The sequence below is a fragment of the Halictus rubicundus genome, chromosome 1 (assembly GCF_050948215.1).
Source record: "Halictus rubicundus isolate RS-2024b chromosome 1, iyHalRubi1_principal, whole genome shotgun sequence".
NCBI classification, from domain to species: domain Eukaryota; kingdom Metazoa; phylum Arthropoda; class Insecta; order Hymenoptera; family Halictidae; genus Halictus; species Halictus rubicundus.
Window position 1 is genome coordinate 22,650,865 of NC_135149.1, and position 72,089 is coordinate 22,722,953.

The 72,089-nt window shown below is 38.5% G+C and overlaps 3 protein-coding genes across 7 annotated transcripts in view; 1 reads left to right on the forward strand and 2 right to left on the reverse strand.

Annotated features, from left to right (window-relative positions):
* Window positions 1-3,309: 3,309 nt before the first annotated feature.
* On the reverse strand, window positions 3,310-43,557 carry LOC143355418 (uncharacterized). The gene is made up of 5 exons (XM_076790245.1): window positions 42,954-43,557; window positions 30,775-31,217; window positions 20,707-20,999; window positions 15,884-16,278; window positions 3,310-3,693 (listed from the first exon to the last, which is right to left on the reverse strand). Exons 1-5 carry the CDS (start codon window positions 43,131-43,133, stop codon window positions 3,310-3,312), a joined length of 1,695 nt encoding a protein of 564 aa, XP_076646360.1. The 5' UTR covers window positions 43,134-43,557.
* A 4,808-nt stretch (window positions 43,558-48,365) lies between these two features.
* Window positions 48,366-52,912, reverse strand: LOC143359638 (uncharacterized). Of its 3 annotated transcripts, XR_013083143.1 has the most exons (10): window positions 52,591-52,910; window positions 52,098-52,217; window positions 51,921-52,038; window positions 51,113-51,359; window positions 50,416-50,514; window positions 50,197-50,287; window positions 49,938-50,083; window positions 48,982-49,114; window positions 48,530-48,908; window positions 48,366-48,450 (listed from the first exon to the last, which is right to left on the reverse strand). XR_013083143.1 is itself a non-coding variant. In XM_076797803.1 (9 exons), the coding sequence occupies exons 1-9, from the start codon at window positions 52,729-52,731 to the stop codon at window positions 48,858-48,860; spliced, it is 1,146 nt and encodes a 381-aa protein (XP_076653918.1). In that variant the 5' UTR covers window positions 52,732-52,910; the 3' UTR covers window positions 48,373-48,857. The 3 variants fall into 3 exon arrangements, 2 of the variants coding, with proteins under 2 accessions (XP_076653918.1, XP_076653999.1); XM_076797803.1 differs by having other exon boundaries at window positions 48,373-48,908; XM_076797884.1 differs by lacking the exons at window positions 48,366-48,450; window positions 48,530-48,908; window positions 48,982-49,114 and adding an exon at window positions 49,665-49,831 and having other exon boundaries at window positions 52,591-52,912.
* Window positions 52,913-53,398: 486 nt separating this feature from the next.
* The window catches only part of LOC143357764 (potassium voltage-gated channel protein Shaw), a 19,086-nt gene continuing 395 nt past the window's right edge, over window positions 53,399-72,089 (forward strand). The window contains exons 1-9 of one of the 3 annotated variants that reach the window (XM_076794376.1): window positions 53,399-53,630; window positions 63,425-63,528; window positions 63,563-63,608; window positions 63,753-63,856; window positions 65,789-66,241; window positions 66,985-67,272; window positions 68,111-68,320; window positions 70,182-70,355; window positions 70,637-72,089. The exon at window positions 70,637-72,089 is cut by the window's right edge and continues 394 nt beyond it. In XM_076794376.1, coding sequence (XP_076650491.1) covers window positions 63,812-63,856; window positions 65,789-66,241; window positions 66,985-67,272; window positions 68,111-68,320; window positions 70,182-70,355; window positions 70,637-70,885 — 1,419 coding nt within the window. In that variant the 5' untranslated portion in view covers window positions 53,399-53,630; window positions 63,425-63,528; window positions 63,563-63,608; window positions 63,753-63,811 and the 3' untranslated portion in view covers window positions 70,886-72,089. Of the gene's footprint in view, window positions 53,631-57,363; window positions 58,428-60,782; window positions 61,348-63,424; window positions 63,529-63,562; window positions 63,609-63,752; window positions 63,857-65,788; window positions 66,242-66,984; window positions 67,273-68,110; window positions 68,321-70,181; window positions 70,356-70,636 lie in introns of those variants that run through there. The other 2 variants (XM_076794359.1, XM_076794367.1) reach the window with 2 other exon arrangements.

The window sequence follows — 72,089 nt, forward strand, 5'->3', positions numbered from 1 at the left end:
ACTATATCTATAACAGACTCCACAAAAAATATTAAATAAATGAATTCAGTGAGATTATACACATTAAATTATAAGTTGTAGAATTAATAGTGAGCTATATGTTAACACTTTTGTTCAAGACTGCGCAATATTTTGTTCTCAATTTCCTGTAAAAAATAAATCACCGCAATTCATCGGAAAGCCCCAGGATAACCTGTATAATTAGTTGCAGAAGAGAAACGCTCTGTTTCTCTCTGCAATCCTTCGTTGATGTTCCATTATGTAGTACTCGCAGAACTCTTCCGACATTTTCCTTGTATTTCCTCGAGTGTAACATCTCTAAAATTAAAGAACAGCTTGGCGGAATTTCTCTCCGTGTTTACCTAAGACTTCTCTCTTCCATGTTCCCCCACCAAAAAGAAAATTTAAGCGCGAGCACAGAAAATTAATTTTTGGATAGGTACGCACGTATTGCAAGCAAACACTTCGGAGGAAGAAAAACGACGTTTCGTTGTCTCTGCATACGTAACGTTCCTCAACTTCGTTTACTAGAAAGTTACGATGTACTTTTGCAAATGTACACCAAAGCTTCCTTTTTAACTTCACTTAACTTCATCCGAAGTAGTATCCCCCAATAGTTTTCCGATACAAGTTCTATCGAGAACACAATGCAACTTTTATCTTTGCTCCACTTATGCGACAGAATTTCCATTATGCACAGGCTATTTGTGTGGTTAGATAGAAAAAAAGAGTGGCTTGAGTGTTACGAGCGTTGTTGTAACGTTATGGAACCTCCCGTGCGTGTTTTACATTTAAAAATGCAACGTTTGTTACTCCTTTTCTGCTAAAATGTAAATATACAAATTTCCATGTTTTATCGTTTCTTTTTTCAATTTTGTTCTACAGTTTACCGCGGAACGTAACTTTCTACGGATTTATTCAATATTCTCTAACGCGTTCAGTTTTATCGGTGACGAACTACATTAACGGTTTCTAATAGCTCATGAAATATTGATCAGAAAGTGCAGTTTAACGACAAGATATAAATCATTCGTAGAGGTTCATCATTATTTAATATACCCATCATAATATTCCTGTTAAATTTCGTCGAGTCTGTGCGTGCAATACTTTATAGCATAAGATAGTATCGGAAACACGAGTAGTCGAGTACCTAGGATATATGGTTGAAATTAACTACACCGGCGTTTATAGATTACTTGCGTGGATGCAGTATTGTTGCGCAACGTGTGATACCTTGTTACGTCATAAGAAATATTGTATAACCAAAATATAATTTAGTGACTGTCATCGATTACGTATAACCGCAATTTATGGATTAACTCGAGAAGTAGCAGAATTAAATGCAATCCTCGAGTGCTACACGATAAAATATTTCTATCCGAAATTGGCCATAGAATTTAATTTTAATGTTTTGCGTTAAATAAATTACAAATACCGCATCGTTTTAAGATTTTGAAAAGGAAGTTCAACAGTCTAAAATAAAGCAAAGTTTAAAATAAAATTATTAATACCATCAGCCGATACGTTAATGTTTTAATTAATAAATGGTCAATGTATTTTAGAAAGACGTGGAACTTTTACAAGTAATATTTTTATATGAATGTAAAAAAGTATAGAAAATATTCGGTCATTGCAGATGAAGGCACGGAATATTAAATATATTTCGGAATGTATGAGAACAATACTTCTCTATTTTGCGACATGTCGTACAGCCAGCCACCAAATTGCGACTCCCACACCACTACGTATTTTTGTCAGCATGCATGCATGCCTGTGCGCCGCGTTATGCAAGGATTGCTACAAATTCGTGAACCGTGTTATATCGAAACCACGTTATATAAATACCGCAATACACGAGAGTTACGCCTTCCACGAGAATTTATTGATATTTTATAACACGAATAAATTAATAAAATTTCGCAAGAATTTCAATCGGAATGAAAACATTAACACTTTTCCGCAAAAAAAAAGGAACAAATACTTTTGTTCCTTGAAATTCCATAGTTTTCCTCATTCTTTTCTGTAATGAAATGCATTCTTTTGCTACACGAAGTAACGCTTTCGATTAAAAATCTCTGTTAAAGTAATAGGATAATTAACAGAGATAAATGGCGGATGAATAACGGAGGATCATATAATTAAATGCTGTATGCATAATCGATTAGCTGGTGTTCGAATGAATTTCGTACGAAGAAATGCGAACGAATTTATGACAACGGATTGAAATCGATCATCGCACAAAAAAAAAACGGGAATTTTTATCAAAATTGACTGACGCTTTTATTATTACTTAATCGCCTGCGGTATGTGTATAAAAAAATCGCGGTCTAAGTGAGCAATAGGTTGCATCTTTCAGCCTTTTTGCGTTTCGGTTCTCACAGTAATCGATTGCCTGTTGCCGACATACGTCGATGGCACGCAGTGTGAAAAACGATCGTGTGGTCAGTTCTATTGAGAAACATTAACCCTTTAGCTCCGGCTGAACTGAACGGGTAGTTGCATTGCGACACGAATAACTCGCCTGTAAAATATTCAAAACGGCGCTATCGGCAACGCGAACGCCGTCTATTGGTTTATAGTATACGATCACTTTCAGTTACTGTATGATTTGTATGCCGAAATATCAATTCGCGTTTTCTATTTAAAAAAAAAAAAGGCGCGTATACACGTTTGAAGTTTATATGTGTATATACACGTAGTCGATACACGTGTTCGACCAGAAACTATGTATTAGAACCTCACATGTGAGATTGCTATCCTGTACAGGGGATATTGAACGAAGGGGTCCACAGTTGATTCCCATTAATATCTGGACAGAGCGAAATATCTAGAAATTGAATCAAACGTACGAGTTTTTTTTTTTAAATAAAGGTTACTTCACTTTAGATCGGAATTGAAACACAAAAGTAGCAAGTGTATACATAAAATTGCAATTGCAATACTTTTCCATAAAAGCGATATATTATGTTATTTATACGAATCGATTCCTTGAACCGTTTTGCCTATAAATAATGTAACGATAATGTAAAGGTCATGGGAAACCAATAGTTTACAAAACGGTCGATCGTTCGCGTGAGCGAATTCCAACAATAATTTTCAGCAGCTCAATTGTTAAAGTGAAAACTTGCTGATCAGACGCGCGTATTAAATATTAATGTATCAAATTATATAACAATTATCAATTTCTAAAATGATTTGTTTTCTTCTTTTAATTTTTTCCCCAGTTTCCGTACGTATCGAATAATGCTCGTGGAAATTGGCACATTTGCTGGTTCGGCAGTCAACGCGATGAACGTTATTCCAAGGCCATTAGAGGTTGGACGCGGTAAAGTAATGAGATGCTCTACTTGCCTCTTCGGGATGATCGTCGTGGAGCGGAGTGACCCTGAGCAAGGACAGGTCCTCTGGCGTCGAGGAGAATTGGACGGGTGCTCTGACGGTCCTGCCCCAGGGGTCCGGGTGATTCCTTCTGCACGTGTGAGGATAACAAGGTTCGCCGACTTCGGCGACGAGCTCGCGCCTCTCGATCCGGATTTTACCGTCGGAGAAGCTCTTCTGCAACGGCGGTAGCCTCCTCGGCGAATCCGACAATCGGTTCAGGAGAATTCGCGCGTCCGGCGACACCGGGGCAGGCTTAAAGTCTATGAGGATTTCTTTGTCCTCCACGTCGATGGACCTCCGTTGACCTTCGGACTGGAGACAAAGAAACCAAACGAATACTAAGCACCGTAGAATCTGTCGTGTCAAGCAAATTTCGGCATCACCGAAACACAGTCGAGCCCTCGTAATTCCGAATCGAACCGTAACGAAATGTTATGGAACGTCATACAATACCTTCAGCGACATCGTCAGACGGACGTTTATAATTCATCCGGCACAACAACGTGTATCGGCGAGCGTAATTGAAACCGTGTGTAATTATTAATCGTAATTAAAATGTAACAGACTGTTTATGGAACATTACTGCGCGCAAGCAAACCGTGTGCATTTCGTCATTTCACAAACGGGATGGGTAAGAGTCGCAACTGGAGTGGGAAGCATCGATCAATATTTTAATATCCGCAACGACGCGTGTGTCCTTTAATTACGCTACACTAACATGATTCTGCTTTACGCCAGCTCTATTTTGTTACTAGACTATAATTCGATCACACCACCATTACAATCTCCTGTAAATTGCTCCGAAATTTGATTCTTGCCCGACCTTCCTGTTGATAGAGCGAAATCAACTGCTCGCGGTTCCATCGATTTATGTACAACAAGTCTGGGAACTAATCAATTTTGCGTAATTCGACGCGATACAATGTCGCAAACGCCAAGAATAACATTCTTGTTCGATGAATTAAAATTTCACAACTTGACATTTTCGTGTACAAAAGTCGAGGCGTGTTCCAAATCAACGGCATGGAAATTAATGAATTTGTCACGTACTGTGCGTCCATCGGGAGATGGCAGTGATTTCGACAGTGGCGAGCAAAAGTGTAAACACACTTCGCCAGTTTTACATAAAACGTGATAATACAACCTATTTTTTAATTTCTATGATAAAGATTAGGTACTGATAATTACAAAGTGCATTGGATAAACAAAACACAGCAGTTTATTTTGGTTAATATTAATAATATACGGAATATTTCTCGAAAATAGGGATTGATAACAATTTTTACAGTTTTGCACTTTAATTGTGCTCGTCGAAATAAAGCTTTAAATTAATATTTTGTCCATTTTCATTTACATTTTTGTACTGCTTCTAGCCTGCGTGGCATATTATCTATTAAATTTTTAATAATTTCCGGCTCAATGTTGTACCATTCTTGTTCTGTCCTTTTCCACAATTCATGAACGCCTGAAGGTTGATTGTCATATTTTGCTAGCGTTCTTTTCACAATTAACCACAAATTTTCGATTGGGTTCATATCTGGACTTTGTGCTGACCACTTCATCACAGAAAACTTTTGATTTCCTAGCCAGGTTTTTACTATCTTTGCAGTATGCTTAGGGTCCCCGTCCTGTTGAAATACTACTTCATCTTCAGCAAATTCAATAGAATTAACAACAGAAGGTAAATTATTTTGCAAAATATTTAAATAATGCTCTTTGCACATGATATCTTCTATCCGAACTAAGGGACCAACACCCTTCTGAATAAAACAACCTTAACACATAATTGAGACACCCCCGAACTTCATAGTTTGTTTTATGCTACTTGCTTGATTACTATTTTCGGATGAAGTCCAGTACCAAGACCTTCCGTCAGATTCAAATCTATTAATTTTTGTTTCGTCAGGCCATGTAACTCTTTTCCAGTCTTCTGTTGACTACTCTTTGCATGTATGAGCAAATTTTTTTCGTAGTTTAATATTTTTGTCTGAAAGAGTTGGTTTGCGTTTTTTTTTCTTTTGCTTTTAACCCGATTCTATTTAAGGAGCGGCGAATGGTCCACTCATTTGCATTTACTCCAACGTCTTGAGCCGCGATTTTTAGAGTTTTATGACTTTCAGACCGAAGACGATGTGCAATTTCACGTGCAGCTTTGTCAGAAACAAGTTGCGGCCTACCGTTTCTTGAAGAAGTTCACACACGTCCATAGGTTTTCTTTATTCTTGCAACCATCGTACGACTTACACCACATTTTACTGCAATTTGTCGCAGTGAAAAACCTTTATCGCACAATGAAATGATACTGTCTCTTTTATGTGCACTAAGTGGTTTCATCTTGACTTGCGCTTGTCAACTAACTGTCAAATAGGAGAAAAACTGTGTAAACACCAGTCTAAACGTGTCTTACTACAGTTGCCTATCAGTGTTTGTTGACAATCTCATTTCCCTAACATTTGTGTACTATCTTAACCGTTTCTGATGAAACGTGCAAAACTGTAAACATTGCTTCAAATCCTTATTTTTGTAAAATATTATATATACTGTTAATGTTATCTAACATAAACTGTTATGTTTTGTTTCTCACATTCACCATATAATTATTATTACCTAAGCTTTATCATTCAATTGAAAAATAGGTTGTATTATCACGTTTTATGTAAAACTAGCGAAGCGTTGTTACACTTTTGCTCGTCACTGTAGGTGCTCAGCGTCACCACATCGCTCTGTTCCAGTCACACTCGATACGTGCTTTGCTGTCTTTGTCAAGCGGTTAGGCCAATAGCAACGGTAGGGATATACGGTAGGGATTCGAGTGTGGCGAAGTAGGGATATCATGTGGTACCTACAAGTTTCTCACTGCTATCTTCTGATGGACGCATAGTACGTCAGGCTTGCCCAAATCGCGGTCCTTCGGGCCATGATTGGCCCGTTCTCCCACTTCTTCATTCCGTTAATTTGGGAAGAGTTTTCTATGAAACTTTTACCAACATTCTACATATATAGCGACATGATTTCCTGCTAGCTAAAAGTGGCTACTGTCCCGATTGTTCTCGACTCGTTAGTTTATAAGGAGAGAGTAGCTCCGCCTCCAGGCAGAGAGTCAAAGATTGTTGGAGATCGGTACCTGACAACAAGATCCGTATGTTTTGTTTATATTTACTCGTGGCAATAGTTACCGACGCAGACGATGTGTGCAACCATGGATGAGACAATGAGTATCGACTCTCACGATGTGTACAAGAGAACCCGCGTATTTACACGCAATGCAGGCACGTGCCCCGGTCACGGATTCCTTGCGCTCCGCTTATCGTTCGCGCCGACTCCACGCTTGGGCCGAGGAGTCCCCGTTTGATCCGTATACGATTACGCGAATACGTCGAAATTTCTTGTGTCACCGTGGGCTTGATGGTCTTTGCTGTAGCCGAGAGACCGACACGTCGCTATATATGTTGTGCAAACGAGTGAGGAACTCGCGTCATCCATGCAATCGGCCGTATAATCGGAGGAGTTGCATAAACCAACGAGTCGTGAATATTCGTCCTAGTAACCAGGACCTTTTAGAAATCATATCGAAACGTATTGATGTCTTTCCAAGAACCGGTTACGTTTCACAATTGACGGGGACCATGGGACGGCGAGGTTTCAACGAACAAGGACGTTGGAGAGTATTAGTATGAGTAACGAAAAAAAACCCAGGACTCGTAAACGGTGGGTACTAGGAAGTTGAGCAATCCGACGGATGCGACAGTCTTCTCGAGTGTCGACAACACCACGTAGCGGGGAAACCCCAGGTGCGATAGGATCTGGACGTCACGTGTTGTTAATCGCCAAGTCGGTTATGAATGTTGCGTATCACGCGATGGTTCATAGGAGCCCACTAAAGAAAAAAAAAAAGAGGCGGGCGTCTGTGTTCATACGAAGAAGCCTCTACAGGGTCATCCGTTTTTAAACGGCCAAACGTCAACCAGCTATAAGAGGACCCCAAATGGAACAACTTTCACCCCTAACACTTTTTTTGATTCCAAGTTATTTCATTCAGTCTCCACGACGCACAGTGGGCAATTTGGACGAAATCGGATTCAAAATCAAAGAACTTTCGATAGAAATGAGGTAGAACGATGAAATTTTTTTTAAATGAAAGCTGAACCTTTGTAAAATATGGGAAAATTAGAGAGATTATTACCATCCAATCATTTCAACGAAAAAATGACTTCATCAGTTTTTGTCACAAAAATCTATTTTTTGCAAAATCCTGAGGTCGTAGACAAATTTTGAGACCAGATTTGAAATCAGCGTGAAAAAATCTATGGGAAATGATGTATAGTATGTTTAAAAAAAATTTTTTCCGCGCGTGGTATTGGAAAATTAAAATTTTCTTGAATTTGTTCGCGTTTAACGAATTTTCTCGAGGTTAAAAAGCGTTCGTACCATAATCTCTCTATTTTTCCCATATTCTACAAAGTTGCAGCTTTCATTTAAAAAAAATTTCATCGCTCTACCTCATTCTTATCGAAAGTTCCTTGATTTTGAATCCGATTTTGTCCAAATTGCCCACTGTGCGGCGTGCCCCGTGTCAAAAAACCCAAGATCCAAAGGTCATACAAAAAAGTTGACCGAATAAAAAAGATGCCCCTATTTATTTTAAACCAAACAAAGGAAAAATCATCAAGATACACAATTGCAGTCCTAATATATTTAATCTTAAGTGAACGCAAAAAATGACGGGTTTTTGCAATTATCTAAAAATCAAGACCGAATCGAAAAAAGTGTTAGGGGTGAAAGTTGTTTCATTTGGGGTCCTCTACAGCTGGTTGACGTTTGGCCGTTTAAAAACGGATGACCCTGTATATAATAGACCGAGAGATCTTCCATTCGACGTGCGCGAGCCCTATGACCAGCTGGAAAGAGACCAGGATATAAACAACGAATCCATGGTGCGCATTACCGAGGTCGCATCACTTTCTCGGAAACCCTCGTAAATAGACCAGTATATAAGGACGCGATAACCGATCCGCGAGCACAGTCGCTATTCAATTACCGGAATGGCAATGAGAAACACAAGTGACGTTGGCACGCAAGCATACGCGGCCTGGACTATGGTGACCCGGGCAACGCAGACGGGGTTGGATCTGCCGTTCCACGACCCGCCGTCGCAACCTCTGACGACAAAGGTGGCGGGCTCATGGAGTCCCGGATACTGGCGGCGCCGACGATACGCGCGTGGGGTGGCGACGCAGGCAACACTAAGGCGGATCCGCGCCCGCACCCAGACACCACAGAACGGGCCATCAACGGAGTCAAAGGGCGCCGGCAGGAGCATCAGGGGATGCCGAATCCACCCTGAGGAAATCTTAGGGTTCATCGCCGAAGACCAGGGAGAGCTCGACATTTCCTGCGAGGTGATTCTCGAAGCAGACGAAGCGGAATGCGCGGGGCCCATCCCGGCGAAGCGGCAGGGCCAGTTAGAAGCGTCCTGGGAAGTCCAGGAAACCGAGATTCCCCCTGCGGAGATCCCGCATGGCCGCATCGACGATCCCGTCGATCCTTTGGCCAAACGCTCACGGAGAGCCTAATCGAAAAGACCGAAGAAGAAGAATCACACCGAAGACTGTGAAAGAATGAAGTTTTAGTTTGCGTTCTTTAAAAAAAGAAAGAAGACTGTTTCAGTTGAGTTCGTTGGAGACTGGTTAAGACGAAAAGACTGCTTTAGTTCCGAAATCTTTCGCGCCGGCACAGACTGTATTATTTTGTTCAGCTGTGAGCCAGTGTTGAGTTTAGTTCCTGTTTTTCTTGAGCGCAAACCAAAAGTGCCATGCTCCGTTTTATAGTACGCGTCGGTGCAAACTTCGTTTCGTTATGAATTCCCGTATATCGTTGCATACCGTTCTACGTCGCTGTATTTGAAGCGCGACGATTAACACTAAACCTACCACGGTCAAATGACCGGTTTTCCATTTCGCAATTATTGAAATCATAAAAAGCTTTTTTTATGGGAAATTACTGAATTGACTTGTTTATTTAAGCATATATTATAATGGAAATCGTGCAAAGTTTAAATTTTAGTCTTCTCCCTTCTATAAGACGTTTCATTTTTATATTTTTTGTACTTGGTAGGTTTAGTGTTAACTATCCGTAGATTCCTAGGGTTCATACTGATTGGGTGCCTGAACCTGTAATCTTGAAAAGAAAGGGGTATATCGAGCAGCGATATCGATTCCCACCACCGCAATCCGCCATGTTACTCGCGATCCTTGTCATAGTAACAGCCCGCAGGATATTGCCCCACTAGTCATGACGCGTGCGCATCGATCCCCACTCGATACGGATCGAAGGAGATCGATGCGAGCTGCAGGAAGCTCCCACTGTATGTCTGGGAGCGATCCAAGAAGCACGCGTTCGCGAGATATCAATAGGCCTGTTTTTGGGCACTTCTCGTAATTTGGTTATTAATGTATGTATACATAGGAAATTTTTTTACAGAAAATTAAATTTATCGGTATAATTGATAAATTCAACAAAAAATTAACCGTTTTTCTATAAAAAAAATTTATTTTTAAAAACTAACAAATTTAAAACGAAATTAATAATAAATGAACCAAGAAACTTAAACAAATTATAAAAGCAGTAAACAAAATTAACAAACTTAACAAACCGCTATTCGCTATCAGACTCATTTTTAGTACTTGGAATGTAATCCCTATTCACGTTCTTCCAAACAATCTCGAACTATCTTTACATTCTTATTACTTTTCCAATAGGTATAAAACATGTATTAAAAACAAATTAAGAACACATAAAAATGATTGATATATAATTATTGCAAAATTGTATTATGCATAAAAATGATTATTATATGATTATTAACCCTTAGCACTCGAATGGCGACTGTAAGGCGTCACTAAAAGTTGCTGCATCATTATTCAAAATATTTTCAAAATTGACAACACAACTAATAAATTTACAAAGAGATTAACAAATTTTCCACGGTAGATCCTAAAGGAAAGGTATGGACACTTCTTAAAAAGTTTATAAAATTAAAAGTAGAAGTTAGTTGCAAAGAAAACAATAAAATTCTTAAACTATAATAAGTAATATATCCGAATATATATGAATCTCAGGATATATTTTGCCGTTTTTGTTATATGTTAATTTCAAGTTTTATATGCAATTATTAAATGTAATTTAATTAATTTAATAAAGTTATATGCAATTGTTAAATGTAAAAAGAATGCATATACCTTGGTAAGCACTTTCCATTACACAGAATTATTATTGCAACACTCATTCATAGTTAACGTAATATTTTCCGATTTTTGACGCTCTAGAGAGTGCGGCCGTGGCAAAATTTTTTTTAAAAACTCTAAATTTGGTTACTAATGCATATGTAATGGTAATTATTCACAAAAAAAAATGAAATTTAACAATAAAATTAATAGATTTCAAAAAAATTCACAATATTTATGTATAAAAATAATTGTTAAAAGATTTTTAAATGATTAATAATATCAATTTCCTCCTAATATACAGTTTTGCCAAAGGAATTTTTCGTACATCGTGATATAAACGTGTAGTGAGATGTGCCCCACTTGTCCGCACTGTGCGTCGGTGCGTACGCGTCTCAAACTGCGAAGTAGTCAAAAGCGATTAAACGAATTTATTGCGAAATTTAAAAACGTAGAAACTTATATAGCACTTGTAACTTGCTCTGTGCAAGCATAGGAATTCAAATATTTAGCGTCGAGTTCGAAGCGAAGCTCGTCGAACGGACAGTAGGGGTGTGCGAGGACCCGAAAATATCGGGAATCCGTTGTTCGGGACGAGTCGGGAAGAGGTCGATCGGGTCAAGTCGAGTTCTCGGAAATTTCAAGATTCCCGAAAATGTTGTGAACCCGACTACCGTTTCTCGAATATAAAGAAAATATGTAAATACACAGTCAAACACATGTTTATATGTTACTCCGAAACCATGAACGTATCAAGGAAAACGAATATAAATGATTAGTCGGTTCTTGGAATTTGCGGAAATTTCGACTCTTCCACGAATCCCGATTATTTCGAGAAGAATCCGAACTCTTACAGGAAGAGATCCCGAGAAAGTTTTGTCTTCCCGACTCGACTCGAGATTTCGGATTAGCGCGCATCCTTAACGGACAGCTCGTTATCGTTTATCCTATTAATTCGAAGTCACTGCAGCTTCGCAATAAGTATCCGCGTCGTAAATGAACAGTGTAAGATCGAGTGAATTATTCCGTTTCTCACATTCCCGCGGCACAAACTCCCAGGCTTTTTCAGATAGTCGAAATGTCGCTCAGCTCGCATTTATGTGCCCTGCCGCCATTTCTGGTATCTGTTTCTTGTACCTGCTTGCCCCTGTGAGAAGTGAACTCGGTTGCGAGTTGACGTGCAATTTCTGCCGCTTCGCTCGCGCATAATACCTCATATTCCCGTCTGGACAATCGAAGTGTCGCTCAGCCAACGCACGCGTGCCGTGCCGTCATCTTCTGATTGTTTTCCTCATATCTTTGCGAGTTGCTAATGAGTAGGCACACCAATCGCTTCCCTCCGGAGCATCCCGGCCGGGCCGGTTGGCTGTTTCTATTTTCGTTAGTCGGGTCGCGACAAAGCGATCGGATCTCGCACGATCGGGCCCACTCTCCGCAACACCGGAGTTTGTTCCAAACCCACGAATCCTGCCGAGGCATAAACTCTTAGGTATGGCGGAGAGACCGAGGTTTAGCGTTTGTCTCCATCCGTGCAACTCCTCCGATTATTCGGCCGATTGTATGGATGATGCGACTTCCTCAGTCAGTTTGAAGCGACGTGTCGGTCTCTCGACAACGACAACGACCATCTGCCTACGCGAATACATGCAATTCTGACGTATTCGCGTAATAGCGTCCGAATCAAACGAGGATAAATACGAGGGTTTTCTTATACACGCATTGTTCCACGCATCGTTTGCGAAATACATACGTGTGTAAATATGAAGTTCAACAGAATATACGGATCTTGCCAAGATACGAATATGGCAAAAGGGTGAAAGTGATCCCGATCGATTAGGGAATCATGAAAATATGTTTTATCCCAGCCAATCTAAGCATGCACACCTGTTCCGACCCTTTGGTTTGAACCTTGGAAAAATACAGGGCGTGATAATTAATTTCCGAGCGAGGAACAGGTGATCAAGATGATAAAGTTGGACGCTTCAATCTGTCGAACATCCGCTTGTCATACTTCCTGCACGTCTGCCGATTCTCGAAAGTTACACTGACATGTTTCAAACGTTTAATCTATTAACCGGATCGCGGTCATTGATAAAATCAATTGAATTCATAGCGAAATTAACTGCGCAACTAACTGATGATAAAATTTGCAACGATAACGCTAATTGCTGCGGGCCTTTAACAATGTAATTGGCGTGTTTAAATTGACAATACCTTTGATAAATACATTTGTGGGAATGTCCGTATAGTATAATTCATTGTGGTGTTAATTAAACTTCAATAAATTACTTGACCGTAAGATAATAAATATGTTAATGTTTTATCGGTTAAATTGTATATTTTTAGGCATAATTATACATACAGCGAAAATGAAATATGTTCCGGTTATTTTTATTTATTTCACTATTGTTCGTGACTTTATGTGAACACATTTTTATGTAACTAGAAATCATGTATTCATTCATAGTAAAAATGTTTAGTTTCTTTTTAAATAACTAAAGTAGATGTGTGAATGCATTGGCTTTTACGTTTGATCGAATTACGTATGATTAAACATTGTACATATTTATACATTAATCTCCACGAACTAAAATCGAATAATTTGTTACTTGTTTCAAGAGTTTTATTAAAAATAAAATAAAATGAAAATCTTTGTATTTCGTGATTGCCGGGTTGTCATTTATTTGGGTGTAGATATAAACAACCAAATCTGTGACCATTAAACTAACAAATCAATCAGATTCCGTAAAATGTCCGCGAAATCTTTGTTTCGTTTTAAATATGAGAATTTCAGCAAGTGTATGTAGACTTTTGTTGCCGACTATATTTACGGTAAAGTTTTCAAAAATATATGTTTTATGAATTTTGCAAATGAATGAAATGTATCTACATAAATAAATTAATGTAAATATGTTTGATTTAGCAAACGTTCCTTTATTCTACGGGATTCTCAGAACCCACTTTTTCTCCTTCACACTGAAATTTATTTCGAATTTGTATACGATGAAATCCCCTCCGGAACTCGGTGACGATTTAATTGATTATGTAGACAGCATAGTAACCTCCGGCTAGCTCTATAAACCAACATACCAAAAATACCCGTTCGCAGAAAGAGATATTATGAAAAAACCGTCGACTCTTATTATATTTCTTTATTTATTATATTAGCTATAACATATTTATTAAAACCTGTGTTTGTTAAATGATGTTGCAACGACCTAAACAACTGTAATTAGACGGAGCCATGCCAGGCGAACAAACATCATGAGAGAGAACTTTCTAGCCGAAGGGGAAGATGACATCCTTTGTCGGTTTTGCTGCATGCGCACTCGCGTTATACTGAAGCAAATTCAGTTGACATTTACCTCGCCAGTAAATGGACTTCTCTGTTGTGCTTCATCGTTCAAGTTCATAAGATTACGTCGCTCGGTACGGCAAGTGTAGTCGAAAATCGGAAAAGCTATTGTTTCATATCCAATAGCGACCACAAAAATTCAGAATTATGGTGTGAATTACTTTTTCAATTTTTTTATATTTCACAGGTCACAAGCAAATTCAGCACACTCTGTCACCGCAGAAATGAATTCTTAAGCCCTTAAGCCAAATGTGAAGCCCTGTTTATCAGAACACCTATAAACAAAGTACTTACATCTTCCCTTCAGAACCTTAACAAAGGATCTCCTCCCTCATTCTACCGGAGAATTACATAATTCAAACCTTTCAATTAATTCAATTACTAATTATTTTAATCAGATGTGTAGCTGAAATACTATTTAATTAAAATACAGCTTTCAAAATTATGTATAGCCCAGAACTTTGAAAAATTTCCTCGTCCTTGTTCGTAATATATCAAAGTGGTTATATTGTTGGTTAGTGGTAAGCTAAAAACGTTCCTTTTTTCAGTTTTTTGTCATTAGCTAATGTATTTCATTTTACTCACATATAATATTAATGTTTGTTTAATGAGCCTCATTAGATGATGATGTCGTTATTTTTTCCTTTAATATATATCGTAACCTGGGTAAAGTAGAGACATGTTTCCTTTCTCTGCTTTTTATATTTATGTTTGAAATTTAAAAAAATTTGTAACGCAGAAGTTATTTCTGTTCAGATATTACAAATTTATAAACAATAAATTCCTTCCGTTTGAAACCTTCACATGGATTTTTCAACCTCTTATTACCTGTTACTTTATTATTCTTTAATTTTAAATTTTAATTTAATTACATCGTAATTCGTAATTGATGTAGTTTAATTGCAAAGTACTTTGTAATTGTACTCCACTGCAATTACGAATTACATTGTCATTTAATTGAATGAAGACTTGAATTTAAATTACAATATAATTTAATTGCAGTGTATTACTTGGTAATTATAATTCCTGAAGTAATTCAGTTGTAAATCTGCACAAGTCTGATCGTAATTCGTAATTGATGTAATTTAATTACAAAGTATTTTGTAATTGTACTCCACTGCAATTACGAATTACATTGTCATTTAATTGAATGAAGATCTGAATTATAAATTACAATATAATTGAATTACAGTGTATTACTTGGTAATTATAATTCCTGAAGTAATTCAGTTGTAAATCTGCACAAGTCTGATCGTAATTCGTAATTGATGTAGTTTAATTGCAAAGTATTTTGTAATTGTACTCCACTGCAATTACGAATTACGTTGTAATTTAATTGAATGAAGATCTGAATTGTAAATTACAATATAATTGGATTACAGTGTATTACTTGGTAATTATAATTCCTGGAGTAATTCAGTTGTAAATCTGCACAAGTCTGATCGTAATTCGTAATTGATGTAATTTAATTACAAAGTATTTTGTAATTGTACTCTACTGCAATTACGAATTACATTGTAATTTAATTGAATGAAGATCTGAATTGTAAATTACAATATAATTGGATTACAGTGTATTACTTGGTAATTATAATTCCTGGTGTAATTCAATTGTAAATCTGCAGAACTCTGCTCCGTGGTGACGGCGCTCATCTCTGTCGTGCATGTGTCAGAATGTCACGTGACTAATTCGGTACTGACAGAGAGGGGGTAACTGTATTCCCCTCAATTCGAGTCAATTCCCCTGATCTGGCGACACTGCTCGGCAGACCGGACAGTTATCGAAATACTACTGTATTATTGTCAGCGACTGCATGGCTTATAGTTTTTTTTTCGCGGGATGTGGGACCGCGAAGGGCTAAATGTATAGTTAGCCTCTTCATTGACAATATTATGTGAAAGTATGATAATAATGTGAAACTTACTGGGTGCTTTATGTGCTCCGGAAGTCCGTTAGTTAGAATCTCTTCCGCTGAGTCGCTGGCACTGGGTTCGTGAGGGGGTGGACTGTCGACGAGGAAGGGAGACCTCGGCGGTTCTTCGCTCTGCGTTCTGTGGAGAGGTTCGTGTTCTATTTCCTCTTTCCCTGTTGTTCCGGCTTGACCGCCGCCCAACGGCGTGCCCAGCTGGCCGGCCTCCGAATAACTTTTCGTTAATTTTCTTCCGTTGAACAGGCCGTTTGTCTGGGCGCCCTGCGAGACCATTTTCACCCGGTGTATCGTCCTGGGGCTGAGCCGGACAGGAACCCGTCCCCGGAACACGGCCGGCATTTCCGTTTGGGTCGCCTGAGTTTTCATCGCGCCGCGTTTCGGTGGCTTCTCTGAAACGAAATTCACGCTAAATTGGCTAAAATCGTTGAGCAACCACGCGCATCGGAGAAAAAAAGCTATTAAAACTTTGAGCAATTCCGAGGAAATTTTGCGAATTATAGGATCACCGAACACGTAGCCACGGAACCGACTATATTCAGAAGAAAGTTGCTAAATGTGGAACAGCAATCGAATGTGCGGTGGCGCTATTTTAAAAAAATTTAGTTCGCCATTCTTCTCATTTCGGTGGAACCTCGATTATGCGAACTAAGCAGGGAAACACGACTGTTCGAATATTAGAACAGCTACTCGGTTATAATGCCAGATTCAATTTTTATTCATTTGTACAGTAAATAGTGTTGCATGTGGAATGAGGGGGAGGAGATGTTATGACATATAGGGCATCAAGGTGAAAATAGGAGTATTAACAATTATTAATATAGGAATATTAATATACGAATAATTAATAACAAATAGATAAAAACAAATACATCATGGAAATGTTCCTATAAGAATGTTAATAATTTTGCTTTAGCAATATGAAAATTACTCATATCTCGTTCTAACTATATAAAAAGGAAATTTCAGAAATATTAAATTTTTAAAGTGTTCGTATAATTTACTCTCGCACAAAAATTTTAAATTTACAAGATATAATGGCAAACGCGGTATATATTTACATAATATACTCTTTCAGCAAAATTTTAAATTTACAAGAAATAAAGGCAAATGAGATAAATATTAATTAACGATAATTTCAACGTATCAGCATATTTTCAAAAGCTTGGCTTATTATTAATGTCGTTACCAAGCTCATAAAAGTTGCTTTATTGTGAATAATTACTTGCAAGAATTGTAATTATGTATTCATCGTACGTGTATGTTCGTCGTGACAATTTAATATTCATAAACACAAAGTAATACTTTATGAAGAGTATTCATGTTGATTACATTCATCTAAAGACTTCGTTGCGTGTTTTATTTCATATTATGCGGCACCGGTTTAATTACTTTGCAGAATGAAGCTGTAATGTCCCAAAAGTCACAAAGCATTCCATTAGCCATTTTATTGCTATACAAGTCGGAAATATTTATTAAAATTAGCATACTCGTTCAAAAATGAAAATATCTTGATACTTTTTCATTTTGTAGTCGAATGTATGTAGTTTTATATGCATGTAAAGATCACTTTCCATAAAGGAATAAAGCGCCATTAAATTTGTTTAAATTGTATCCAAAATCGATAGCTGAAATATTGACTCAAGAATTTTGTCTGCTAAAAAAAAAACTAAAAGGATTAAAAAGAACAGTACCGTATTTATTTTGTAATTTAACCGTACATGTATAATAACTTACTTTAATTTACAAAAGGCATGTTTTCAATTATCGTTACAGGCACAGATGAAATGATTAAAAATTTACTTTTTTTCGCAATTCCGACAATTAAAAGAAAAACTGTTTACAAATTACCTAGACAATTAATCCTTTTAACATTTTAAAAAACAGAACTCGAGCCGTTTGGTCGAATTTGAAAAAAGTTATCGTTTTCGAAGGGTGTCCGAATACTTTTTCCAACCTTTGTAAGTACCAGAATGGAAATACTGCAATTGAATCGTAAAGTACTGTTATTAAATAACTGTGCCTATTGTGAGGAACAGCCGCAGAGCAGCATATGGTAAATAGTCGAGAGAAGGGTAAAGGGAATATTAAGATAATGGGAGGATTGGCTTTGTAGATGCCTATTGAGTTGCTCCCTACATTAGCACTGCGTAGTATGTCACATACCCAGGACGGCGAAGAGGCCGCCACCGATAGGGAATTAACCACTAGGTATTATTGTATTAAGATGCGCACTTGCACCGATCGCAAAGATTAATTATCCTACCTCTAATCGAATTAAATTCGATTGTCTGCTGGATGCCACTTCCGCACCTCTAAATACATTGTTTCCCTCTGTTCAAGCTACGAGAAAAATAATGTGTTTCACAAGTTTCCAACGTCATACGGAAGATTGAGCAGTTCCATATAAGCTTCGAAACTTCCGAAACTTGCGTCATTTATTTTATCTTCCCTGTTCCGCCCGTTCCTGTTGCGTAACACGACAAGGGAAACGATTAACAGTAATAAACTAAGACGAAACTGATTAATGGAGACTTCCTCGGGTGAAGGATCTTTGCTGTATCTATCATCGGGGCAAAGTTCGTGCGGATTTTGATATTCTTTGGCAAACAATGCGGCCCATTTGCCCAACTTCGTACGAAATTAATTTCGGAAGCAAATCCAACGCTTTTAGGGATTCGGCCTCGCGCATCTTCCGACTTAAGTCTACTATCCGAGCAATGAAACTACTGGCAGGAACGATATCGTGTTCTACACGAATTCAATATCTAGGCCCGCCTATATTGCCAATTTGGTTGCTGATATTGCGCTAACAGCCGACTATCGGGCAAGAAGATGATGCTTGAACGGGACCGATAATCTGCAGACTGTATGCAGTGCAATCGAAGAAAAGGCGGTCGTTTCTTTTGACGTGGTGCAGCGGAACCTCGATTATTCGAACTAATTGGGGGCACAGTTCTCTGGCAACCAATTCTGTTGAATGACCAGGCAAATTGAACTTCCGTGGAAAGAAAAGTCATTAATTATATATTATCAGGGAAAGTATTTCATTCCTTAATGGCCACTTTAACTACGATTTTTACCTAATTTTAGACAAACATTTTATATAGTTCCAGATCTTATGCAACATACAAATTGTTTGGGCCGATCGCAAGAAGCAGAAGACGGATTTGTAGACGGACGCATAGAGAACATATGAAGGTCATTTATGATCTTTCACAGTCGACACATTCAGCGTTCTTCCTAAATAAAATTGCTACGCATTAACGGGAGGATCATAATTTTCTGGTAATATTAAAATTAAAATATTGCTTAAAATTAATTGAAGAACAAACAGAAAAATTCCGGTGAACCACCCTGTATATTATAATGAAATAAACGATTCGCGTGTGTGCTAGATAGCATAAGGACTTTATAAAATACAAGCGACGTGTGTTGAAAACACGGTTCTATAAACTTTCGAGGCGTGAATCTCGTGAATGCTTTAACTTGATACCATAATGCGTGACTTTAAGAGAAGAGTCGTCTGCCTACCGCTCTATAGCAACACCTTTTTAAAGGGCATTCTTAGTTCAGTGAGGATCTATTTAGTAAGAGAGGAAATGTGTACGTGCTTTTGAAGAACGACTGAGGCTACGTGTCTCGTTGAAAAGTCAGCCTAGAGTCAGCTCTGAAAGAGCGTGAATACGTGAAAATTGACCTGTGGATTACGATTGTGAGATCAGTAAAAGATTTCTCGCACGCTTTTCCTGAAGTAGCAAACTTCTGTTAGAAGTGGACAGCCGAACTTAAGGCAGAATAAAAATGTTTTACCCGAATTGCAACAAACTGCAGTGAAAACTAGAAATTTATTTTCTTTCTTAATATATTTAATAGGTTGAAAAAATAATGCAACACTATTTTAAAATGTTTTTAACGTTTTAACTATTTCAACTAACACCTACTCGTGCTTGTCTACCTACTCATGATACAGTCAGTGTAAAAAGTATTCGTACACCGTTCAAAAACGAATAACTTTTAAAAATTGGTCCAAACGACTTATGCCAGAAGGCTATTAAAGCTATAGTTCGCAATTGCGATGAAAAATTGACAGCACGCTTCAAAGTCATCGAAATCGGTGAGGAATCGCTAAAATAAATAATGCTCAAAAAGATTATTTACACATTGCATCCTTCTAAAATCTGAAAAAAGAATTCGAGCCAATTTTAAATAAGTTATTCGTTTCTAAAAAGTGTGCGAATACTTTTTACGCCCACAGTACATGCAGGCAGTAGAATAGGTTGGCCATGATCAGACGCGTCGGACGATCGCTATCGAATAGCACGTGTCTCCGGTGCATTTTCAAACTCGATTATCTCCGAAACGAGGCGTCAGGAAGAAAAAAAATGTTATTCCTTCTTGTGACTTGTTTCTGCATGCAGAATCACCACGTGTCCGCTTGTACCATAATTTTCGGAAACACCCTGTATAATGTAGTACATCTGCGTACATTTGATCCTTCTAGTTGCGAACGTTTGTGTATTATTCCGACGTTCCTAAACATCCACCATTAATATTAACTGCGAAATTCGTCTCTAGGTAACCTCCCATAATTCCAGTTTATGGATATTTGATCATGCCAGAACGCGCTCGGTGTACCGATGGTTATTACCGTCTCTCGTCTACATGCATAAGGTGACGGCAACGGGCGCAGAAATCGATTCGGATTCGTGGGTACGCGTTGAATTTGATCCCCGGTCTCTAATGATTGTACGCGCGGTGAATTGACCGTGGAAATTTGTTTGATGCCGGCGGACGATGCGATTGGAGAAGACACTCACCGAGGACAACAACGCGTGGCTCGCTGGGAGCGTATTGGTGCATCAAAGGTAAAGACGAAGCGAGCATCGCGTTCTGCATCGTTGGTTGGGAATCTATCAGCCGTTCTTGGTTCTGCGGTCTCGGGGGACTTCTACTCCTTGGGACGTCAAAGGATGTGAGAGTATGCGACCTGGCGAAGCTCACGTGCTTCGTTTTCGGAGCTTGAGCAGTGGGCGGCGGCGGCGCTGGTGGCAGTACAGGTCGAGGACCTTCCATTTTCGTTGATTCCTCATCCTCTGGAAGCCAGGTGTACCTTTAATAGAAGAAACTTTCAAAAACTCTCCCCGCCTTTAATCGGGTGAACAAACTTTAACCCTTTGCACTCGAAGCCATTTTAACTCCAAAACGAAACATTTCTTCCGACCTAGAATATTTCCCTTCTATATACAGGGTGGCCCACATAACTCTGAACAGCTCAATATCTCGAAAACTATGCCATCGATTGTAAAGTTCTTAGTCTTAAATTGCATGGAACTGGAGGGCCTTTCTGACTACATAAACGTGAAGTGGCCTCCCTTCCCCTTTAACGGCGGAGGGGAGGTACCTTTGTAATTTTAAATGGAACCCCCTATAAAATGTTACATATTTAGATTCTACCGGAAAAAAACAAGTCAATTTTGTCTCAAACATTTTTTTGTCAGATACTTCCACGATGAGATGTAACAGTTTGAAGTTTCGAGTTGTAGGTACTTGAAGCGCTCTTAAATAGCGTTATGGAATTATACGCGCTTCATAATTAAGAAACATTTCATAATTTAGAAAAGCGGCTTAGTAAAGCTGTCACTAATGAAAATAATAGTGCCAGTATTCTTGCTGCAATTACATTAAATCCTCATATTAGCCAACGTACACTTGCACAAACATCACATATTAGTCGTTCATCAATTCAACGAATTTTGAAACGGCAAAAGTATCATCCATATCACATGGTTTTATCACAAGAGCTTTCGATAGCAGATTACGATCACCGCGTAAGATTTTGTGAGTGGCTGCAGGGTGTTGTGGAAAACGACTTTTTGTGCAAAATACTTTTTTCCGATGAGGCCACTTTTATGAATTCAGGGCATGTAAATAGACATAATCTGCATTATTGGGCCGTGGAAAACCCAAATTGGATGCGATGTGTTCCCTTTCAACATCGATGGTCTTTAAATGTTTGGTGTGGCCTAATAGGAGATTTTGTGATTGGACCTTATTTTTTTCAAGAAACTGTAACGTCTGCAAGTTATTGTGATTTCTTAAAAAATCATTTGCCTGCGCTTTTGGAAGATGTGCCACTGCACGTTAGAAGAGAAATGTGGTTCCAACAAGACGGCGCTCCTCCACATTTTGCAATCATCACCAGGCAATTTTTGAACGAAAAATTTGGGAACAAATGGATAGGTCGCGGGGACCTCGTCAATGGCCTCCTCGATCCCCCGATCTAACACCATTAGATTTTTTCTTATGGGGATATGTAAAGGACAAAGTTATGTTTGAACCACCGACGACAAAAGAGGATATGAAACAAAGAATACGTGACGCTTGCGCTTCAGTGACTCCCGAAATGTTAAAAAATGTTAGAACAACTTTGATGTTTCGAGTAAATAAATGTTTACAAGCCCGTGGTGGACATTTTGAACATTTAATTTAAAGTACATTTTATTTCTTCACGAATAAGCAAAGGACTCAAGCGCGTATAATTCCATAACGCTATTTCCGAGCGCTTCAAGTACCTACAACTCGAAACTTCAAACTGTTATATCTCATCATGGAAGTATCTGACAAAAAAATGTTTCAGACAAAATTGACTTGTTTTTTCCGGTAGAATCTAAATATGTAACATTTTATAGGGGGTTCCATTTAAAATTACAAAGGTTCCTCCCCTCCCCCGTTAAAGGGGAAGGGAGGCCACTTCACGTTTATGTAGTCAGAAAGGCCCTTCAGTTCCGTGCAATTTAAGGCTAAGAACTTTACAATCGATGGCATAGTTTTCGAGATATTGAGCTGTTCAGAGTTATGTGGGCCACCCTGTATATTTTTTACTGAATTTAGTACTGAAATGTTTAGTAATTTATTAGATACAAATAAATTTAATAATGTAAAAAATATTTTGAATAATGATACAGGAATTTTCAGTGGCCCCTTACAGTCGCCATTCAAGTGCTAAGGGCCTCGTAAACTCCGCGACAATAAGACGCTGCACAAAACCATAGAAATCTGTATTATGAAAAATAATTTGTCTTCAAGTAACTCGTGAGTTATCTGTAATCTGTTTTTTGTCATTTTGCTTTTTTATACAGGGTGTCCCGGGGTTTTCCGGCAAAACTACGCGAGCATGTTCTACAATTAGAAATTAGAAAAAAATGTTATTTGAAGTACGGTTAGGAACGCTTCGTTACAAAGTTATAAACAAATGAAATGGAATTTGGTAACGGCGGATTGCTAGATGAATATCAGCGTATTTCTCATTTGAAAACACTCTCGGCATTTTTGCCACGACTTCTTGATCTAACAGGTGTTGTGGTAAAAGTGAAACTGACGTTGAATCATTCCAAGATAGTAAACATGGTAAACACATTCGACTTTTCATACTCTGCGAAGTAAAATCCGCCGTTAACAAAATCAACTTCATTTGTTTGTATCTTTGTGATAAAGCGTTTCTAACCGAACTTCAAATAACATTTGTTTCTTATTTCTACTTGCAGAATATGCTCTCGTAGTTTTGCCGGAAAACCTGGGACACCCTGTATAGATACGAGGGTCATCTTCAGTTTTTTAAATGGAGTGCCCAAAATTTTGAACGTGTACTTCAAGACTATCTGTTTCCCAAAAAATCCCAGTTCCAATGTATCCAATAATTGTTCTAAAACAAATTCTTAAAAATTGCTTTGCAATTCGATTTGCAGAGGGACGAATGAAACCTACAAAAGCCGGTATCTCTCCGAACGCGTAGTTTAATCTTCATTTTAACTTTCGGTATCAAAATCCACTCAAGAGTGGAGCCGAAATGCGGTTAACCTAGCAAACACTCGTAAGCACGTCAGTATTCATAAAAGAGCATGTGAAATCCATATGCATAATTCTGCATAGCGGGTCCGACGGGGTTGAACCGTTGTAGAATAGCTCTTTATTCATCAAAGCTCTGTGATGCGCCAGACGAGTGCTAGATCTCGGATGACCCAGCTTTCGAAATACGAGCGTTGAAACATTTACACAGCCGAACGTGGTACATCCGTAATTGAAGTAAACACGAATTTCATAATGTAATAATCGTTTCCTGCTAATAACTTCTTTACGATGCCGGCGATATTCCGGCGAATGAAATTAGTAAGTGCAGAAACCGTATAACATGAAGCAAGGACGCCAAGTTTGAATGTGCTTCACGAACGTATACTAATATGACATTAAAGGCCAATTTACACTATACGGCACAGACCGTCACGTACCGAAAACGAAACGAACCGGCACCCGCACGATAGTTTATGCTTTATGTCTACACTGCTCCGGCGACAAACCGCCAGTTGACGTAAAACAGTCAAAATGAGCGGATCGGACAGCAACGAGGAACTACAGTGACTCACAATAATATTCGGACGCTTTTAAAAATCGTATAACTTTATTACTATTGGCCCATACGACTAGTATTTTTTTAAGAAGTTAGCGCAATTAGTTTGCTACGTAAAGTGAACAAATTATTTACGAAAATTGCAATTGGTCGAAATTGCAGAGAAAATACTGAAAGTTGCGTTTTGCAACTTTTTTATGTGGACTTACATTGAAAATTGAGAAAGTACGATTTGTAGATCTGTGTGAATTATACATATTCTGAGAATTTCGTCAAAATCGATCAACGTTGCAATGAGCTGCAGATGTTTCAAAATGATCAGATGATGGCGAAATTCACTGACAAGGCCAAAATTCTGCGACTTTCGCCCTTCAGTTTTCATCGTTAAACGTTTGTGGCTCAGTGCAACGTTGACCGATTTAGATGAAATATTCAGAATATGTATAATTCATACATGTGTACAAAACGCACCTTTTAAATTTTTAATATAAGCCCGCATAAAAAAGTTGCAAAATACAACTTTTAGTATTTTGTCTGCAATTTCGACCAATTGCAATTTTAATGAAACATTTTTCTCACGTTATGTAGTGATCCAATTGTTCTAAATTCTCAAAAAAATTCAAGTAGTATAGTCCAATATTGACAAAGTTATGCGATTTTTAAGAGCGTCCGAATATTAGTTGGAGTCCAGCAAAACATTCTTCGGAATAATGTTGGTCGGTACGTGCCGGTCCGTGCAGGTCCGTGCAGGTCCGTGTAGGTCTGTGCAGGTCCGTGCAGGTTCGTGCAGGTCCGTGCAGAACTAGTGTGAACGGTTCCATTTACAACGCATGTTTCAATATTTTGTCGTGCCGGAGACGGTTCGTTCTGTTGTCGGTACGTGCCGGTCCATGCCATGTAGTGTAAATTGACCTTTATACATTAATTGTATATCTAAATTTCTTGAAAGTATACGACTTCAAATGTTTCAATCGAACATACAGCGGCCGAAATTAATATTCCGAATATTAATTCCGGCCACTGTTAGATGTTTTCTTGCCAAATATTTCAAGTATTTAGAATCGATCGAATACTATCGCGCGCCTCTGTTGTTGCGTTGGTTGTCTGGAATGTATCCAGATTTGCGACCTGCTTCGTTTGCGCGCCCTAACTCGCCTCCTGTCTTCGCTTGCGTTTTAACATGTAAACATATCGTGATGGGAGGGCGATTAAGCTGACAAATTGCGAATCAATTTACCTATCGTGAGGACTCGCTGTACAAATCAGTCGCAACGCGCTAATTATAAGCGGATCCATTGATTGCTATGTCACACATTGGGGTTTATGGCACGTCAACCGGTATCGAGTTTCTACATCACGAAACGATGAAGGCGCACGCTATTTACCAAAAATACATTATAATAATAAATTAACATTAACCCTCTTACGTTACATTAACATTCCATTAGGATCCCAATTATTAGACCAAAACAAAAGTAACAAAACCGTGTATGTGTGATATGAAACAGTAAAAGAATTAGAAGAATTCAACGATATTGGTATATTACATTAATTAATTATATTATATTGAATCCAGTTTGAAATTTTTTATCTTGTTTCGAATTTGTTCGGGAGATAAAAGAAAATTGCAAACCTCCTCTAAATGTTAAAGAGATGTACAAGTTTATACAATTAAACAAATTGGTCACTGTGGCCAATGAATTTTTATTCATAACATTTAAAGTTGTTTGCGCAAAAACATGATTTTCTATTTATGTTATTATCGTTTTGCAATATATTAAGCTCCATTCACAGTACAGCGTACGTTTACGAAAACCTGTTCCGCAACGAAAGGATTAAAGAAACAAAAAACGGGATTGCATTCCCCCCCAGCAATGTTCAGATAAAACTATGCCAGCGGGCAGGGTTTTTGCGCTTAGATACGCGTGACTTAATTAGCCGGTTAGTCGATAGACATTTATTTTTGTCCGTAGACGCTCGCTTTTTATTAGTATGCCGCGCCGCCGGGAACACCACGCGGAAAGAATGAGACAGACATCGTTGTAAATGATGGCTACATTCTCATTCCCATTGTGTCGAGCGAAAACCGATCGCACTTGTGACAGGTATTATCTTAGGAAAAGTGGGTGACGCCGCATTGCTTCTACGACACGCTGCAACAACGACCTGAATGAATTGCATTTAGACTGCAGCCCCGCTCCCGAGAATATGTTATTATACTATCTTTGCCACTGGCGTCCGTACACCTATTTTAAACAAATAAATTCTGTTGATTCCCTCGTATGTTCCCGCGAATATAAAATATCTAAGTTGTTTCACACAACACTCACAAATAATTTCGCGACAGTTATGGCTGTATCCATTCGTGAAAGCTCAAGCTGGGAAACCAGTTACTATATCACTCGCTTCGCTACGACATTCCCTGTTGCACCTGTTCACTCCTTCGCCGTTTCTTATTTTCCTTATTTTCACAACGAAATTGACGAAAGCACGAAACGCCTCTCGCGAGTCCAATAAACAAGCTAATTGTCGTACATGAAAATGCGCAAGTTATCGCTACTTTCCCTCTGTTTATATTCCTCCGGACGCCCATAAACATGGCGTTCTGTTCGAGTGGCGTATTTATATCTATAGTCTACGCATCGACGCCCCAATAACCCCGTAAAGTATGTGCGATGATTTATTCGAGGAACACAACTTTTTTTTTATCGATCGTTCACACGGAACCTTGAAACAACGCGTTGCAACGTTGTCATTAAAGCTGCCGTACGACACTCTCGCCAAACATAAATAAAGCAAACCGATGAACGCGTTATCGGACGCGTAATCGTTTCACTTGTTTCCCCCGGTACACTCCCGGGCAAAAAGATAGCACACATTATAATCAACATGATTTTAATCCATTTCCGTATTGCAACTGAAACTGGTACCCATTAGGTCGACGCATATGAAACGTGCATTTATAAGAGAATTATTCTGATTTACAGTGTGGGTCATCAATTGAAACTGTATACAGTCGTGGACAAAAGTATTCGCACACCATTTGAAGAGGGACAACTTTTTAAAAATTAGACCAAACGAGTTGGGTCTTTTCTTTTAGACCTTGGAAGAATTACTAGATAATGTTTAAAATTTTGAAGGTCGCGATTTTTAAGCATTTTACTTTTTTGTTCACTTTTTGTCCCGGAGTGTAGCTCTGCCGTTTGTAACTCTGCGGAAACTCTTAAGCAGCTCGTCGGTGACAAATACATTAGGAACTTTCCACGTTCCGCTTTAAGATTCTATCGAAGTTGTGCGTTTTGAGTCTCTAGGCCCTGTTAAGTGGTTAATTTTCCCCTCTGCTGCTACGGAATATTGATGCCGTGGAATCACAACACCGTAAAGAACGAGTTGTTCCACCGTGATGATAAATCCCCTTATTTTCCGCGAATATCGTCGTCGTTATCCGAAAATGCCAGTAAACGTCCGTTACGACTCGTGATTAACGGAAACGCGATTTTACAAGTCCGTTCGGTGGGATCGACCGACGGCCTCCCCGGCATCATCGATAAAAAAAAAGATAAAAGTGTGTCACAGCGTGTTTGCAACAATTGCTATCGTACAAGGTTCTACTGAAATTACATGCAGTGACTTCCACAGGTATTCGTACAGAGAATACCTTTCTTTAAAGTGCACCGAACGACTTGCACTCTTTCGGAAAATTTAAAACAATTAGTTTACCATGTGACGCGAGAAAGAAATTTTGAATGAATTTTAATTTTAACCGGAATTGCGGAGAAAATGCAAAAGGTTTTTTGTTTTTATAACTTTTTCATCTCGGTCTCTTCATCTGGTAATTATGTAATTATTGTTGAACGAAATTTGTTGTATTCCATAATCGAGACCTGAGTTTTAAAAGTTGATAAATTCGTCAAAAGCATCTTTTTATAAACTCTTGGTCAGGAAAAGTTTTGTTCCAAAGAAAGAGTTCAAAGAAAAGTGAAAGTCTGTAGATTAAAAAAAGAAGTATGGAACGCGATACTTTTCAGTTTTACGTTTCAAATAGTTGAGCTTCTGCACCACTGATTGCGATGCATGAGCTCGTAACTGTGCCTCTATTATACGAACTACGCATCAGGGTACCTTGATAAATACAATACGGTGGAACCATGATTATCTGAATCTCTGATGTTTGAAGTCTGTATATAATTTGTATATTTGTATAATATTTTGTAACATATTTAAATAATTTAGTTACTAAAAAATAGATAAAGGCTCGATATTTGCACCAATTTTGTCACTTGAAGCATGTTAATGTTAAAATATTATGTTAAAGATGAAAAAGGTATATAAAATAATGAAAATGATCTTGACACGTACAAAAAACTATCATTGCAATATTTTTCGCCCATCGTATCAGACCCACTTTTACAAAAAAAAGTTTTCCCATATGTTTCAACATGGCCGAGGTGTTCCGGGTAGACAAAGTTGTTAACCCATTTTGTAGCTTGAAGGTAGACTATGTCATACATGCTCTTGTGCATGACGGAAATATGGCGTTGAAAATTACAGAACAACATTACATGTTAACTTTCACACACGTATGTAAATAGTCTTGCTATTTGTTTGACACTAAATTCTGGCAAGCTTGAATCCTACTTTATTACTATTTTTACATTAAAAATGCAATCCCAGAATATTACTTTCGTTTGTCATATTCCTAAAAATTGTAATTTTTTAAATCAGCTGTGTTGTTTACTTTAAAGACGCAGTTGTATTGTTCATTAATTATTCTCATTTCGCTACTACAGTGCGATTGTTACTACTGTACATTATTATTGTACCAGTTTAATTGTTTCTTCCCAGTGCTTCTACTTACATTTCATAAAACAGAGGATAAAACAAACGATTTTGTTTTACGAGCCCATATATCGTCGAGAAAATGGGAAACAATTATAAAATGATTCGATGTAGTGTCGCAGTTTGCAAAAAGGAGATTTAGTATGTCGGATAAATTCACTGCACTCGTATGCCTTAAGGAGCAGGAGCATTTCAATCTGTTTTCCCTGTACTAATAGCTGTGGGCTTTTGTAACTTTGCAGATTTATTTAGAGAGCCGAGATGTAAAAACCTAAGGTTATGTTTTGTTCCACTTAAACTCCCCTACCAACCCTTGAAATATTTCAACGTATATCTGGGACATTCTGTACATTTATCTCAAGATGTATGCAAATGTTTGTACCACTGAGCAAAGCATTTTGTACACGACTTATTTCACGTGATATCACTGTTGCTGCGTTATGAGTTTTCCAGGACTGACGAAACTTTCTTTTCATTTCTTTTCAGATGAACGTTGAATTTAATAAAAGCGCAGCTGCCTAATCAGGCTTAATATTACATTACTGGCGTTAATACTGTGCCTAGTATGAAATTATAACCTATGTGCAGGTTGAAAAATCTTATACACTCTCAATAAGTGGTATACGTATAATAGACCCTGTAATGGTATTCTCTCTCGACTTCAATGGAATGTTTGGTACACTGCTTTTCACAACTGCGTCGTAAAATAATTGCAAATATGAAACGTCAACGCCTGGGTCTCTTTTGACACAGCACTGTTTATACAAATAATTATTACACGGATCTCTAACACAACTTGTTTGCTTTTACATGACTTAGGGTAAGGGACCTAGTTACTTTGGGGGTATCAATCACTGTACCTATATTAGTTACACTTATTTTTAAAGCATAATAAACATAATAAGTACAAATAAGTACAATTAATATAGGCACAGTAATTTGTACCCCCGCTGTAATTGGGTCCCTTACTCTGTATATGATGATGCTTTTATATGATTGCTTTTACATGGTGCTCACATAAAACAGATTTGGTTTTGTAGAGCGTCTTACACTTAGCGATTCCCATCACGAGTTGTTAAAACTCCTGGAACTCGTGGTGGGGACCGTGGTGACCACGTAACACAGTATTGTCCGCTTAAGTGTCGCATTTTTCCCCCGCTTGAATTTCGCGTAGTTATCCCCGCCATCCAAACAAGAAACCTAAAATTCATTGACAGAATACATTGACTACAATGGTCCTTATTTTTATTAATAAATTTATTTAGCTGCATAGATAACTGTCGCAACACGGACCCGAACCTGTGACAGATAAGCGTACAATACTCTATTCCAAACAGCTCGGTGAGTGTCGAAATACATACAGAGTGGGAAGATGGAGGAACAGATCGCGTGATTGGTTGCCTCTTTCGATGCAGAAACTCGGTATTTGCGCGCGTTTTCGGTCCCGTTTCGTGCAACGAGCGAGGTTCTACCGTGCTTGGTCGCGGCATTCCGCGTACCACGGGATCAGCGATCTCCGAACAAAGGCGGTGCTTCCAATCTCGTAGCGGCATAGTCTGACGGGTTCGTTCATCTTTCCCTCTGAATGGCCATCGAAATCGCGGCGCGGCGTTTCCCACGGAACCCTAAAATTAGAACTCACCTCTTCGGATCGGGCACGGTGCAGAAAGATCTGGGTCGGCGCCGGATGTAGGAACTCTTGATCCAGTCGGCTTCATCCTCAAAGTCGTAACGGTAGAGACCCCTCGGATAGGTCGGGTGAGGCTGACGGTACATGATCTGGTATGGTCGCCGAGGGTAGGGAGCGTCGCAGAGGTTCTCGTCGCTGGGGACGCTTCTGACGCAGGCGGAGAGGATCGAGGTGCGGGCAGAGCTGCACGGAGACGGGCCCTTCGTCGACAGGCAACCGAAGAAGCCGCCCTCCGATTTCTCGACAGCGTCCAATTGCCGGCTAGTTATGCAGTACTGCTCTTTGATGTCCTCGCGGGAGTAGAGCGGTGTCGCGCGCCGATCCCAGTCGATGCTAATGTTGCCACCGGATGCGCCGAAACCGCCATGCACATCCACCTGGGTCGAGACGTCCACCTGTCATGTACACGAGGTTTAGTCTAATTAGTGGAAAATCGATGGAGGACCCGTCGCCGGTTGATTGATGGCGCGCCGGCCATTGTAAAACTAATTTCGCGATGGACTGACCGTTCGTTCGTTCGTTCGTTCGAGGGAAACTGCTGTAAGGGTATTCTTGGCCAACCGAGCGGAACCGTTACCGCGAAATGGGAATCAAACTGTCACCGCTGATAGTCATTATGCGCGCGAGACGCTGATATTAACACTAGACCGACTGGCCAAAGGATTTCGCGAGCTCGTTTCACACGAAATACAGTAGCGCTCAATTAAATTTCCAACCGTTGGAATCCGGAAGTTAAATTCTCTTGACTGAAGCTCGACAAAGTAAGAGAATGTATAGAACGAGCAATAAAGGAAACTTCAGATTAACTAATTTACGTCTTACCTTTTCAAATGTGGTACCAGCGGATTGATGAGATTCTTCCGATTAGAATGAGTCCAAACATGACATAAATCGGTCTACATACACATTTCGTACATCTATACACTTCGTGCATAGCAATCACACGTATGTCCTTAATTTTGTTATTTAAATTAAGTATATAAAACCAGTCCGATTTACGTCGTGTTTGGACTCATTTTAATCAGAAAAATCTCAACAACCTACGGGTGCCACGTTTGAAAAAGTAAGACAAAAATTACTGAATTCGAAATTTTTTTATTGCATGTTCACTTTCTACGCTCGCGGCACCTCTTTCTTGTATGTCGGTCTCCTTCCCTGTAGCAGTTTTATTCTCTTTCCGTATCTACTACGATGAAGCTCCGCTGAGCACGTGGCAACTAGGTGGTGGGGGAAGAGCCATAAGTCGTGCAAAATAAAATCTAACAGATTTGGCAAATTTAACCGAGCACCACTGTATTGAGTGTTCCGGTTAGTTTTCAAAGATTTTTATAATTAAAAATATATTCGTTTTAGGAGGACGCGATGATCCCAAAAGAAGGCCAAAAAAAATTAAATTTGCGTAATTGGATATTGGTGTGTCGGGAACGTTCGCTTTAAGTGTTCGAAGAGAAGTTGCCAAGGAGAAATACGTCCGAGAATATAGCCTTGTGTGGCATGGAAAAGGTTTTAGCCGTCGATAAAATGAGTTTCCTCGATAGATGTCGATATCCGCTTGTGGACGATCGAAGAAAATTTGTTCCCGGACGAATGTTTCTTTGTTCAAATATCATAAAAGTTCCATTATTGCGGAATGGATAGAAGTTGGGTACATTTACAGGTAAGCGTGTACGCGTTCATGCATATAGACGCGGACGCGTATATCGGGTTCCCATCAATCGGCAGTGGTAGAACTTTTATGACATCGGATCAGCAAAAGGTCCGTATCCATCAAATGTTCACGCATCGAGGATCATCGTGCACGTTAATGGATTTCATGAGGAGATATTGAAAATCTAGCTAAAAATTATGACGGAAATAAAACCCGGCCAAACCTGCCCGACGGCGTTGAAAACCGAAACACGATATAATTTCCTTTTTCGAGAGGCGCCGCTAGAGGAAAAGTCTACTGTAGCTTAATGAATATGATTGATGATAATTTAATCCCATTTTGGAGCTTGCTGAATCGCTTATCGGGTCAAATGAATTTTTCTATTATGTTGGCTTTCGTCAAATAACCTGTGAAAATGAAAATTTGTTTAGAGTAGTGTTCAGTTTAGTTAGTTTTATTAAATAATTTCCATTCACAGCCTTCAGACACAGACTTAAGATCCGTCTTGGTCTTGATCTGGGACTTAAGACCCATTTTCTAGAGTATTTAAGGAGTCATGCTTAATTAACAATCTGTAGGAAAATGTGATTTTTAAGAATATTTGATCAGAAATTAATGGATTTTTTTATTATGGGACAAGGTGGACTGTAATTGTTTACAACACGGTATAGAGATATAAATAACGTCTTCGTCCTCGTGATCACCTCAGCACACGTAGTAAATGAGTCCAATCTCGATATTTTAATCGCAGTATCCATTCTTCCATCAATTCAATGAACAAATAATTACGGAAACTAATCGTTGTTATTAAGATTATGGAAGTTTATCCATACATAATAATTTTTAACGGACGGATAATTTTTATCGTTTTGTTACTATTTATTACAAAATTACAAACGTGATTAACAACGGTCTGTTCAAACGAGACGGACATAAATATTCATTATTTAGTCGTACTACATCGCACGCATCTTGATGTGAATTCAGTATTCTCAGAAATAAACCAGCATCCGAGAAACATCTTGTTGCGCGTTTTCAATTAGTTAAACTGTGATTTTCGTTTCAAATCCAGTGTGAATAATACGAGTCAATGAAGCGTATTTTTACCGAAACGGAGGGATCACATGAATTTATTTATCGTCATTAATAATTTATTAATATCGATCATTTATTGATCAAACTTTGTACGAGCGATAATGCAGTCTGTTCACGCTCTGTGCAAAGATTGAAACAATGTGGGTGGTTGTTGACGAGAATTAATCAGAGTGGGGAATCATGATCGATTCTATTGATTTGACACATAAAAAACGTCATCACTTGCTGTCTAGTGAATAAGAAATATACACAATTTTAAGAAAACATAAGTTAGAAATTATTGGAAATTGAATAACATTTTCGTATTTTATGACTGTTCTTCCAATAGATATGAAACACAACGATGCGTTGTTAATAATTATGTATCCCAATTAGCTTGCCTCGCTCCATTATTTATCTGGTAAGTTCTGCTGTTAACAATTAATTAAAATCGATAAAGTCAGGTGGTATTGAACATATCCAAATGAGTTAATGTATGAAAATTTAAATTTAAATTTACTCCAACCGTGTTGGATTGTTTTGTTTAGTTATTTGTTACGTTTTATTACAATATTCTCATTTTCCGGTTCCGTTCTATATTTAACAATAATTCATTCATAAATATTCATTAAAAAACGTTACAAACAAGGTAATATTCAATCGACATTAGTTTTTTCAGTCGCGGAAATGTGATTTAACGAAAATTGATTAAAAATGGAGGAATTTAAATTGACAGAGATTGATCACTTTCGAGTCGATAAAAAACTTCGACATTTAATTTAATATAAAATGTCACAGATCATTAATAAATGTCAAAACCGACCGATAGTGCTGTGACAGCTAAAAATTTGTCCCATAGGAAACGGAAATAAAAAATTTAGTAATTGCGTCCGCAGTATGACCCAATACCATACGAACGACATTCGAGAACTTGTAATATGTAATATTTTTTGTACGCATCAAAAACTCCTTTGACACTTTTGTATTGTACTTTTGTTTGACACGTTGTATTTAAAAAATCATAAAATTATGGAAATTATTGTAATAGGTCTGCCGATCAAGATAATGTATCTAGATGTACATTTTAGAAATCGCAATATCATGAACGATATTTAATGAAATTTATATGTGCCAATCAATTTCAAAGATGGACAGAGCGGTCAAAACATACAGTGAAGTCCGTACCTTTCATCTGTTGCGAATAGGATAAAATTCGTAGTGGAAAAAATTAAATAGTTCAGACAGATTTATTTTCTATCAGATGCATCTGTAATATGCGATTGCGCAACCTCCCAAATAAACTATATCTCTACTCCACGTAAAGCGGGAGCTTTCATTTGATAATTGAAAATTTAATTGGTTGCGAAGTACTTAAAATTAATGTCAAATGAAAATGTAGGAGCGGTGCATAAATCGCGTGTTTAATAATAATTTCATTAATATTAAGTAAATCTTATTATATTATATTTATAGCCATATGTTTTCGAACTTTTTGTAATCAAAGTCAAACGAAGGTTAAGATTAAAATTTGGAATGTAACTAATAATAACAGTTCCAGATATTTTTGTAAGTCGTTGTATATTAAAGTACGAACGGTGTGGCACAATTGCGTATACCCGACATTTCCATTTCCGACCTGACACCTGAAAAACAATAATTGATTGTTAGAGATTAATTAAGAACGTCTGCGTCGCTTGGAGGTTTCAGCGATTCGTTAGGCTCGTTACAATCACACCAATGTACCTTGCGCGATCTTCTATTTTTCGACACCGTGAAAATCGATCGTTATGGCCGCTATATCGGACAAAATAATGACGCGATAATCCGATGAAACTGCTAGACGATAACAATTCGGTCCAATCGGAGTAAAGCGAAACTGTTTTACCGAATCTCTATTTGCGGTATTTGTGAAATGAACATACTCCTTTAATATGCAAAAATAAATGTAATTAAAGGCTTTGGGAAGGAAAATACCCACATAAGACCCACATAAAAATGTTGCGAGAAAAGCAGCTTTTAATATTTTCTCTGCAATTCAAACCACTTGAAATTTTCGAATGTTCTTTTTGTGCATCAGCTAGCAAACTAATCTTTCTCTTTTTAAAAAGTTATTACTATGGAATTGGTAGTCGATTCAAGTTAGTCAAGAGACTTCTGGATCTAGCGCAATTAAAAAACGTCTTTATGGGAAAAAAAGAACGTAATTGAATGGTAAGCCGAACGATGAAATCACTTCCGACGTCTCCACTTGCCGAAACCAGTGCAGGGACTTATTATCTCTTTTAAAAAAATTTTTTCATCGGAAGCTGAAGCTACGCTTCTACTCCAATAATTCTCTCTGTTGTAAAACTGCAAAAAGGTGAACAAGCGTTCCGTAACGATGATCAATAATGCGACGCGAGGTTCTTACGTGCACCAAGAAGATTTAATTTTTTGTTAAAAAAAAGAGAGAAAGAAAGAAATGAAAAAAAGAATGGAAAACCGAAAAATTAAATTATTTCCTAAGAGAACTCTAAACTGAGAAAGTGCCGACCGTAATGCTCGTCAGATTAAACAGCAAACTTATATAATTTTCCCGAGACTTATCAAGTTGCACACTTCTCTGCTCTGTGTATACTGCAAAGTTAAGATGGCTAATAACGTATTACGTTCAATGAGAAGTTAGTGAAAATATTTACGTAAGCAAAAAGTAACTATAATATCAAAAACACATTTTCATTTGAATTAATCTTCGTAGTGCGATTTATACAAAGTTTGAAGATACGCTGCTGCCATGCACTTTGTGCATGATTGGGATACAATATTGTATATAATTTTACAATAAATGCAGTTGTTAATCTGGAACTTCGTTTTTTCGGACTAGTATTATACTCGTGTACATTCGATTGCAAAAATGTATATGCAGCTCTTCACATAACTTCCTAACGAATAAGTTTATGGCATAAGTATGTTAATACTTTTATGCGGAGCACAGAAAGCTGCGTCAATCGATGCAATCAAAAATATAGATTACTATTTTAAAAAGGGGGGCTGTTGCATTTGTCTGATGTATCGATGCGCAAAAGTGCATAAAATTGTTTGCGTATTACGCACCGTCCGATACCATATAACTTTGATCTATAACAGTTTTTTCGGGTTTCAACCGTTCAGGATGTACAGCATGTTTCAGTTGCGTGGGGCACCCTGTATGCTGTTTATCTATTTTTGCTAGTGGGTCATCTTTTACGATATTTTTTGTACCGAAGGGGTAGAAGTGAAAGCGGTCGAAAGTTCGCTGACTCGTACAGGTATGGCCGCCTAATGTTCGCCAGAAATGTACGAAGCCTTGAGAAATGCATGGAAGCAAGAAGAAAGCTTGAGGAAAAGGAAACTGTAAAAGGAAAGAGTTTTTCCAAAACTTTGCCGTGAATCTGGTGGTATTAATATGTATCTTCCATGCGTGCGCCATCACAGAGAAAATGTATATTTTGGTTAATAACTGGAGGAAGAAACATGACCAGAGGAACTATAATTTAACTGCCTCATTTATGACGTGGACACGGGCAAAATTTTAACCATATCCTGTGGGACTTTCTTTAGCTTTCACGCGGGAAAGATAACCCTTTATAAAGAAGTTGCGTGGAGTGCCACTATATTGTTTATACATTCTTAAAGCGAAGCTAGCTTTCGGTACAATCCAATATGTTTACTCCAGTTTAATTTGATATTTGATTTAACAACTAAATTGAGGAGCATAATATTTCTTAGCCATAAGTGATTTAGTATTTTTAATTGCTTCGACCAGTACGTTCAAATTCATATGATTCAATGTTTAAAAAAGTACAGTTGACCTTCATATGCCTTCTAGTTATCCATCTACGAAACGAAAAATACTAAAAATTAGATGCCTCGAAGAATTTTCTGAAAGATGATAGCGAACATGACTGACCAGTTAATTCATCATCCCCAGTGAAAGAGTTAAAACAGATATTTTAGTAGTTAAATGCTGCGAGCGTAAGCCATCGTACATTTTCACGAGCGATTGTAGCTTTTTCTTAATCAGGTACGAATAAGTACACCAATTAAACGGTCGCATTCCGACCGTTCACAGATAGGAGTCTTCCTAAGCATTTATCATTCCTCGAAATAAAAGTTTATCTTATAAATTGCTTGCTTCCTTTATAATGCCGCGATTTAACTTGCTTAAAGTGATGGGCTTATTAACATAAACGCGTTCCCCCCAGCTAATTCCACAAAAAAAAAAACACAAGCTAACCAACGCGAGCTAACTCACTAGCAATTAACGCTCGAATACAGGGCATAAACGGAGCATTTCTAGTAGTATTAAGGTCAAACTAAAATTGTCTCCGAGCTGAAATAATTGGGCAAGTACATATCTATTTTAAATGCTGGAAGTAGAACTTAATTTCTGCGAAAGAAGATACTGTGAAAGTTATTAGCAATGAAAGATATCATTTTCTGCGATGGAGTTGTAACTTTTAACTGTTACTTTGCATTTGTAGTATTTACAAGCTAACTGTTTTTCTCGGTAGGCCTATTATATGTATATATTTATCACAATGTTAGGAACATTCTAACCTTCGTTAAAAATATTATGATAACATATGAATGTTAATCTGAAATGTTTGAGTTAACTGTGGTCTACGTTACGTATTTATTTCTTCTATACATGACACGAACAAAATGTTTTACATTCGCTGCGAATAATAATTGAGTAACAATTTTCAGTAAATTTACATCTCTACATCAGACTATCTAATCTGATAATACAACTCGAATATAGGGTACAGCGACACAACAGATATAATCTTCATATTGCATTCATAAATCTATTGTCAACTGCGAGCAGCTGTTAGCGATATATGAATTCTGTTTTTAGGTCCTGTGTATACGACACTAGATTAATTCTGTCCTGATACACCTAACCGCGCGAAATCCGCAGTCCACTTGCAACGCAAGTACGTTTTCGAAAATGCTCCGCGTTCCAAATAGAACCCTATCGAAAATTGTCCTAAGTTTGACGGCCGCTGGCTGACGTTGTAACGTGCTGAAGCGTCCGCGCGAGGGCTAAACACGCGGGACGTTCGTCGAAAATAAATCCTCGGTGTCCCTGTTCGATAACTAAAAATCGTGTAGCGAAAACGGACAGCGTGACGCATGATTCCGCGAGGAATCGTCCGGCGAAACGATGAAAAATTCTTTTCGATTTGATTGGAATCCAACCGCTAAAAATATATCGACGACGGGGTATCTTCTGACGGAAGGTCGTATAATCTCGCGGCGAGAAATTTTCTACTCGTCGATACGACGGTGAAATTCCTTGCTGCGTAATTCCATTTATTGGAATTCAAGCGTGAAAAGATCAACAAAAAAGACCCCTCGACGGGGAAAATGGAACAGACTTCTCTCTCTCTCTCTCTCTCTCTCTCTCTCTCTCTCTCTCTCTCTCTCTCTCGATAAAACTGACCCACATTCGATCGCGGGAAACGAGTCTTCGAGTGCATCATTGAGGCGCACCGAGCACTTATTCGAAAGACGAGAGGATGACACGCTGAGTTACGAGCTTCGATTCCAGGTCGTGCACTCCTATTCAGCAAAAAAAAAAGAAGTAGTGAAAAAGAAAAAAAAATTGGAGGAGACGGTGGGTGGGGGAGAGAAGGGAGAAGAAGAAACGAGAACTCCTCGAGCAGTAATCACGATTAATTAAAGGCTTTAAACTAACTCGAGTTCTTACGGTTTCCATGCCCTTTATGACACTTTCAATGGTCGGCTCGCCTTCAGAGCCACCTTTCAGACGATTTCTTGGGAATTACCGGTATCATTGTATATCAAATTTCCAGCGATAATTATCGATCCCGGGGTGGAGCGCGCGCGCGGGCTCGCGGACCTTATTAAAGAATAATTCCTTCTCGGTCTTAATCAGTAGTCCGGGAATTGAACTTTTCTATTTTTTTTTTTTTTTTGCTTTCGTCGTTCCGTTCTGGAGAACCGGCTGAAGGAAAAATTTTTAAACGAATTACAGCCGGAACTTTCGAGGAGTTTAACTGGGAGCAATTGTGGGAAATAATACATCGCATGATTTCAAATTTTATACAGGGTGTCCCAGCCTCGGTGGTACAACCGACAAGGGGATGATAAAATATAGAATGAACATTTTTCGTCCGAAGCTTCGTTTTCGAGGAAATCGAGTTTGGAAATGCAGGGAATACGCGTGTTATTCGATTCTAATCGTCTGACGCGTCTGATCATAATCAACCAATTCTACTTCTTGCATATACGCGAACTCTTTAAGGGTCCGGGATATTCACGTGACTTTTTAATTAATAATTTCCATTCACAGCCTTCAGACACAGACTTAAGATCCGTGTTGGTCTTGATCCGATGGATGTTAAGTCTGTGACTAAACTTGTCACATTTTTTGCTCTGTATTATCGATATTATGAATTCTGACGCCAGAAACGTGCTTCAAGTTTTTGGCTTTATTTCACAGAGAATCGAGACAAAATATAGCTCAATTTGTAGCTGGAGATATTTTCTAGTGCGCGCTGCTCTCGATTTCATCCAGAAAACTCATCCAATGGCATAAAAATGCTTGGTTTCCACGGCATGCACATCGTCAATTTTTGGCCTACTTCTACCGCTTATATTACCAAATATCTGCATAATCTCGACAGCTCCTGACCAGCGCACACTAGATTAAACCTTCCTCTTTCGAATGAGCCCTTTACCAGCGACAAATTATGCTCATATAAGGACGAAAACTTGAGGCACGTAAAACCATTTTTTGACGGTAATGTAGTCACTCTACCTTATCGCGAATCTACGAAGACCGGGCCCTTGAACTCGATTTTCTCGAGTACGAAGAAAAGTTTATTCTTTATTTTCTATTTCCTTCTTCATGTAGAACCACCCCATTCTCGATTGTACCACCGATGCTGGGGCACCCTGTATGTATAGCGTGACCCGCGCCAATAAAAATATGGCATCCGTTGATCGAAAGCGTGTGTTTGTTTTAATGAAAATGTTTTCGCAATGACGTTGTCAATAGACTTCGGAAATACTGTTTCGAGCAATGCACAAAATACCAAGATAAATTCACCCGTGGCCCTATGATTTATTATACCTCTTACAATAACTATAACATCTTCGTCGTTTGAAATCTTTTCGAGAAGAAGATATATTTACATTTCGATTCCGGATCTTTATGCAAAGTAAAAAGTTTGTGCATCAATTGCAAGACGCAGAGGCTAATTTGAAATTTATACAGGGTCATTCGTTTTTAAACGGCCAAACGTCAACCAGCTATAGAGGACCCCAAATGAAACAACTTTCACCCCTAACACTTTTTTTGATTCGGTCTTGATTTTTAGATAATTGCAAAAACCCGTCATTTTTTGCGTTCACTTAAGATTAAATATATTAGGACTGCAATTATGTATCTTGATGATTTTTCCTTTGTTTGGTTTAAAATAAATAGGGGCATCTTTTTTATTAAGTCAACTTTTTTGTATGACCTTTCGATCTTGGTTTTTTTGACATGGGGCACGCCGTGGAGACTGAATGAAATAACTTCGAATCAAAAAAAGTGTTAGGGGTGAAAGTTGTTCCATTTGGGGTCCTCTATAGCTGGTTGACGTTTGGCCGTTTAAAAACGGATGACCGTGTATATTTCCCTAATAATTTTAATGTAGTGAAAATTCATTTTTGTCATAAATGCATAAAATCCATGGACAATAATACGATTACGAAGCTAATTCTAATCATTTCTTCTAGTAGAAGGAACTGATTATTCGAAACTCTTCTACATGGTGTCATTGAGAGTAGGTGTCGATTCATTCATTGTAGCCGTTGAGAGTAGGTGTTCTCGTTGTGTACAACAAGACTGATCTACACGGAGAAAGGGAAGAAGCTGGAACGAATCAATGACTTTAAAAGATTACGTGTTTCTCGGAAAGGTCGTCGCATCCATTCATTCATGAATTCCCGCCTACGTTTCCGAAACCGTTGGCTGGGGCCAGTCGCCAATCCCTGCGATTTCTTTTATTAAATTTGTCAATAATTTATTCGCAACTGTGAAAGCTTCCGGCCATCATTGAATTGCAAACGTCCGGTGACAAAGGTGAAACGGAGAAGAAACGGGCAGAAACTATCACGTGGAGATCGAAAGGGGATCCAAAGAAATAACGTGGACGAGGGAGAGGAATGAGAGTCAACTCGTGGAAGTCAGATCGGATCGTTTCCAAGCCACGAAACTTCTGGCAGACGCGAAATCACGTGAAATCTTCGAATGTAAGCCGGACCGGACGACAATAGTAATGAATCGTCTTTTAAATATTAAATATCACTTCGTCGTATAATGTTCCCTTTGAAACGGAGATTCGGAAGGATCGAAGCGAACGATCGGATTAACCTACGACGAGAGAAACAATGGGGAACGTTAACGGGGCAGTTGTTACAGTTTTTATCTCCGATAATTCTGTAATTCCGATGAGAAATGTTTCATGGACAGTGGCACGCCTCGTTAATTAACGATAATGAGCGAGCGCTGAAACGAAATTGAAGAGATGAAAAAGCGAGAAGAAAAACGGCAAATGCTTTCCCCACTTTCACGAGCAAAACGTACCTTTTGTTCGCGTAATGTTGGAAGAAAGATCAGGTGTGCGGACACTGACAGTTGTTTGACACGAATCGAATTATACCAGTCGTGTATCGCATCATCGCGCATATGAAATTACGTAAACGGATTTTCAAATGGCACAGGGCGATGGTGAATTTTTATAAGAGCTCATCGAAGAAAGAAAAATATAGAGGGACAATAGCACGATACAAAGAAGGTGTAAAAAAAAAGAAGAAAAAAAGAAAAGAACGAAAAAAATAACGTTGAAACGAATGAACTGTGCGACAGAACCGCGGAGAGAAAGGAATTCGTAACGCGACAATCTAAATAGAAGAATAGCGTTTCGGGTAGATGAGCACTCTTGTCAAACCTCGACCATCGAGGCACCGCTGCTATTCATCGCTAATGAAATCGACCAGAGTAACGAGGTTCGGAAAAAACGTCACCCCTAAAACGAATGTCCACGCGTAAACAACGAAACGCATTAGCGGGAGGTTGTCAGTGCATCCGAGCGACGGAAACGGCTATCAGCCGTTCAGGGTCTAAATATTTACCGTCGAAGCGTTTTCCCGCGACACAAAAACAAAAAAAAACGAGGGGGGGAGCGGATAGCAGCCAACGGGAGAAAAGGACGGTGGGGAGGAGAGGGACAGAGGATGGAACTATCAAAACAAACTCGAGGGACAAGGGGGTCAACGGACCCGCGAAAAATTCGGGATAACGAATGGCCGAACGCGTACAAAGTGTTGTTAGGCGAACGAGGAACGCGGGGGCTGGTGAAAATCCTGATACCTGTGGATGATAGACGGCGGTGGTCTTGCCGAAGGAATTGCCATCTGTTCGGATGCCCGGGGTTGGACCCGTGAACTCTGCCTGCAGGTTCCTCGGATTAATCGCGATCTCCGAGCCAGTCTGGGTCTTCCTTGTCCCCTGGGGGCCGGCGGAGGGTCCCACGCTCGGGGCCTTCACCATCGTCGTGGCCGCACCCCACGAGATCCCGATGTGTTCCTTTGGTCCTTTGGTCCTTTGGTATGTACACGCGAGAAAACAAAAGAGAGCGAGAACGAGCGAGCGAGACGGAGAGAGAGAGAGAAAGAGAGAGGGAGAGAGAGAAACACGCAGCGCACACGCACCCTTCGCCCGCACCCGAATAACCCGCACCCACGCACGAAACAGACGACGAGAGCGTAACCGAGAACACGCTGCTGCTCTTGGCTGGCCTTAACGCCGGGTTTTATCGATCTGTCCTTCTCTCGTTCTCCCTCGAGGAACGCGAGAACCAAAGAAACAAGCCCCTTGGTCCTGACGGTAGGACCTAGGAGTACCCGGAAAGGTGGCACTCACCACCCAGCGTCCTCGTCGACTATCTCGACGCTCCGTTCCCTCCCTCGCACGTACATCGTCTCGTTCTGTGTCGTCCTACCCCGACCTCCCGCAGAGAGCAGACACCAGCGCCAACCCGGACCAACCCCGAACCATCCGAGAGATTCTCTCCCGACGAGAGAGGTCTCGCCGACCAGAAGTTCACCGAATGCCGCGTGATCCTTGGGGTGGTTCTGGCGGGGGCGGTCCGGGGACAATTTCATTCCGCTAATGAATGATGCGTGAATGTTTTCATTAATCCCGACAAGCGGCAGGGGGGAGGGCGGGGGTGCGTAATGTTCCGTTTACAAGAGTCGTTTTAACCGCGGACACGGAATTTAATAATCCGGCCCGTGGCCTATCCCCTTAACGCGCTTCCCGTTTCAACGTCGAACCCACGGCATACACACCCCGCGACAATGCCATAAGACACATGAGGAAATGAATGAAAAGTGTATTTTAGGAAAAATTGTTTTATTCTCAGGCTGGGTGGTACAAGCAGGCATGAGGCGATTCTATTTGCGAAAATAAGTTTATAAAATTCGTAACATTTTTCTTGTTTTCGTTTTTGAACCAACAATAGTTTGAAGGTTCGACGGATTTGCGTGTCCTAGAATTCGCGAGAAGTGAAATTGGTTGGTCGTGATCGGACGAGTCAGCCGATTCCTATTCAACGGCACGCGTAACCACCAAATTTTCAATAGAGGCTCAGATAAAAAAGTCGTGAAAAGTAATCTTCAACATTTCCTCCACGATTCTGGCCGATTGTCAGCTAACAGACTAATTCCTCCAATATCTCGAAACAATTCAAGTCGTTTGGTCCAATCTTTTAAAGGTGTTCGTCTTTTTAAAAATGTCTGGACTTCCACTTGCTACACAGCTACAGTTTTCTTTCGATATACGACGACGATGTTTTTTTCGCAACAAGAAAATCTCTATCCCTTCTTCTCCTTCTGAAGTTGTCCGGCCGACACCGCTTAGTGCCAGAACGACAGGGTACGCCATATCCTATCCTTTTCCAACGAAAGATATCCTCATCCGAAATACGACGAAAGTCGACCCAAGCCATCGTCTTATATCGAAAGAGAACTGTACCAGGCAACGTACTACGCGATCGGCATCGAACAGAGAAGCTCCAACGATGTCGGACGATGTTCCGAAGAAGAGTATGAAATTATATCATCCGAAATCGTAACGGTACAGCCCAATGTTCCGTGCGTCCACGGCGAAGGTCGTCAGAGTGGAAAATGGGATAGAAGAGTTTGAAGGCTGATGTTTACGACAGGGGTGGACATCATCTGATGGGGAGACTTCTAGATTAGGGAAAGAATGAATGGTGGTGGTGAATGCGTGGAAGAAATTGAGACAAGCGATCTTAGTAGTTCCGCCGAGGGAATAAACCCGAGGGGACAAGGGGGACGAGGACAGATGAGGTAGAAGATCATGGAAGGTTACCATTCGCTGTTTGCGCTCCTTTCGTGCTCACGCGCCTCGAGTCGCTTGCGCGGCTATACAGGGTGTCCCGACATTGCTGGCACAACCGTGAAGGGGATGATTATGCATGAGAAAATAAGTCGAAAGTATCGAATGAATTTCTTTCATTTGACGCCTTGTATTCGAGAAAATCGAGTTTAGCCGTGTAGTTGTTGTAGCCGCTTGAGGAAAGTGATCCGTAAGTGAGTTCCCAAATCTACCACGCTAGAACTCTGGTGTCATTCTTGCGTTATCATGTTTGAACCACTTGCATGTTCGAGTTTGAAGTAAAAATTATATTGAAATTTCAAGGGAAGTAAGTAAGTTATTAAAAGGTATGGGCTAAACTGTAAGTTGGAAATTTATATTAAATTAGAAGTTTATATTAAAATTAAATTCGTATTTACTAATGTCGGCAATGTTATAATTACTTAGAGTAAGCTAGAACGCACGTGTACTTGGTCAATATTTTAAATTATTTGTTGAGATGGAACGATTTCCATGAAAACATTTTATACTACAAATTCTTTCCAGCTTATTATTGTAAGCAGTCGTATGTATTCCAGTTAGACCTCATTTTCAAATACACTCCGTATAATAATATGTATATGGAACACACTTTGATGCTTGACAAAAATTACAGAGCGAATTCACCATTCCATGATAAGAGGTCGGATGCATTTGAATTCCAAATAATGTCTTTATCTCCGTCTCAGTTTCTTCAATCTTTTACAGAGAGTAGAAGTGCATTTTGCAAGCACAAACAGCACGGTCATGTGTTCTACATAAAGAGCTGGAAGATTACACTTTTATTTTTCATGTGTGCGAAATCATTTGTTTAAATTCAGTAATCAATGAAGTGATGAGTAAATAAATCGTAAGCAAAAATCGTACAATGTTTAAGTAAATTCAATCTTTTCACTTCTACCAGACGTTTCAGTTTTACGTTTCGTGCTTGGTAGGTTCAGCGTTAAACAATATTTTTCTAACTGATTTTCGTTGTCATTAAAAACATTAGCAACATTTTCATTCTTTAGATGAAATAGAAAATGAGTTTGATAGTCGAACGAAGCAGTACTACTTCTATTACAGCTCAATTGAATTACGTAATGCATACGTCGATCATGTCACGTTAAAAGCGAAGCTACGAAATCGAGCAACAACGGTGGAAAAAATTGTAACAAAAGGTGCACGACATCATTCATCGATCCAACTTACGAAAATGAAAGCCATTCTTGTTAAGAGCAACCAATGAACTCAACGAAAAGCCCAGAAAAAACCATTATCGTCCACCCACGGACAAGCTTGCAAACTGACAGTCTACAAAGGGTGTATTGAACATCACGATCAGGAAAAAAGATGGTTTTGCGTCATCGTTCAGCAGCGGCTGCTAAAGCACTGACGCCTACACGAAAAACGGAGCGTGCGCCTACTGAAAAGAACATGGCACGGTACAGCTGACATTCTGATTCAAACATGACCACCCTATACGGCACAATGAAAGGAACAACTCACCCACGCGCCTGTATGACTCTGTTTTATCATGAACATGCACCCGCCTTTGCACAATTTTTAGGCTGTAATCTTCTGCCTTTCCACTTGCACGTCACTGTATACTTCCATTAACATAGTGCATGAGATTCAAACATACTTGCTCGGTGCAGATAAAATGTTGCATTTTCTTTTAAATATTTAACAGCTTGTTATGACAATTCTATTGAACTTTAAATTATTTTTATCGATAAAAGAATTTCATTTGAAGTTCAAATAATAAAGTCATTTTTTAAAAGTTATTTGGCTGCTCGAATAAAGTATAGGATAATATATTATCTCAACGATTATTTTTCAAATAATTTATTTCGATAATACCCAAGCCTGGTACAAACATGCTAATATATCAATTCTTATCTATTCTTCATGTCAAATAGTCATATTTTTTATTGATGCTGAATGAATAAAAACCATTAAGGTCTCATTTTTAAAGAGGAAATTTAGGAAAGTATTAAATTGTAAAAGAGGGAGGTATGGAAGTTACCTGAGTTTCATATGGAAAAATATTAATAGAAGTCAGTTTGTCTAGATTAGCCTTCACTTTAACAAAAATTAAATACGAGACGAGGCGAAGTATTCTGTGCTTTAACACTAGGTTTACGGGACCCGTCAAGATGACGGGTTCTAATATTTTTAATTTACAATTATTTAGATTCCAAAGATACATCCATGAGGAATTATTCAACAAATTTATTTCTTTGGGTATATGTTATTTAAAAAAATGGCTAAAAATTTGGGCACCACATTCTTATTATTTTTATAAAGTAATGTGAAATAGTCATTTTCAGTGCTCCGTAAACCTAGTGTTAATGAACAGAAACTTGATTATTCTCTTTTATGAGAGCCTTAGGGTACAAACTTTCCGAAGTTACATACCTCGCGATCGAGGGCGCTATCTCGATGCCTCGAAAAATTATTGTTGGTAGATCACGATGTATCGCAGTGTGGTATCCTTCGTTTAGGTATCGCTTGTTTTACCGGGAGGTGACACCGATGCACCGAGCTAAACCACAACATCGCGGTATCGGAGTAAGGTAACCTTCGATATGTTTTTACCATAGAAGAGGTACAGGAATAGACCAATCACCTAATCAGAGAGGATATGAGAATGCTCACGCACGGGATTTCGGTGTTACCGATACAGTGCTACACCCTATTCTGATTTTTAGCATGGACCAGAACCATGTCTACTTTTCATCATGGAACAGAACCATGTCACCGATAAGGTACTGTTACAGACTGTCAGCACCGACGAGGTACCTCGACGTCGGTGCCCAGATTCTGTAACATGTCACAAAAGTGGGAACGTCGATACTCTATATCCTCTCTAGTCTACTCCTATATCTCGTCTGTGCTTCGTAACTGTACCACAAACGAGGTATAGGAGTAGGAGTAGACCAATCACCATATTAGTCTAAACTGGGTCTAAATACGGCATAAATCGAACCATATTTTCTCATTTAAAGTAAGATCATAACTCGCTATGGTATTAGTAAATTAAATATGATTGAAAAACTATCGAGTTTGTCATTTTGAACCAGGGGCATCTCACAAATATGTTGGTAAAAGTTCTGCAAAAAGAATAAAAAATAAAAAAGTTTTGTATTTGCATTGCATGGACATGGACATGGTCATGGTCTTGATACGTGACTGTCGCGCGCCATTATGATATAAGCAACGTACACCTCTGTTGGTCGGGTTGCCGCATTATACGCGGATTTTTAATTGATAATAACTATAAAATGAAGCCGAAATCGCAATTTTTTTATTTTTCATTTTCGTTTTTATTGTCTTAAAGAACCATCCCTTAACTTTGCTCCCACCTGTAGTCGGACATATTGTACATTTGAGCGATCTGGACGCTCAAGTACCTATCGTTCACACGCACTCAGGAGACTGTGCTCTAAAATAACACAATGCGAGACTCTTATTTTTTTGGTAGCATTAATTCTTATAAACTAGGAGTTAGATCTTGTAATTACTTTTAAGATTACAGTTTTATCCTGTGATATTGTTTAAACTATTTATTTATTTATTATTATGTATACTAGAATTCCTTGTATAGGGGAAAATTGTTAAACTAGTCACCTGAATCATACTCAAACAATGAAAAATGAAAATGATTAAAAAATTAAAAAATTATAAAAAGCAAGTGTTCCATTATCCGTGTTTATTCAGATGCAGGAAGTATTGTTAGAACTCTAAACAATATTTAGAAAAGTTCCATTGGATATTTGGACTACTGTACATACTTAATTTCAAATATTATAAATATAATCACTAGAGACACAACAATGATTTCTAAATGTTCTACTGCACCGAACAAAGCAGAGTAAAATACGAGAAAGATGAACTTACCATCTGAAACAAGAATTTATTAGATGTGGAACTGAGAATATAAATAATAGCGAATATAAATACAGTCGATTTTTACCATCGCCAATCCTTCCAAGCATAGAATGAACAAGCCGGCCAAATTAAATGCTACTAAACTCTGAGCGTTCATGAATGTGAATAGTACCGTTTTCTGCATCTTTATTGGTATACGGTACCATAACGAATTGTATCTGGTTCAATCAACATCGTCGGTGCATTATTTTCTTATAATATATTTTTTTTTTATATCATGTATTTATATTTTAGATTTTTGTTTAACACTCGAATGGCAGACTGTCGGATAAATAGATACGAGTTCTGGTATAAAATATTCGATCATTTCGTATGCTCAGTATCAAACAACTTTCATTAAAAATATTTTGTTATACAATAAATAGTTTATGCGTAAAGTGGTACAGTTAAATGTATCCTACACCTTTAACTCATCCTGTATAGATACGTATATACATGAATAGTTAACTAGACTGTGAAATTTATGCATTTGTAATAATTAATGATAATGGGAAAAATACAAAACAGTGAGGACATTAGAAGAATTTATGAATATCGTCATACTTAATTTGTCTAAAATATTAAATCGAAATTATTAAAAGAAACAGTTCACTTTCATACAATTTCTGTTTTCTATAATTGACTCAGAAAATTTGTATTTTGCATAAAAATCCGCAGTCTAATTATGATCACAGAGGCTTGATTTTCTTGATTGAGTACGTTTTTCGTAGAGTTAGTTGCATACCTCCGGATCCCAACATATGGTTGTTCTCCAAAACTAAAAGCTTTAATGGTAAGCTCTAACATTTAAAGAATAATAAACAATCTCAAATAACAAAGAAACAAATATTCTACGTCCAGCTTTGCAAACCTGAGCGTCGCCAAACGAGTGTTAACTATTTAAATTCAATTTAAAATTAATTTTTTAATAATTCTGTTCCATTCAATTCATTTGAGATTGTAAATAATTGAGCTACACCTTCCCGAAAAAATGCAACTTACATTTCCTCGAACATCTTAATACTATTGTCCATCACAATCTGCCCGCTATAATTGTTACCGATTATGAATGCCATGTATGCTAAAACGAATTGCAGAGCAAGAATCACTGCATCAATTTCTTTCACTTCTGTAATACTGATATAAAGCTGCGGCATACGAAAAACAGTCTGATTATGTTTTTTTTTTTTTTCGATAGAATGGTTAATATTTTTCGTGACTGATTCTCGAGTTCTATTTATTTAATTTTTGTGATACTCACTCGGTATATATTTACACCGAACGACGAAACAACCACTACTATCATTGTCATAGACGTTAGCATCATGTCGTCCATGTATTTTTTACTATACCTTTGTTTACGAATTCGTAATGGATGTTGATCATTGAAAGGTGCAAAATAAATAAAGTATGCAATTATAATAAAATATAGACCGATAATACAGCAGTTTAATAATATTTGAATGAATAAGATACTAACTGAATAGCTCGACGATGTATATCCACAGCTGGTTGTATATCTATCCTCCTCAACATCTTTGAAGTTGCAACTTCGTCGATTGCGTTTCGCATTCGATAGCTAGAGGAAGAAGAGATGTAATTTCTAACAAAGGTATATTGTCCACTTTTTTAGTGTATTATATAATAAATACTGGAAAGACTGGAGTCAATATGTTAGACATATAACTAGACTGCGGATTTTTAAATAAAAATTATTTACATCGATTGCAAGATACTGGAACCAAATTGTAAATATTTGTTTCTTCCTCTAGTAATTTTAATAAGTTGATCATAACTAGACTGCGGATCTTTATGCAAAATAAAAAGTTTGTGCCCCAATTGCAAGACACACAAGCTAAATATAAATTTATATTTCTCACTGATAATTCGAATGTAGTGAAAATAATATGTTAATACTCTTAAAGTCTTTTAATGTTTTCACTGTTCTCAATTGCATTTTGTTCACATTACTCATTTTTGTCATAAATGCATAAAATCCACAGTCTATATGTAATATTGAAGTCATTATAATAACTTTGTTATAATACTGTTTATAAACATTAGAGCTGATTCCAGCTTATTGTAGTATGATTTTCACAAAATTGTTTTCGTAATGTCAATAATTATGAAATTTAAAATTACAGCGACGGGTGGTAAGTTTGGGAAAATTATTTTACCTACAAACTTCTAACAATCCACTCAAATGAGTGCCCAAAACAGTGACGGTTCCTTCCGAGCAAATCATTGTTAACAAACCATGCATTGTTGAAATTACGATGTGCCAGCAAGTGAGATTAGTCCGCAAATTTTTCTCGTCGTAAAAAAATCCCAAAAGATACAGAAATCGAATCTGAATGTCCGATTGCAAGAATGTGGATATTCCTAATGTTCCAATTACACACAATGATCCTGTACACGTCAGACCTAAAATTCGGAATAAAGTAGTTCTTAAATTAAAATGATTTCGTTAGTCAATCGGCCCGGGCGATTAATACAAATTTAAGACAAAGTGGTAATTTATTGAGTGCGTAATTCGTTAAGTTGGAAAGGTGGCATAAGTCTAAAATTCGAAAAAAGTTTGCTATTGAAATAGAAAGCCTTATGAATGCTTATTTTATTTATCAACTCAACTTACTTATACTTTGTGTTTTTGTTTATAAAAAGTAAAACTCAATTTTACATCGTAAATGAAATGATCGTAAAATTTTCTAGAATAGTGGCTTCAATCCAAATTGTTTCGAATTGTGTGATTTTTGTTTCAAGTTATACTATCAGAAATACTACATTTTCAATTTATTCTTTTACAATAAAGCTATGTATATTCTGCTCCGATAGTGCCTTATTAAGAAAGTGGACTTAATTCACTTGTCAACTAAGGGGCTCATATATTACAGAAGTAATGTGGTTGAGTATTTATATATTTAGCGTTTATTGAACTGCACAGACTTAATAAGTCTGTGTAAACTGTTTGTCGAATGTCTTTACCGACGTATACCAACAGGATGCGTTTTGCCAAAACAGAATCTTTTAACAACATCTCCGCTTCTATAGGATCTTTCAACATAATAAAATCGTTTTGCATATTGTCAAGCACGTATTTCGTCTGAAGTCATATGAAAAGAATTAGATAATCATGATTATCAAAAATATTCTCTAACTTACCGTTGGAAAAGTCAGGATAGTCGTAAAATATCGTATAAAATATAATAACAATTGAGCACCGAACGATATCATTCCAATCGTTTCATTCAGAGACATTTTTATATTTCTTATCGTCATCACCTGAAAAGTATTTTATACACTTTTCACAAAAGAATGCGGACGATCTAATTCTTTGAAAAAAGGAATAAATTTAATAGATAGATGGAAGTACATTGGATGACAAAGAGTTGATTCAGAGATTATCGAGACTCTGGAGTGCAAATTCCGATTTATTTATTGCAAAATTACAAGTCTCAACTTGTGACCTCTAAGCAAGATAGGCGCGGCTGCTCTTAGATTAGTTGATTGGAAAATTAGTTAACTAGAAAGTTAATTCGTTAATTCGAATTTCGAAGTGATTTAGAAAAATCGCTTAACGCTCAAAGGGAACCTTACGTAGATCTAATCAAACTAATTCTAATTAAACGTCCTACAGTGAATTGAATCTCATCACCTGGGTCACCATACATCCCAATAAAAGCAGAGTAAACGCGATTCTATGAATCCTTGCCAAAATAGAATTATCGTAGGGCCACAGTCCACAAAGACACATCACAGAATGATAGATTTTGTAGTTTCCTTGAAATATTTCCATTACAACCGATGCTAAACAATGTCTGCTCCAAGATTCTGTTGCATCATCTAACTACACCTCGGTGGCATATTGTATTCATGCTATCATTCTGTCTGAATTTTTTCTGACGGCTCGTCTGTCTTTCGAAAGTGACTGTAATTTGTTGAAATACAGAGCTCCGTTCTCGGATTCGATCGATTTGATTAGCGAACTCGAGAAAATGTCAGAAAAACAGGAAACACTATGAATACCGGTATGTCACGACCGTGCTCTGCGCGTTTCTATTCTTGGAAAAAATACTCGACACTTTTCTACCAATTTGATCTTATTTTACTGATTGTCTGAGTTGCTTTACTCTAAGTGAACAAATTTAACAAATTAAAGTAGAAATATTAATGTAATTTAGTTCAGTCTAATTTTTTAGGGCGATTGTTAAATCTTCGTTTTTCTGAACAAAATAATGATGTAATAATGATTTTTATAGGTTTTGATAACATTTATAATTCGTGACAATGACAACGACGATTTTCACAAAAACTGAGATTAAAATTATTTATGAGTAAGTGTGAGGACACAGTATTGATTCAGAGAATCAAATATTTATCAGACAATAACAAGCATAATGACTCCAATATTGTACGACACTTGATATTCTCACAGTCATGTTTCAGTCAGATGTGAAGGGCCAGTTTGTTCAGTTTGCCAGTTGTTCAGTCATCGTGCTTATACATACACGCGAATAATCACAAGTGAACCGGTGACTGCCATAAATTCTATGTATTATAAAAACCTTGACTAACAAGGGAAGCTATCAAACCCATGAATTTCAATGTATGGGGAATTAGTGAGAATACCCTGATCCCCGGTCGCCCGAGACCCACCGACCGGGGACCGTCGGATGATCCTGCCATGCAACCTTTGTAAGTCAACGCTTTATGACATTACGGTTAGCTGTTGAGTGCGCGAACTAAAGCTCTAATAATGAGTACTTACGCAAGACATAGTTAAGGTAATTTTCTCAAAAACGGTCCTAGAGGCCCGTGTTATAAAACGTGCTGACCACCTGCACACCAAATGTTGGGTTATGCAGACTGTCAGCCGCAAGTAAAGCGATGAAGCTATTGTTTCGAGGGTCGGTTTTTGACTACCTCGTCCAGCTTGGCCCTTTAACCCTCCGTATGCTATGCCAGTCATTCGTGACCGGTCGCGGTGGGGATAAACTCAAGCGACCGTCAATATGTACAATTTTTTTCCGGTATAAGACGACGCTTTTTATTTCGAAATAAGAACATCGCTATATGTAATACTTGATTTCATGATGCATGATCACAATAGACGTTTAAAGGTACAAAAACTCTAGCAATGTGCATTTTGACCTGAAAACATTTTTTACCATTTTTCCTAACCAAATGGTTCGTTTGAGGCGTATAGTTCTTCTCAAACTTTTTCCGTTTTCAAAGCGTAGAATGCATTCATCCATTAAAAAAAAAAATTAACAATAATTTACAATGTTATCAACAATTTTCCGGACGGTTTCTTAATTTACCTTTGTTGCGAACGCAAAGTTGTGTTCTTGTGTATGTATCTTGCTACACAGATTCTCGGCATAAATGTTTTCCCGGTCAGCCCACGATTGAGCGACAGTGAATATTCGCACGCATTAATTTATCGTACGCAGTTCACTGTTAAAATTATTATGTCTGGCTGTTTAATGTTGTTCGAAATCATTGCAGGCATTACCGGTAACTCCGGTAACGCAAAAACCATTTCGGGCCACCACAGTTCTTATGTGGATTACAAAAAGTTTATTAAAGTTTATAATTGTGCACAAAGTTTATGACATCCATATGAGAACTGCCTCGGTGGGACCGTGTCCCGACATTGACAATAGCTCAGCTGGTCGAGCACCGGGAGCCGACTGCGCAGTGCCACAACTGCGGCGAAGATGACGACACGGCGCACAGTGGGCAATTTGGACAAAATCGGATTCAAAATCAAGGAACTTTCGATAGGAATGAGGTAGAGTGATGAAATTTTTTTTAAATGGAAGCTGCAACTTTGTAGAATATGGGAAAAATAGAGAGATTGTAGTACGAACGTTTTTTAACCTCGAGAAAATTCGTTAAACGCGCACAAATTCAAGAAAATTTTGGTTTTTCCAATACCACGCGCGGAAAAAATTTTTTTTTAACATACTATACATCATTTCCCATAGATTTTTTCACGCTGATTTCAAATCTGGTCTCAAAATTTGTCTACGACCTCAGGATTTTGCAAAAAATAGATTTTTGTGACAAAAACTAATGAAGTCATTTTTTCGTTGAAATGATTGGATGGTAATAATCTCCCTATTTTTCCCATATTCTACAAAGTTTCAGCTTTAATTTAAAAAAAGTTTCATCGCTCTACCTCATTTCTATCGAAAGTTCTTTGATTTTGAATCCGATTTCGTCCAAATTGCCCACTATGCGGCGCGCCGTGTCCTCAGAACCGCAGTGGACGGGTGGGACCTCTCGCTGGCGGCCGTGGTCGACCACATGGCCGGCAGCGAGAGGTCGTGGATGGCGGTGGCCTCCTTCTCCGAAGTCGTTATGACGGAGAAGGAGGCCGCGGAGCGGGCCCGGGAGCGCGACCCGGGCTCCGCGAGGAGGGTGTGGGCGCGGGGACGTCCCTCGCGCCGACGTGTGCCCCCCAAGAGGGAGTTGGTGACGGAAGGGAGGGCGTAGTGGTCTCCCCAGCGCCAACTGGTGCCACCGAGAGAGGGGGGCGGAGTGGGGTTAGCGCGGGCAGATTCCCCGCGTCCTGATGTGCCCCCATCATCGGGGGCGGTGGATTCGGCGGCTCGGGGTGCGAGCTGACCCGGGCCCCCGGGGGGGAGCATAGCTCCCCCCGTGTTGGGACGACACCCCCCGGAAGTATTCTGGGTGTGGGGGGGGCGGTCCGTCCCTCCCCTAGGGGTGGGAGATCCGTGGGGGGTGGGGTAGGAAGGGTCGGGGCGTGCCGGATCGCGCCTCTGACGGCCTTCCTTCCGGTGGCGGCGTCTTCTTGCCTCGACCGGAGCTGGTTCCCTCGGGACACGGGCTCCGAGCGGGGCACGAAGACTTCGGGAGCTGTGGTCGGACCGAGCTGGGGCTCGGGAAACCCAATCCGAAGGCTCCAGAGATGGGGACCCGGGCGGGTCCCTCCGCCCGGGGTCTTACAGCGTAGGAAATGGAAGTGGGTCGCCCCCTCCCTGGGGTAGGATGTTAGCTGGGAGGTGTCCTGTTGAATACTCGCGTGATCCAGGCACCTCCCCTTTTAGCTTAGGTGGGCGTGAGGTTTTATTGGGTAGTCCCCAGGGGTACCCCCCCCCTCCCTGGAGACAGTCCCATATAACCCCGGCTCTCCCCAGGGAGCCGGGGTATGCGAAAAGCATTTCCTCACGAAAAAAAGCTGGTCGAGCTCGAGGCCAGGACCGGGTGAATGAACGCAGACGTAAACCTTCTGTTTACGTCTGATGTCATACTTGTCGCGTAGGCCATCGTTTCCCATATTCCAAAATATCAAATCCGCTACCCATCGTCCTTGGCTCACTTGATCTACCGTCTTATCATCTCGCCGTTTGTATAAACCTCACCTCCTGTTATAATATATTATTTAATACCATACAGTCCACGCTTACTCTCTGTCCTTCCCTATCGCAACTTCCATACCTTCTTCCGTCGCTATAGTTCCAAACAAATGTTTATAACAATTCCTTTCGCCAATGATGTCGACAAGCACTTCCTTCACCATCTTGTCACCTAATTTTTTAATGAAGATAGATGATAGAACTCAAGGTGCAGAATAACTTTTGAACCATGAATAAATTTACCCTGTAAATTTATTGTCTCTGCTTGTTTAACGATTATAAGAATTCCTCTTACCAATGATGCTGTCGAATACCCTCTTGGCTATCTTACCACCTAATCTTTTTAGTAAAAATGGCTAATAGTACTCGAGATACAGAGTAACTTTTAAAGCATGTCTTGAGCATGTCTTAAAGCATGTCAAAGTAACTTTTATGCATGATTATTCGAAGTATACAAGATACTCGATTCTCATTAAGATTTCTAATTAAGATTACTCGGTATTTCATATCGTGCGACACGAAACAGTATAATAAGGTGACTGGCGTACTCCTACATCTCGTCTGTGATATTAGTTCCACAATATTAGTTACGACCGATACGGTAGGATGTGACACAAAAATGGTAAGGAGGCTCTAGAGCCCCGAGGACGTGAGACAAAAAAATACATTGGGTGATTGGTCTACTCCTGTACCTCGTCTGTGACTGTTCTAATATTAGTACAACATTTTTAGTCTAGAGGTCAGACGCTCTTCAGCCTAGAAACACTCTGATGTACCGACTTTGTGTGACGTTATTATCGATGGATTTTCTTGTTGCATCAGTTTCACCGTGCAACACTAGAGGGATGAAGAAAATTATGGCGGTAAGAATGAAACATAAAAGAAATTTCACAGACATGTACATAATGTCAATTGTCGAGATTAAGGTTCATACATAAATCGGTTTTATAATTCCAGTATTTACAAAGACCCAGTTTTTGAATTTTCGTAGGCACAGTAAAATATAATTCAAACCTAGGTTTTATCATTTCATTTAAAATTTTTCAGTTTATTTGAATCTTTTAGGTAATATTAATTTGTAAATAAAAATAAGCTAAGGAAACATTATTATAGATGAGTAAAATCAGCATACATATATTATTAGCTAATAATCTTAAAGTTAGATACTTTATGCTGTGATTGAACCTATTTCGAAGGAAGAATATGGAAAGTTAAATTTATATTGTTCAAAAAAATATTACAAATAAAAAATTAAATTTTAGGTCTATTTTAGGACCAATCCTCAAAGAAATATGTAAAAGAATGAATGAACTTCGTCCGAAGTCGATTATTTCGCTAATTTTTTAATTATCATGCACGCCAGTTTAAAAAATATAGTTTCTAAAAACGTGCGTATTATACAATAAATAACAAGAAGAAGTGAACTAAAAAGGAACTTCTTGTACTTGAAGACTATCTGTTTATATACCTAAAAATTCTAGTCTCATATGTCAGTTATTTCGAAAGAAATTCTTAAAAATCAGTTTCAAATCAGTTTCAAAAATCTTGTTCCCAGTGAGGTTACACAAGAAGTCCCCCTTAAGTTCCCAAACATTGCATCACGTTTCGACACTATCAAAATAGAAGGAAAAGTGGTGTTTTCAGGCCACCTTAAAATAACCTCATCAGACTTCGCGTTATCTTTACGGAAAATGGACGGTAAATGAGTTTTGGTGGGAAAGCAAATATTTCCTGGATGAAACGTTCCCGCTGTCTTTCCCTAGCGCGGCGTTAAAACGTTCGCGGCGTGCCACGCAAATAAACACGGCCGAATTTATAGAACAGGAAACCACGTTCGCGCATCGGGTTATTCTTCTTCGAGAATCCTGCGGTCTTCGAGCGATCGGGAACACTCATCGGTAGTGTTTTTACTAGTGAGTCGTCTATGAATGAATCTGCATGCAAACTATTTTCATCATACCGTTACTAACGCGAACTGCTGGAGACGATTAGTGTTTCGAGTTTTGTGGACTGTGACTTCAATATCAGTGTAGTATATGCGTGGGTGCGTGTAACAAGACGTGCTACTTTTCCTCAAACTGTAACTTCTCTACGTGTTAGTTTATGTGTAAGTACCTACTTAATCCATTAAATCCCAAACAATGACAGGAAACGATTTTGATTAATTTTGACTGATTTTTGGATCGTTACTTTTTGCACAACAAATTTTATATATGTAACTTTACATCAAGGTACTCAACCCATTGAGTTCCAAACGATGAAATGAGACGAATTTTGTGTAAATAATTGTTTAAATAAGTGTTTTATAATGTAAATTTAAGTAAAAATAAATTCCGACTGAACAGTTGCGTATATGCAACGTTGGATCATAATGGGTTGATATGCAATAATATTAATATAGATAGATTGATTTCATACAAGCTTGATAATGACGCATGACACTTGATTGAGAGTTGATTATCACAGTTTCTGTATAGAAAGTGAGTCACGACTGAACGATCCAATTTTTTAGTATGTTCTGGAAATAAAAAATACGGAAAAATGTATAAATAGAAATTTAGAAACGTTTCATTAAAAATTGATAGTAAAAGTGTTGATATTTATTTGATTTATTCTAATTCTACTGAATTCAACAAGTAGATGACTAACATACATCATCCTAACAATCTTAGCGTGTCTGGTTTGTTCAAAAATAACGCAAGTTTTTTGTGCAAGAAGACTAGCACTGTACAGTGTTACACATATTTATAAACAAGACTGAACAAAAACAGAGGTCTATATTGAGACCCGTTTGGCCGCAATTTATAGTCAGATACACACGTACAGTGACTCACAGTAATATTCGGCCACCATTAAAAAAACGATAACTTTTTTAATATTGGCCTATAACTTGGATTTTTCCTTTTTTTTGAAAAGTTAGCACAATTAATTTACAGAAAAAAATTTTGAAAAAATTACAATTCAAGAAATGAATCGTGGAGAAAATGTTAAAGGTTATCTTTCACAACTTTTTTTATCTGGGACTGCATGGAAAATTTAAAAACTGCATTTGGAAAATATGTGTCAGTTAATGTTATTTGAAGTTCGGTTAGAAACGCTTTATTACAAAGTTATAAACAAATGAAATTGAAGTTGGCAACGGCGGATTGTACTTCGCAAATCACTCCAAGATAGTAAACATCATAACTATCGACGAATAGATAAACATGTTCGACCTTTCATACTCTGCGAAGTAAAATCCGCCATTACCAAATTCAAGTTCGTTTGTTTATAACTTTGTAACGAAGCGTTTCTAACCGAACTTCAAGTAACATTTTTTTCTTATTTCTACTTGTAGAATATGCTCCCGTAGTTTGGCCGGAAAACCCGGGACACCCTGTAAAATGTCTCAAAATGTCTGTATATAGCTCATTGCAATGTTGTCCGATTTTGATGAAATTTCCAGAATGTATATAATTAATACAGATCTACAAATTAGGCTTTTTAAATTTTCAATATAGGCCCGCATAAACACGTTGTAAGAAACAACTTTTAGTATTTTCTCCGCAATACAGAGCAATAGTAATGTTTTCAAAATTTTCGTTTTCTCTTCATATAGCAAGCTAATTGATCTAACTTTAAAAAAAATTCAAGTCTCCGTACTCAGCGTACCATTATATCTCTATCATTTTTCAAGTTAAAAACACCGAGCGAAAACATTTTATTTCACATTTCGAATTTATTTTCGCGCGATGATTCAGACGTACTTTGTTGCTCTACGGGACATCGTTTGCGTCATTGAATTTGCGACATATGTAAAAAGATATAATCCATTACAGAAATGGATTTTCGCGAAAATTTTTTATAAAGCATGATTTTGCATATCTTGATCGGTTTTTGCGGTTTTTCGGACCAATTCAGAACAAATTTTCCATTATGGAAAGTTCCTTGGCTCGGAATCATTAGGCACAGTTACTATAATTATATGATATTGCATTGGAAAGCTCTCTCCTGAACGCTGTAAATTTAATAACGCAAAGTACATATTGATTACTTTACCAACGCTGCGAGCTTACGAAGCTAGATGAAAATATTGACTCGCCATTCACAAACAAGCTTAAAGTAAGAGAGTATGTACAATGTACATACTTTGCGTCCCTTATGGTGTAGATATTCCAAACTTTTTATATTCTCAACATTTTTATACTAATTAATTAAAATAACGGTATCCTCCGAATCGCAAGAAAACAAATCAGATTTTTGCATGACCTTATATTACTGAAATCTTTGCGATAACAGCTGTTTTCTTATCCCTTTGCATTACAATGTTCGATATAATTTTTTGTCTATTTTATGCAATAATTAAAGGCATTAATTAAAAAAAAAAGAGACATGCAAGAATATACTGAGATAGTATTTATAATTATGTAGGAGGCGATCTCACCTGTCAAAAACGCTTCGAATCGCTCAAGTTTACACGCGTACAATTTTGGAACGAGTGAACTCCGTGATTTAAAACTTGCATTTTTGGAGTTCTCGCGTCAAAATCTACAGGATTGTGTAAAAAAGAGTGCAAAATTTTTGTTCCCAGGAAGTGAAGTTTAACCGAAAGTAGAATATTCATCTCACTTCCTTTATTAAAATGAATAATTTCGGTTTTGCAGTTGTTGCTGTTCCGAAGCCTCGCATTGGGACTGCTAGCGAGCTTTCTTCGCTTCCTTCGATCATGCGAACCAGCAGACTCCAGGAGGATGAGGAAACTGGATGACGGCAGATGGAATGACAGAGTGATACTGAATGTCGGCGGCATACGACATGAAACGTATAAATCGACGCTCAAGAAAATACCAGCGACAAGACTTTCTCGTTTAACAGAAGCTTTGGCCAATTACGATCCAGTTTTAAACGAGTACTTTTACGACCGCCATCCAGGCGTTTTTGCACAAGTATTGAATTACTATCGCACGGGAAAACTCCATTATCCGACAGATGTCTGCGGCCCGCTGTTCGAAGAGGAACTCGATTTTTGGGGTTTGGATTCAAACCAGGTCTGCTGTTTTCTTTACTGCTTGCACAGATGGTTTTTACAGAATCAGAAAAAAATAAAAAAATACTCGTATTCATACTCAGCTCCTGGAAATAACTATGGTGGATATAATAAATATAGTGGATTTTATGCATTTATTATTTTTATGAAATTTTTGATAATGAAACACTGAAATTAACCATGTTTCCTTCGCACAGCAAATAAAATGACCTGATTTTTATTTAATTTCTCCCTGTTTGAATACTCTTCTGTGCGTGGATTATAATTAACACCGCTCCCCAATTTTTGTTGCACGCGTGATAAATACATACACTATTTACCACCTCTTCTACATAGTGGAATAACTATTGTATAACTACAGGATCTAATGTTATCGTTATTGCAGGTATACAGTAATTATATCGCTTCTTAAGATAATTATAACAAAGTAATTAATAGAAACATAAATTTTACTTTGTCGAGCAGAGGTCCTACTTTCAGAATTTTTTGGAACTGCGTCTGCTAAAAATTCTCGAACAGAATCATAAAATTAAATATTCTCTTTCGAGGATCAACATGATCTTTTTAAAAGAAAAAATATTGCTCCTATACTTTTTGTTAACTCTTGTTCTTCTTTCATAATAACCTACAATATACAGTGGCGGGCAAGAGATAGTTTAAACAGTAATGTATACGATAAGTATCACAATTTTTGCAAACTGTAATCTTATTTTTAAGCACCAATGAATTTTTAATAAATAAATTTATAATAATTTTCTGATAGAAGCAAGTTTAATTCTACATTTTTGTGATTACAATTTTGATATTCAAATATTTTGTAGGACTTTCATAGGAACTTCTTTGTCTGTAATCATTTACACAGGAGAGGGAAGACCATTTATATTTATTAAATTTTCTATAAATAATGAAGCAATTGTTATTAGTATAATTGATAGCACATGTCTATAATAAATAATCATACTTTCTTTCCACTCTTACGAAAAAATTGTTACGTTCTACGAATTTTTAGATTTATTGCCTTCCGTTTGTTTAACGTTACAAAATACTGAAAGGATTTGAGTTGTTTTACTAAACGTTCAAACTGAGCTTTGAAACGCGATGTTTCATATCTTGTTACATATATCGTTGGTATTAACGCAACATCACAATCGCTGCAACTGTTTGCTCAAAGGATCATGAAATTCAACAAAAAGTTCCGAACTCGACGGAAAACTAAATCCCAACCAGGTTTTCTCTTTACTCCTAATTCCGTTAAAAACAAGTAAAAAATCTGAATATATTTAGTATCCAGTTACACGCATAAACGTTCTGTTCAATACTCTACTACATTTTAAAACTTAATGCTGACGGAAAGCAATTAAAAAAGACTTAATGGGCTAATTAGCAAAGGCTTTTATCGGCGGTGTTACATAATACTCCTTTTTTGATTTATTGATTACATACTTTTCACTAAGCATACTGATCGAAAGTAACACATGCTATGAATAGGGTTGCCATCTATGAAGTCACTAATCTGGATCAAAGGGCAATAAAACCTCGGACATTTTCTTCTAAAGCACACTGTTAAATGTCTCTTAAATTAGGTGTACAGTGTGTTTCTGACCTAAAGGTACAGACAGAAAGAGTATGATTACTTTTCAAATTTTTCACGACCATCTGTATCTAAACTGCCCATTGCATAAGATGACCACATTCAATCTATCATTGAAACTAAATATGACAACTATCATTGAAACTGGTATCGACATTTTCTTTCTCCTCTTATTCTTTTACTTTATTTACACTTGGATGTTTTTCTGCAGCTGTATTCCATCGTTCTCTTGTATTTCGCCATTTTCTTTTTACGTACCAAGTGATCGGCCTATCTTTGTAACAGACTATAACATCGATCACGAATAGCTTTTCTTAGTCTTTGATTGCCAAGTCCGGTTCCTTGAGCTTGTCGTCTCGTATCGATTTGCGATTCGCGAACTTGGACTTCGGACTGCAAGGTTTGAAGGATTGGTTACGCTACAAGCCTCCCCTCGTACTTTCTGAAACAATTCCAGACGATTCTGTAACTATACTTTGGTTTATAGATGATCATGGAGGAATATTTTTATCCGGATGTTGTAGGATCAGGCGAAGAAACAAAAGAAGTTTATTGTCGTAAAGTGTGGCGAGGACACCCCAGATTAGACGAATGTTATCAACATTTCAAAAACCATTTAGCGCCGAAGTTACTAATACTCATATACAGCAATTCCAATTTTAAGCTCTCTTGTAAGTATGGTTATATCTAAAAAAAAAGAATACCGCTGGAACACGGATATTTAAACAATTACAGAATGTGTAAATTTATGAAATACAAGGAAATCTATTTATCGACAAAAAGTTAATATTATGTTTCCTCCATATTCTCTGTAGGAAATATTGTAATGAACGGAATAAATTTTTCCCTCGTTCCAATTTTCACAAAGTAAGCTATGAAAATTGGAATTTGCATGAAGAGCTGTCTCGACATTACCGAGGTGAGGCACCCTGATATTGAAGCGCTTTTAGTATGATAGGTATTGAACTCGCAAAAACATTTAACACGAAAGGAGATAAACGCGAGTAACAGATACGGTGTGCAACAACGTTATTCTATTTCTCAACTTCGGTTGACGACTACACGTAGCCCCGGCTTTTTTAGAACGGAACGATGAGCGTAACGACTAAAAAATAAAAGGAAAAAGGCACTGCTGTCATATGGCCTCTTCGCCATTTAGCACTGGCTCGTCGAAACCTGCCATTTCTGTCCACCATTGTGTACCGAGGTTAATCGTTTCTAAATACTTGATTTCCGTCAGCCGGCCGCGCCACCGACAGGATTCAATTTTATTCGTGCCTCGCAGTTTCACGGGAATTATAGAACCATTTAAAAATTTAAGAACAAAGTCAGCTTCGTATTAACCAACACGATTTCAAGAATTCTCTCTTGCAAAAATTAAAATCAAGTATTCTTTGAATCTTGTATTTGGAACTCTTGACTAGTTTTCGGCGCACTCATCTCCGATACGAGGACATTTTCTATCATTGTTTAATAAGTTCCTGAAACACCATTCCAGGAAGACTCTATCATTCTTCTGAAATACGTTTATCATGTTCTAGAGCGTGCATAGTAGGATGAATCTGTTCAAGGAACATTTTCCGTAGTCAAAACTCGATAAAGCATGCTATTTGAACCGTACATCCGAAAACTTCGACATTTTGACTGACACTGAGCAGGAACCAGAGCGTGCTTATACGTTCAAAAGCTATGTGTGATGGAGGCGACATACCGGGCGACAGCGCTGAATTAGTTTATCCAATTTTCACTAATATCGCTGCCTCCGTATCAAACAATCGATTCTCTTGCACTGTTCGCACTTATCAGTAGACTGGGAATCTTCGTGCAAAATAAAAATGTTCAGTAGCGATTGTGGGAAGCAGGAATTAAATAAATATTCATTTCATCCCGTAATAAAAGTTACTCTCAGCCGTGGCACAGCATAGTTGCATATCTAGTACGTACGAGTGCGAGTGGTCACGAATCCGAGCCCTTATCGTCACTATTGTCCAGGGAGCTAGAAGCTCTAGGAATCACAGACCGTTTTCCTTCTCTAGCTCTCTGGCCTCTGAACGGTTTGAGAGATATGTAGATATATAATTAGAGGAAAAGTCCGGTTTATATTTGACTGACCCTCGTATCGCGAGTACCCTAATTGTTGTTTTTATTAAAGGAACGGCGAGGGTAAAAGAGGGCACTTCACAAAACAGTCGAGGATTCCGAATAGACAAGAAACTAGGCTTTATTAATTATATCCGGACCGAAATTAAAACCGTCACACTTGTACGATTTCCGCTAAGTACAATGTCAGCGTGTCGCGTATACTCGAGCACTAAAAATCTCGACACACCGAAAACACTCTACAGTCCGAATCCGTAAAAATCTTAATGCTTGAATCCTAACTTTCATCATCCCTAAATCAAATCATCCCTATTTGCTGGGCGACTTGGGGGAGGAGGGTCTTTTTGATCCGTGGAGGAGAAAGTCACTCCCTCAAGTCGTTTTAGTGCACTTCTAAAAACTATGACTCCCGGAGCAGCGCGCTCACGGTACCCTAAAATGGGCCTCTTAATTTATGGCCCCTCGACTGGCGCAGGCCAAGTGTAGTGCCAATTGCACGGATGGCCTGCACATGCGCCAGGACCCATTCTGTCCGTTCGGGGCCCTCGCTTACCATTTTATGGCCCCCTTTTCCGTGGTCATTTGGAAACGGCGGAAAAAGGGAAGCCCTCTTCGAAAAATATGCTAAGTAGTCGACGGGCCATCTGTGCCGCTTGTAAATGAACGTGTATTTCTCACACTAATCATTCGAGCAGTCGCTGCGTCCTCCGACTGTGCAACTAATTTTTCGAAAACTGTCCACATGTTTCAGGTGGAACCGTGCTGTTGGAGTACTTACAGCATCCACAGGGATACGAAGGCCACGCTGGCAATACTCGACAAGCTCGATGTAGAAGGCGAGAAGCTAAGCGATGAGGAAGTCGCGCGGCTTTTCGGCTACGAGGAGGAACACAACAGAGGGACCTTATCGAGATGGCAAAAACTACGGCCAAGGATCTGGGCTCTTTTTGACGAGCCATACTCATCCGTCACGGCGAAGTCTATAGCCTGTGTTTCGATACTTTTCATCTGCCTCTCGGTTCTCTGTTTCTGCCTGAAGAGTCACACGACAACGAAACGCTCGAGAAACAATCAACGGCATGCGGAATTGTTGCGATCGGAATCGACTTGGAACAAGGACGACGTCGATTCGTACCCAGTGCTCTTTTACCTCGAGCACACGTGCAACGCGTGGTTCACTTTGGAAATTATCATTCGCTGCTTGGTGCGTATCGAAATTACTTGCTACACTGCTGCAAGAGCGGACATGCATTCGCACAAAGTCGCTCGCGAAAGTCTGTATACGCAGCGCCCATTAAACCTGAACAATTCTAAAACGACGCGGAGAACCTGCACACTTTGTCGAGGCCGATTAGCTTGTCGATTAAAGGGAGCATGGTTATAACGCTAACAATAAGGTGATTTCTGTGATTTTGCTGTATACTCCACGACAATACTATAAGACGCTCTACAGGATGTTCACGGTAAATTGGGCCAGCGTTTTCTCTCGTAAACAGTAATTATTTCGAAAAAAAGAAACGAATGCTAGAGGAACGGCATATTTTACTGGCAACGCGATAACCTATGTCAATTTTTTGATATTCACATTATTTTTCGTGAAACGAAGGTGACTTTCATTTATTTATTTTGTCATATGAAAACACGAGGAAAGACGAGTTCACTCGCATGCAACGGAATGACTTGCAAGGTCATACAAAGTCAGACATAAGAGATATATGTAGATTTCGTAGCATTATATTCATGTATGATACGACTATAAATTAATAAGACTACATGTTAATACAGTTTTCATGCTTATCGACCACTGTGCTGTGCGTGACAGCATACGGGTGATATAAAGTCGTATTTCGTGTTTGGCAAGGGCACTGTATTTCAACGGGACTGAGCAGTGGCGAGAGAATGAAGAGTCAGCCAGTAAAATCCTCATTCTGACGGATTCAATTACAGGTCAGTCCGAGTCTGAAACGATTCGCCGTCTCACCGGTGAACGCAATCGACTTAGCAGCGACGTTGAGCTTCTACACGGAGTTCCTAACGGAGTCTAGCTTGTATCTGGAAGTCCTGTCGATAGCCCGAGTCCTGCGGCTCTTTAAGCTGACGAGGCATTCTCCGGAGCTTAGGATCTTGATTCATACCTTCAAGGCGTCTGCCAAGGAATTAGCCTTGCTGGTCTTCTTTCTCGTTCTGGGCATCGTTGTCTTCGCCAGTCTTATCTTCTACGCGGAACGTCTTCAAGTATGTGGAGTCCCGTAATCCAATGAAATAATACTAACATTACGGTTGCTATTACACAAAGTCGTTTGGTTAAAAATAGCTTTTTAAGAATTCAAATATTTTAATAGCTAATACTTTGTACACTGTACACCCACTATAATATTATTATTTAATGGTCTGTACTTTTGTAAGATGTATAATTTTTCTTTAACAGTCACAATTATTTATGACACAGTTTGCTATCACTTGTCGATAAATTCGTTATTTCCTTCTTATCTCAACAGATAATTCGTCCAATTTATTATGTCATAATATCAACATTAGTATGAACTATGGCAAAAGATTTATCATGACAATTTTATTTGTCTTACGTTACGTCTCCCTGAATGTTCATGATTGAAGAGTCACTCAGTTAAAAGGTTAAGGGTGTCATATATCACATGTTGTAATTTGATCAGATTGTCCATCGGAACGTTACAATAGCAATTCCTTCGATGGAGGAATGTAATAGGGACGAAGTAGGCTTCTCCCTCGCGCAGATTATTCATTAGACCTACTACCATTTGATTGATGCTCATGTGAGTGGTCCTAATATCATCTATTAATCTATTTGATACACGCATCAAAACAGCGAAAGGGGGCCGAAAATGCATCAACGACTTCTTCGACTGAAAGCCGCCATTTGTGTTCCTTAAGAGCATTAAGAGCGACGCGAAAGTTGGAACGAGGTCATCGAAAGTAATGAGTAATCGAAAATTGGATCGTATTTAATTGTCTTTTTTTTCGATATGAGACTTCAATTATGAATTTTCGCATTCGCAAGAATTGTGATTGCATTATACATTGCTTTTGGCTCCAGGATAACCCCAATAATGACTTCGACACTATACCGCACGGCCTCTGGTGGGCTTTGGTGACCATGACAACGGTCGGCTATGGTGATATGACGCCTAAAACTTTTCCGGGAATGTTCATCGGCGGAATGTGCGCGATTGCTGGGGTCCTAGCTATTGCTCTTCCGGTTCCTGTCATCGTCAGTAATTTCTCGATGTTTTACTCGCATACGCAGGTTTGTATCTATAGCACAATACCTTTCTTATCGCTACTTCTTACTTTGTTTAACCCTCGTAAGACGGATGCTTCGGTGAAACTTACGTCTAGGGGAGGATACTCGAATGGCCTTGATCTTGACACGTGTCGCCAAGGGCATGATTCTGAACAACAATTCCCTGCACATGTTACCGTCGCACAGTGTTTCGCTTATATAGGCGTTTCAGACAAAAATCATAACTTCTAAACTAATTTTCGACCTAAGTTCCTTAATGCTTTTTCAAAAAGAATACAAAGATGCATCGATTTGCATACAAAAATTATACGACTTCGTAAAAAGATTGTAGTCACCCTTATTTTTTATTGAATAAAAACTTTAAAGTTTTCTGAAACTTTGGACATCTTCTTCATCCTCCGTATATTTGAACTTTCTTCCGGCCCACTTTACGTATTATCCACGGAAGCAGAAATATTTATAGAACGAGACATACTGACATGCACGCGTGCTAGAAAAGTTTATGCCAACGGTAGAATTTTCTTTTTCTCCGGATTAAGTTGCTTCGACTGACCGAGATTGTACACAATGAGTATGTGTCCACCGAGGACACGAAAGCGGAAGTTCATTCAGGAGCGACAAGTAAACTTCCCACATTCGACTCGCCAATTTGAAACTTTCCAGGGCAAGAAGTTTCGTTCGCCTAAATTTTTTACACCGTTGTCCGAAGTGTGTAAATTGCGTATCCGAAGCCGGCGCGCGGCGTGGCGCAGCGCGGTCACGGGCGTCCAATTAATAGGCACTGGAACGTTCGCATTGTTTTTCGCGGTATTATTAACGTGGATCGGAGCCTCGACCCGGAAACTCCCTTACGGCGTATTCCGGTACTCGTAAGTTTAAGACAGTTTCAGAAATTCCTTTACGAGAGCACTGCGAAAGTTCTTTCGAAAACACCGTGAAAATTAAACGCGGGATTTGTGGTTCCCTTCCAGTGCCCCTCTTGACCTTTTCAAAGTATATTCCACTTTTTTCTTTTTGCGGAGAGGAAATTAATAAAGCGAGAATAGCCACAGCGCTGTTATATATATGCAAAAACATGTATAGGGTACGCGACGCAAACGTTTTTGACCTCTCGCGTGCAGGCGTATGCACTTGTTGAATTAGCGGTGGACATTGGATGTTGTGACGCTGTTTTTCCCTCTGCGAAACACGTACGTTAGTCTCTATCAGAATTCACGGCAGAAATATTTTTGTGTTTTTATGGACGCATGCAACGTAGGGACACCTAAATGTTGCATTCGTTCGCGTTGTCGCAAAGTTTCCTCTTTGAATCTGAAACAGTTCGCGTGTTTTGCGTCTTGCAGAGTGTCGCATTCGAAGCAAGTTACCCTGATATGGTTCATTGAATTGATACTACTTCGAACACATACAAAGCAACACGTCGAAAGTTGAATTTTTTCGTCATTACTTCGGTTTCTTCTTCGAAGTCTTCGGTTTCCAGACGCCATTTTGGTAACAAACAACTTGACATACACAGTTTACCAAACCGACCCATGAGAACAAAAGCTTTATAGATTTGTCTCCTCATTCATACTGAACAATTTATTCGCCTCTACTTTCCATGCCACTTATTCTACTTGTTTTAATCCCACTGTCATACTATTCTCCCCACCATTTCCTGACGCCATTCTTCTCTTCATTTTACTTTTTCTTTCCCATTCCTTTTGTCTCACCATCTCTCCAGTTGTTCTGTTTTCCTCTCCAGTTCCTCCATCTGCGTTTCGTCTTTTCATCTAAAGTATGAGTATTTCATATAAAGATTTACCAACAGATTTATATTTTTATCAACGATCTTTACCATTAATTTTAAGTGAATTGTCGACAGGCTCGCAGCAAACTGCCGAAGCAGAAACGAAGAGTGCTTCCAGCAGAATTGCCAAGAAGGTCGAGAAGTTCCCTTTATCACACTCAAAGTGATAATCAGCATGATCTTCCTCCTAATCACTCAAACAGACCGAGTTCAGCGACTATAAGATTAGAGCATGTTCTGCATTTACAGGTACCATGTTGTCAAGACTGCAATTAATGTTAATCTTTCTACTAATTAGTATCATAAATCAAAATCTATTTTCCCTCGGTTTATTAAATTTCGTTTTGAATGATTTTCAATGAAAATAAAAAAATTGCTATTTGAAATCATTTATTTCGCACTGACGATCAAATAAGAAAATCTTTTCATTACGACTAATACAAATACTTCGCATATTTGTTTTGTTTTACATATTCATTAATCTTGGTTGTTAAAATTCATTTTGTAATTATCCGATATTTTTGACGTAGCCCAATATCGTGATGAATTTACCGAAAGACTCGGTCGTTTCGGGAACCATTAATTCTGATGGGAGAGACTCTTTCCGACTTGCCACCGACAATCCCATGAAAAATGGCAAAGCAGTTGACGGAACGGTCGTCAACACGGTACAAGAGGACGAAGGCAAAACCGACGGTACGCACGTTGAAGCGTGTAAACACCTCTCGCCAGCTTATGTTGTCGAATCGGATAATCCGAAACCGATCGAAAATCAATAATTATTACTTGGAACTGAAACCCAACAATTACGCAGTCACTAATTATCGAAACAGAATATCTTTTGTACAAAGTAATTTCGTAACACTTGCAGGAAATGTAGTATGAAGTTATAACTAGCGGTAAAGTTATAATTAAGTTAGTAATTAAGTAAAACGAAGCATTTCTCCAGATAAATGATCGCTTTATGTAAATTTATATATTTTTAAAAGTCGCAGTAATAAAGTAATAAAAATATATAAGAATAGATGTCAATATTATATATTTAGACTAAGTGTTTTCGTAATGATGTTATTGATCAATAATGGATATGTGCAAGAAGAAGACGAAATTGTCAAGTGATATTTTTAGTCTGATATTATAAACGGTAATATAATGTGTAGTCTAAAAATATATCCTCAATTGAAAGTTCAAATGAAATAATATTCAACACAACAAAAAAATGTTATCCACGGCAGAGTATTTCATAGCAGTTTAGTAGTTTAGTGAAAATAACAGATTTCTGAATACAAAGACTAGTTCTACAACTGATGCCTCCGTGTAACCGACCTACAATAGAGAAGCATGAGTGATGAATCGTGGTAGGATAAAAATGAAAGTAGGTGAGATGAGGCATAATAGCGCGACGTCGACGTGTGCTTTACGTTCGTACTGTCCTGATATTATTCACGTTTCGTCGTTGTTCAATTCGAAACAGATGCCCGTCCCTTGTTTATGTTTCGTTCGGCGACATCGCAAATCTTAACCCATTTCCCTTGAAATTATCCTTCCCTCGGAATAAAAGTTCTTCCCTACTCTTCCTCGTCCTCCTCCTCATCCCCCTTCCTCCACACAATAATGTTCGATTCAATAGCACGCCTCGTACTTTACTGAGATTACAATGGAAGGCGTATAGAACTTGATTCAGTATTTCCAGAGTTCGTTTCCTCCGAAAGATCTCTCTGGCAGTCTCTTCCTTCTTTCAAGTTTGTTGAAAATTATGAGCTTTTTTCTGAATGCTAGGCTCGATAGTATCCGGTCACATTGTAGTGTAAGGACTAAAATAATGCAGGCTTTCTCTTCCCATTTTAGATTCGCATAAACCGAACTGTACACCGTGTTCTATTTTTACAAGATAGACAGGTTCCCGAAGAGTACGTGTAAAGCAATCTATATATGGAAAAATAGAAAATCGTTTCCGGACCTAACAGATCAGTAAAAATAATA

Excerpts from the sequence above, each read along its gene's own strand:
- LOC143355418 (XM_076790245.1), bottom strand. The coding sequence starts at position 43,133 with ATGGTGAAGGCCCCGAGCGTGGGACCCTCCGCCGGCCCCCAGGGGACA. Across the intron at positions 31,218-42,953 it reads CCGCCGTCTATCATCCACAG|GTGGACGTCTCGACCCAGGT; the intron begins GTATCAGGATTT and ends TGTACATGACAG. Across the intron at positions 21,000-30,774 it reads ACCGTGCCCGATCCGAAGAG|GTACACCTGGCTTCCAGAGG; the intron begins GTGAGTTCTAAT and ends CTTCTATTAAAG.
- LOC143359638 (XM_076797803.1), bottom strand. The coding sequence starts at position 52,731 with ATGGAAATATTTCAAGGAAACTACAAAATCTATCATTCTGTGATGTGT. Across the intron at positions 51,360-51,920 it reads CATCCTGTTGGTATACGTCG|GTCTGACGTGTACAGGATCA; the intron begins GTAAAGACATTC and ends TCCGAATTTTAG. Across the intron at positions 50,515-51,112 it reads GGATTGTTAGAAGTTTGTAG|CTATCGAATGCGAAACGCAA; the intron begins GTAAAATAATTT and ends TTCTTCCTCTAG.